Genomic DNA, 72,089 nt, shown 5'->3' with positions numbered 1-72,089 from the left:
ATACTAGATTAACATTTTACAAGTACTATCGATTTTTATTACAAAAATGTTGGGGTGCAAGGGTTTAATAAAATTTATGCTTTATGGGTTAAGAATGATTGTAAATGGGTTGCACTAATGTTGGGATATAGTGGTTTAATAAGCTATTTGCAACATACTTTAACAAGAAATGTTAATGGGTTGCAGTTATTATTCATTTTGTCTATTATTATAGTTATGTTTAATTTTTTCTAGACACTTTATGGGAAGATGGACATATTCCTAAGACACACTAGCAAAGTTGACCCAACTTCTTTGGTAATTTTTAGCAAGTAATTTCTAGATCTGTGGTTGCAATTACTATCATGCTCTTGCACACAATATAACTTGGTTTTTATTTTGGTTCGATGAGCACTTGCCTTATTCAAGCCCTACATTGAGGAATCAACTTTGAAATTGAAATATAAATTATGAAAGGAAGTGATACAAATGTAAATATGCACTTTTCTTGAAGAAACCCTTGTCAATCAATATTTTGTAATGCTTGTGTATTGTCAATGTTGACTTTGGATTGAAGAACATAGGAAATCTCCATAAATGCAATAGATCTAGACTAAAGCCACATCATGGATCTATGAATGTGAATATGTATTACTAAGAAAGATGAGGAATGTTCTAAGATAGTGCTCAAATAATTAGATTAGGAATGTTGATTGTACAAGTAGCGAATGTCTAGCTTAAAGTTACAATATTGGAATGAGAATCGACTTAAAGATATTCATGCAAGAGATTGATGCAATCTCTTATGTAAATGTCTTTAAGTTGATTCGCAATCCTATATCATGACTTTAAGCTAGATATATTCCACTTGTAAAATCAAAACTCCTCATCTAATCATTTGTAACATTATTTAAGAATATTTCTACATTTTTTAGTCAAACTTCAAAAAATAAGTTATGGTGGCAGAATACTATACCACTACCAACATGAATATTATTAATTCCAAAATCATTTTTCTAAAACAATTATACTATGCACAAGTCATCAAAATTTTGAAGAAAATGTTTGCTAATCTTTGATGTGTATTGTGATGACGATGGCATACACCTAATGGAATTGTTATCGTAACTTCAACTACATACTATCAAAATATTAACACATGCCAAAAAAATTTGCAATGAGGATGTCATACCCCCAATGACAATGTTGTTAGTTATTTGTCAGTTAAGTTAATCTCATGGCTTTGACTTCCCCATAGCCTACTTATGAAAGAATGCATCAGGCGTCTAATGAATATTGGTCCTGGTCAAAAAATTTGATGCCCATTCAACAATGAAAATTTCATATGTTTTCTAACAAAGTGATGAATCACTATCAAAAATTGGTGCAAAATTTAGTACTATAAGGAGTGGGGAATAATGAAAAATGAAAACACTTGACTAAACCAAATAGTAAGAAGGCTACTAAGAGTGAGTTGGATGGTGAATCCTACAAGGAATCTTTGAGTCCAATAAGGAACCATTTTCTAATTCACCTTAATAATCCAACCTCCCCTTGGTTTTTGGTGAATGCTTAAAACCCCATCCCCATACCCACTTTACTAAATTTGAGCAATGTGGTGGTCAATTGGCTCGATAAAGGAAACCTTGATGTCAGTACTATGGTGGATATAATCAAGTGTCAAATTGTGATTCTACAAGTGTATTCCAAGTAGCTTAAGGATGCTATGACAATAATGAACAACCTCCTTATATTAAGGATGTGAGCAAGTTTTCACTCAAGATTAGGCATGCCTACATCATGACACTATTTGCTACTGTAAGGTAAGGCATTTAGAGGTAACCGAGTTGTTGAGGATGATGATTAGGAACTCTTAAAGTTTCTAAGTGAATAATGGGCTCATGTTCTAGTATCTAATTTATTGGAGAAATTAAATTTATGGTCCATCTTATGTTCTACAATCGTGCTAATTCGACTAGCTTTAGGGGTGGTTGTTATACTATTGATTTTAATTTTTTCTCTAAAACTAATATGGTGGCCTCTAGTTATAGTCTTGCATGGAAATTAGCATGGTATACAATTTAAACTTAATTTCATTCTTAAGAAAGATTTTGATGGTTACTTAACCGGACTTTTATTTCATGACAAGTGGTGGTACTCTTTTTTCCTAAAGTTAGTTCTCAATAGAGGAAAGTTTTTGGTTCTATAATTCAATGTTCTTTGTGTTCTCAATGTTGTTATGTGTTATTAATGCATCTATAGAGTACTCATTTTGTACTATAGGCTAGCACCCCTGTGCTACTACTAAATTATAAAATATATTTATAGATATACCTATAACAACTATTTATTTTTTTGTTATATGTAGTCATCTCCAAAGTCCATTCTTAAAATTCTATAGAATATAAATATATAATTTTTCTTTTTTTTAATAAAATAACTAAAGTACTATAGTAAAATACGATGTCCAAAAGATTTTTTAAATATCTTGTGCATATACAATTTGATAAGTATAAGAAACAAGGTATATATAATTATTTCTTAAGATTGGACACAAAATAAACTATGAAAAATCATACATTACATTTAAATTCTTTACAACCATTCACAAGTTGTGATAACTTTATTTATAAATAGAAAAGTCTAGAAAAGATACATAGATCACTATTTATCTTTAGATACTTCTCCATATAATAATGGATACCTAATATAATGGATTTATTATTACTAATTTCATGGTTAAAAATAAAGTAATTTTGATCTATTAATTTTGAGTGGTGATAGTGATTAGATTAGGGATACTAATTTTAAATTTTATATTATTAGTTATACATTATATATATAATATAAATATATCAAAAATCAATTTTCAAATAGCAATATCACCCTCATATGGACTCCTTTTGTGAGCAATTTATTCAGTTTTGGGGTTGAAATTTTTGATATGTGTATGTATGCATGGATAGATGCATGCATACATACAATATATATACATGTATACATGTATGTATGTATGTATGCATCCATGCATACATACATGCATGCCTAGATAGATGCATGTATGTATGGATGGATGCATGCATGCATCAAAAATAAAAATTATAATTTCTTTTTTTTTGGGGATGAAATTTTTGATATGTGTATACATTATATATATAATATAAATATATCAAAAATCAATTTTCAAATAGCAATATCGCCCTCATATGGACTCCTTTTGTGAGCAATTTCTTTTGTTTTAGGGATGAAATTTTTGATATGTGTATGTATGCATGGATAGATGCATGCATACATACAAGATATATATAGGTATACATGTATGTATGTATTTATGCATCCATGCATACATACATGCATGCCTGGATAGATACATGTATGTATGGATAAAAGTTTTTCTTTTGATATGATCTAATTCTAGGTGATTCTCTTTTAATAATTTTTGGATACTAATTTTAAAATTTAAATTATTAGTTATAAAATAATATATCATTACTAATTTCGTGGTTAAAAATAAAGTAATTTTGATCTATTAATTTTGAGTGGTGATAGTGATTAGATTAGGGATACTAATTTTATATTTTATATTATTAGTTATATATTATATATATAATATAAATATATCAAAAATCAATTTTCAAATAGCAATATCACCCTCATATGGACTCTTTTTGTGAGCAATTTCTTTTGTTTTGGGGATGGAATTTTTGATATGTGTATGTATGCATGGATAGATGCATGCATACATACAAGAACTAATTTTAAATTATTAGTTATAAAATAATAATATATCCTTCAAGTATCTTTCACATCAAAAAATTCTTGTTGATTGATATTAATTATAAAATATATATATATATATTTTTAAATTTCTATTTTTAACACATAGTATGAAAAAAATGAGCTATATCCAATTTCTCTCTTTCTTTTGCCAATAGTATAGTAATTCATGAAACTGCAAAACACAAGAACAAAATGAAATCATTATATTTCCAAATGACACAAAATACTCAAATGCAAGTGTTATGAATGGTTATACCTATGATAAAAAAATATTTATTAAAATGATAGAATTTTTATCCTATACATTGATGCTTGTCTGACATGTAAAGAAATTTCTCAAGTTTAATATGATAAAACCTTTGCACTCTATTTGTTTAGAGATTATATGAAAAATCATGACACACACACATGTGCATATATATAAATACATTTTTTGGGTAGTATCCTTTAACTTTGTTTCTGAAAAAATAACATAATATGAAAAATATTATAAGCAACCACACATATATCACCAATTTATCTTATTTTGTAGCCAATGGAATCATTTACAAGAGGGTATGTGCAGGATCATGGTCAACCAAACTATGCTCTTAAGTGGCGATAAAAAATCATAAAATTTGGCTTTTGTTAACTTGACGTGCAATTTTCTACTTGTTATTAACTTTATATCAAAAAATTGAGAAAAAAGAATATCTAGAAAATTGAATCTAGTTTCTAAACTACTAGGAGTTATCTCAAAAAAAAAAAATTATTGGTCAAAAATTTGAATTTTAATTCAATATTACAAAATTTTCAGAACAAAAATAAGAAATAGAAGTATGTTTAACCACCTTAATAAAAACCAACTGATAATATTTTTTAGTAATATTCTATATATAAGTAGTAGACTCATGCCTGGATGTGAAAAATATTTTTGGGTATTTTTATTCTAAATAAATAATAATTAATTAATTTTTTACTTTAGTACTTTTGGAATAAAAAATTCTCATGTCTAACCACCTTAACTAATTCAAAACTCTACAAAATTTAAATTTTCATTTTTTTCTTATAGAAGGAGAAACATAGAATGTGATGCATTTTTTCAATTTAAAAAATGTTGTGTCATTTGAAAGTTATAGTTGTTTTTCAAGTAGTGTGTTAGTCAACAATTTATACGTAACTCCATTAGAAAATAAGTAATAATTACTTACTAAACTCATAATTTGACAAACTTTACATTTATGGAAAGATAAGAACATTCTTAAGAAACTCTTATCATTTCATCAAATTTTGGTCAACAAAAAGTCGTTAGCTACATGTTTGAAGTAAAAATCACATAAAAATAGGCCAAAAGAACATTTTTAGGATGTTTTTAAAGTTGACCATATAGGTTTGGTATCAAAAGATATAGTAGACCTTATAAAGATATTAATTGTTTTCATTTAGTATCAGGGTGGGTGAGAAAAATGTTGGAATAGATTTTGAAATGGTTTTTCAAAACTATAGATTTTTCATATCACTACTTTTGGCACACCATGATCCTGCACATACCCAAGATCTAGACATAATGTAAGTTTCTAATGGACAATATTCTTATCTAGGAATATACATCAAATGAGATGGACAACTAGACAAATTCTATATATATATGTTGAATTCCATAGCACACCTAAATAGATAGTCAATAAAACATACAAAAACTAATTATCATTCAAGTTTCGAGTCAAAATGGAACATATCAAAATAAGAAAAAAAATGGTTGTGGTTGGAAAATTATGAAAATTTCAGAGTTTTTAAGAGCATGTCTACAACTGGTATATTACAAAAAATGAAAAAGGTTTGAAGTTGAAAAATTATAGAAATTTAAAAAATGTTTAAAATGAACTCTACATTTGAAAAATAATAATTCATACATGTTATATAATGTGCATAAATTATATTTTTCATAATGTACGCATTTTTTTACTAAGCGATAATAGGTTTCAAATGGATTCTAAAATCCTTTTCAAGTCATTTTGAAAGGAAATCAAAACCCAACATTGGTGATACACTATAGAAAGATATACAAAGACATAACACTAATATACAAATCTAGTCTATAGCCAACAAAAAGATGGCAACCAAAAAATAGAAAATCAAAGAAACAACAACTAAAAGGATCCAAAAGGACAAGTTGAAGCCCAACAAGAATCACCAAATAAAGGGGAGATACCCCCCAACTTGGATATTAACTTGGCCCTCAAAGCTAGCAAGAGATTTAATATGGTACCCACAATCAAAGTGGAGGGCCCAAGAACTTCATGGGAAATATCATGCCTAAGAAAAAAGGAGAGAACCAACTAGAAGAAATGGGTTTGAGTAGAAAAACCTAACCCACCATAAGATTGCATCATATATGTAGAAAAGGGGGAAGAAACTAACCTCTCAAAATTGATCCCAACCCTCCATAGAAATGGAAAACCAAAAGGAATAATATTTTTAAAAACCATCCCTCCTTCCAATAACGAACAAAAAGAGAAAACATATCCTTCCCATTGTCAACTTTTCCCTTAAAGATATCACCACCTCCATAGATGAAATCTCCACCTCAATATGAGCTGAGTACAAAAGGTAAAGCATATAAATATGACCCTGCACCCAAAGAATGTCAAAAAACACCACACAAGGCACATGAAGGACCACTTCACCTCTAGATGGAAGTCTTCAAGGGAAGAAATTGAAGAGAGCTATGAATCTACTACAAAATCCAAAAAATGAAGCACTTGACACTAATGGGGTAGAGCCCCCCACCGCACCCCCCCACCCTCCCCACCCCCCCACCCACCCACCACCCGCCGCCGCCCCCCCCCCCCCCCCCCCCCCCGCCCCCCACCCCAACCCCCCCAAAAAAAAATAACAAGATCACCTAGCCAAAAGAGACAAGATTTATTAAGGGCCCTATAAACTAACAACATCTGCCTAACACCCAAAAGGAAAATTGAAGTGCAAAAGAAAGAAAATCCTTTTAACTCATTTCTAGAAGAGATAAATCTTCTATGACCACACATCACCAAAATTACAAAAACTATTTCTATTATAATGTACACATGTTTGAGTTTTTACCAATCTAGATAATGTTACCTTTCTAATCGATATTCAAACGACTGTAACATGTCTTAACTTACCAATATTAAAGGTTGTCAATTCTCAGATAGATTTTGATCCAATAGAGTACCTATATAGATACACACATTTTTGGCATAATTGATCTTGATGAAATTAGAACATGTGTTGTTTCATGCTCTATTAGTTATATTGATTGTCATTGATGTCAACTTAGGTGTTTATAGATGTTTATGTTCTAAATGTTCTTGGTCTTTGATTGAATTGGTGAAGTGAGAGTTATGATGTGAAATATGGTGCACATCATGCACATAGATTCTAGGGTAAAAACACAAACCTGTGTCACCCTTTTGTAAAGGAAAAGGCTAACAAAAGGATAACTATTCATCTTCAATGACATAGAAATTGTATTATTATTTGGAATTTGAAAATGAAGTGAACTAAAGAAATGTGTAGAAATGGTTGAAGTTTAAAATTATAATTTTAAATAATTATTTAGAATAATAAATGATAGTTTTCCTAATTTTTAGAGTCAATTTTTTAGTTGCTAGAAAATGCTGAAAATAGGGGTTTAGTTCCTATCACAAAACTATATGGAAATAAAATTATTTCCATTTGAACATAGACTATGTTATAGATAACACATAGCTAGAACAATCCAAAAATGAAAATTAACTTTTAGACTTATGCTTTCTCTTTTATAGTGATTCAAATTTCAACTCACCTAAAATCGATAGTTTTCATCTCCCACACATTTTTCAAAACAAATCTATTCCTATTCTAACTATAAAAAAAATTATACATTCTAAAAGAGGACTCTCTCCTCTAGAATGCCATATAATTTTAAATTTTTTTTTTAATATGATTTAATATTTTTTTGTTTCTCAAAATTAACATCTTTTCAAGTGTTAAAATATGTAGTTTTAGAATTTTTTTAATTACAATATACTATATCTAATTGAAACACTGTAAACTTTATATGAAAATATTCTTGACTTTAAGGTCTATAAAATGGTGTTTATATTTTACTAAAAAAAATCAGATAAAATAGTAAAAGTTATTGGAATGCCAATTTTGTGAAATAATTTTATTTCTTTCATAATTGGATACAAACTAGTATAAAACATGTATTTAATAAACATTTCCAATTGGAAAAGTGTGAGAACATAAATGACTTAGCTAGAACGAATTTATCTCGATCATATGTTTGATAAAAAAAATTGTTTTGGATAGAAATACTCAAATTTAGTTGTTTTGATAAGTTAGCCTAAAAGGTGATACAACTTTGTCCTTTTACCCTCTACATATGTTCTATATCCTATCTCTACAATCACACAAGTTCATAAGTATGGTTCAAGTTACAGACTAATTGGTGATGATAGAAAATTGGTACATAGTAGTGTAGGAATAAAGATAAAGATTTGATCACTGTGATCTAAAAAATCAGAATCCAATGTTGTGATTGGATATATTTGATCTTTATTATGTTAGATGTATTAAATTTCCACAATCCATGAAAATGAGCTTTTCTCTTTCTGGATTTTGATTGTGTAGAGTTTGGTGATCAATGGACATAGCTATAGGATTTTGATGTCTAACAGTGAAGGAAAATGAAGAATAATCATTTAGATTGTTGTCCAATAAAGGAAAATTGGTTTATATAATTGATTAATGATTGAAGGATTTGTAATGACATGCCCATGATGATGTGAAAACTTAGGTTCAACTTGTATTGTTCAATTTGATCAAAGACTCATAAAGAAGCTAGCACATGAACCTAGGGAAGTGTAATATGTTTTGACTTTCTTGTCAAATCATTGTGAAATCAAATAATGATAATAGTGCAAGATGAGAATAATTAATTTTTTATCATGGAATTATATGTAAGGAATTTAAATTTAAAAAATCTTTTTTGAGGTAGCAGAAATGACCTAATTGATGTAATGTATCAATGCTATATTGTGTTAGAAAAAATGGAAGAGAAAAGTGCAACATTCATGTGTACGATGATGCTAGATCATGAATCAAGTTGTGTGACTCACAAAGGAGGTGTATCTTCATGTGACTAAGTAGTATGAGATTAGTTGGGTCTATTCAAGAAAGTCAGTAATATTATTCAACAAATAATTTCACTTGTTGTTTCCTAATAGTTGCAACAATAAAAAACCCTCAATTAGGTAGATCCTAACATATCTTATTTGTAAATCCTTTTATAGGGTGACACTTTAGCTAGTTTTTTAAATCATCTCACAAGGCTACTCCTAACATGGTAAATATCTTAACATGGCTAGAGAAAAATTGCTTAACCAAGAGGCTCCAACTAAGGTCTATCCTTAACCAAACTTATTGTAAGCTCCTAAAAAGGCTAAGATACTAATATAGCATACTTTAGAAGAGTTTATTTACATTCATGGTAATTAATATCACCTTTGTTTCATCCAAATTTGGTTTCGATGAGAAAAAATCTTGGTATTATGTGTTAATTTTATTGGATGATTATTTATTGTTGCATATTTCTTTACAAGTTAAATTTTATTATTGCATGCTTGTGGTGAATGATTAAAGGAATTATTTTATCAGATATGAATTTTTATATATGGTAGATTAATTATTTACTCCTCTCTTAGTAATCTCAAGGCTTGATTATTTTGACAACTGGCATTGGAGTATAGGTCCTCTTGTTGATGAGCTCATCCACTTGAGTTAAAAGAGCCAACTATTAAGATGTTCAAAAGAGAAGCCCCCAAGTTCACAGAGGATGATTACATAGTATGGGATGATGTGACATATCATATATAAGAATAATGAGTGATGAATACTAGAAGCATGTTAATATTAAGTATACCATGCCATAAGGAACACTATTTACAAATTAGTTGGAGAAGCCAGAGAATACACAAGTAGAAGAAGATATTGTATGTCCCCTTTTTTATTAAGAATTTATAGATGTAAAAGTTCCTAGAACTACTTTTGAAGTTTAGAAGAAATTGCAAAAAATCTGTGGAGGTGATAAGAATTTGTAGAAAATAAGAGCCAAAAGAAATAGAGGTGAGTATGAAGACATGAAGATCGTAGAAGGAGAAAACATTACTCAATATTGTGCCAGAATCAAATATGAGGTTGCTAAGTTAAAAAGGTTTAGGTGGTGCCATGGAGGAAGAAGGTGTACTAAGAAACTTTTAAGAACTTTGGTGCATTTGTATGCCATTAGAGTGCCAACTATTAATGAACTAGGAATTTTTGAGAAAGTGTCTATTGATGTACTAATTGATAAACACACTTATTTTGACATTAGAAACTATGAAAACAATATTCCAAAGGTTAAAACTACCTTTGCAACCTCTATTGTAAGTGATTCCTCAAGGAAGGGTAAGGAGGTTGTGTCTTAATCTAATAATTTGTTAGGTCTTTCTAGGATATTGATGCTCTCTTGAAGGAACAAAGAAAATAAGGAGAACTTGAAGAATTTATAGAAAGAAGGCTACCTAGAGGAATTGATAAGTACAAATGAAAACTACCCTTAATACATGTTTCATGTAAAAAGATTGGTAACATTGCTACTAGGCACTTGAATGGAGAACCACATAAAGAAAAGGACATACACAAGAAGTAAATGGGAAGGACAAAATTCTATGTGGTTGTAGATGATGGGGTAAATGATGAATATTTTGATGATAATTATGAAGAATAAATTGTCCTTTTTGTAATAAAAGACAGTTGTCCTACATAAGACAAAGAAGAGGAGAAAGCATGTATGTAACACAATAGAGAGAATGATGACTTGATCATAGGCAATGGGTGCTCACATCACATGATCAATGAAAAAAGTAAGTACAATAGACTCAATGAATGTGATGGAGGAGTTATAAGCTTTGGTAATAGTTCACCATGTTTGGTAAGAGTTAAATACACTTTTGTTTAATGGTAAAGGAAGCACTGATGATGTTTATTATGTTGAAGGTGTACCACATAATTTATTGAGTGTGGGACAATTTAATGATAAATATTACAAAGTGAAGTCCAAAGGTGGATTATGTAGAATCATTGGAAAGTATGTGATGATATTTCTATTGGATGAAAAAATAAAGGCAACTTATTTGAGTTGAACAATACTATTTACAATTGTTTGGTTTCTAAAGTGGAAGATAACTAATTGGTAATGATATATAAGTTTTTTCCATGTAAACTTTGATAGCTTGGTGAAAGTAAGAAAGGTTAATTTAGTAAGAGGGATACCACAACTTGTGAAGCTAGACAATTGAACATGTACCATAAGGAATCCCAACTTTGGTAAGCTAACTAGTTCATCTTTCAAAAGAAAGACTTTTTCATAAAATAATATACTTGATTTAGTGCATACCAATATACGTGGTCCCATGAGAGAAAAAAATTTATAATGATGATAGATACTTCATCTTGCTTACTAATTACTATTAAAGAATGACATCATGGGTGATATTTCTTAAGGAGAAATCATAGGCATTTGGTCAATTCAAATCTTTTAGAAAATTAGTAGAGAAGGGATCAAGATGAAGCCTAGAGTATATATGATCAGATAGAGGAGGTGAATTCAAATCTCATTAGTTTATGAAATATTGTGAAGATAATGGAATAAAAGGTATATTCTTTCTCAAAAAACTCCTTAGAAGAATGATGTTGCAGCAAGGAAGAATAGAACAATAGTTGATACCATAAGAACCATGTTAATGGATGAAGATATACCAAAGATTTACATGGAAAAGATAAAGTCATGTTTTGCAATAGGGGACCGATAGTGTCTAATTTGAATTTTGAAACATAGGTCAAATCATTGAACAACGCATTAGCGTTAACTCTGAACTTGCACATATAGAAGATATCAGTGAAGTCCCACAACCAAGGAGATCTACAAGAGATCAAAAAAATCCTCACAAATTCGATGATTATGACTCTATATCAATGGTATTTAAAATTTGATAACTTCCTGACATAGCAAGGTTTTACTTGCTATGAATTAAACCCATGTTTTTACTACAAAAGGCTTCCTACTAGTGAGCTTGTGATTTTGCTACTATATGTTGATGATATGTTGACTGCTGGACATAGTATGAGAGTTTTTCAAGAGCTAAAGATGCATTTGGCTCTTAATTTTTCCATGAAAATTTTAGGGGCAGTGAAGAGGATTCTTGGGATGAATATACTCTATGATAGACATAAAAGAGAAATTTGATTATCTCAAGAAAATTATACTCTTAAAGTTTTAGAAAAGTTTAATATGCAAATGCTAAATTTGTTGTCACTCTATTGGTTGATGATTTTTGTTTTTCTTCAAAGATGTGTGCTTCCACTCTAGAAGAAAAACATGAGATGGATGGTATTCCTTATTCTTCAGTAGTTGAGAGTTTAATGAATGCAATAGTTAGCACATGACCAGATCTTGCAAATGCAGTGGTAGTATTAAATGCTTTTATGAGTAATCCAGGTAAAATTCACTAGAAAGAAATTCAAAGGATTTTTTGGTATTTGTGAGGCACTTCCTCGCATGTATTATGTTTGAACACTAAGATCCCTTATATTTGCAGATATGTTGATTCTAATATGGTTGGAGATTTTAATAAAAGGGAGTCTACAATGGGCTATGTTTTTACTTTTATCACGCAATAATTAGCTAGACTTCTCGTAAGTAACAAGTTGTTGCTCTTTCCTCTACTGAGGCCAAATATATTTCTCTTATTGAGGGGGTTAAAGAGTTGATATGGTTACATTGGTTGTTTGGAGAGCTAGGATTTCAACAATCCAACTTTACTTTATTTTCTAACAATAAGAGTGTCATTCATTTGGCTAAAACTTCAGCTTCCCACAGTCGCACGAAGCATATATAACCTATATTTAACTTCATTCCTCATGTTGTTGAAGAGGGAAGGCTAAACTTAGAGAAGATTGATACATAGATTAAGCTGACTGATGTGTTTACAAAAGTCGTACCTCTAGAGAAGTTCAAATTCTACAGAGCTTCTCTTGACATTGTCACAACATAGCCATAAGAATTCCAAGTAGGGGATATATCTGTGTAGCATTGATTAGACTTCAAGTGGGATATTGTAATGGTTCTAACAAGGGAATATGTAATGGCTCTGAATGTCCAGTCCAATCATTGTTGAGTCTTCCTCTTCTTAGCCATTTCGTCTTCCATTGAATGTTACTGATATAGAATATAAAAGATAGTTGATGATATTGTGAACATTATAACCTGTGATTTATTTGAATAAAAGAAATTCCCCTAGTTGAAGAGTGGATGTAGTCCACATTAGTTAGATGAAACACTATAAACTTTGTGTCCACTCTTGCAACTTTTGATTCACTTTAAGTTTTCAGTTTTAGTTTATTTTCTGTATCTTTTATTTAGCTAAACACATACAAATTGCCCCACAAATTAATATTCCAAATTATGCAACCATTATTTAATTTTGTAAATAAAAAAGTGAGAAACTGAGTACATGAACAAATTTATACCTTATACTCCATCAACATATCCATTAATAATTGGTAAATACCAAAGATTGATGGTACTCATTTCTAACAGTTAAGTCAATTTCTAAAATCTATAAAATCACTTCTTCAAAACTAATATTGAAATTGAAAGGTTTTCAATTAGTCTATCAAAAATCAAGTCTTAGTGAGTGCAAGGCTTGCTCTACAACCAATTACAACAAATTATTTTATTTTTATTTTTTAGATGTTCAATGTTGAAGGTATACATTTAGAGAGATCTAGTTTATTAAAACTAAAGTTATATATAATTAACTGCACATAGAAAGGCACTAAATAGAATGAAGAAATGGACAATAGTTCTATGTCTTTTGTGAGAGAGAGAGTCAACACTTTCCCTAAAAATATAAACATCAATATTAATTAGAATGGATAATGAAAAAGGTTAGACTTTAAATATTAAAAATATGATCTATATATTAATTTTTTAGTTCAAATAATTAAATAAAATGAATTAAACTTAATGATAAAAATATTAAGTACTTATAAATATTAAAATTTTATTTAACATATAAATTACTATCAATAGGTCTTTGGACTAAGGAAATGGCTCACAAAGAGGCCATGAAAAATCAAGTTTCCTGCAATGCAAGACCAGAACATCATAAAATAAAATGGTTTATTTAAATATATATATAAATTATTATTTAAATTTTAATCTTATTAGTAAAATCATCACTAATAATTACTAAACATCATTTGATAGCAATTCTAAAATAAGATTTACTGAAATGTTTTACAAGACATATTAGACGTGCTAAGCTAATACAACATCATTAGATGAAGTTGTAGAATAGCAAACAGATTATCAGATGCAAATTTACACTAGTCAACAAGCAAAAGGAGAAAACCTAAAACACATTATATCTCAGATGCAACTTTTTAGGGGTCATCGTTGAGAGTGAGCAACACTTAGCCTTCATTTCTCTCTCTTCCTCCAAAATTTGAGCAATTCAGAAAACTACAAAATATAAGAAATGAAGCATTAAAATCTACAAAGAGAGAGATCTTTGTAAGGTAATTATTAATTATTCAAATGGTAAGAATGAAAAAAAAATGAATATATTACTTGTGTCAGTTTGGAATTATCATCCTTGCCAGCATCTAGTTTCCATTCAAATGCTTTTATCTCTTCCATTTGCAGAGAATTAGAGCCCTCTATTTTTTGGGAGGAATGAAGAGGCTCCAATTCAACTTCCTCTTCTGAGATTTTTTGACTGTCATGGTGAGTACCATTCCAACCTTCAATTTCTCTTCCTTCAGTCTCATTTTACATGTCTGAGATATTATAAACTCCTTCATTGCAATTACCATCTTCCATCTCTGATATGTAGACCATCATGAATACTAAGAGGGGGAGAGGAAGGTATAAAAACCATCCAAGAATGCACACAGATAGTAATAAAACACTGCAAAATCCTGATATTCTCATGATCTTTTGCTTCTGCAATAATAAACCCTTTTCACTGTGATTGTTTTCACATATTTGGGTGCCATGATTTTAAAGTTATTTCTGAATTAGGTCGAACTTAGAGGTCATGTAGTGGGTGAAAGATTAGGCTCTATCGATATTGTTTTTTTGTAAAACACCAACATTCCCAAATTTCCACCCAATAGGAATCCACTATGATAAAAAATTGTTTTCATCATGTCCAAAAAAATATCTCAGAAAATCTAAGGAATTTAAATTTTAGATCAACTGTTATTATTATTGTGTTTGATAAATTTTTATTAATTTTGTTGGAATATTAATTGCATATAGTCGTTTGTCCCTAGAGCCAAATGCCCGCCTACCACCCCTGACCACTTGCACAATAGCCAAGAAATTTATTAATAGTAGGTGCATTTTCAAATTTGCAAATGAAGGGGAAAATATTTGACAGAAGACAAAAAAGGAATGTCACTCTCTCATTCGATAAGTTGGAGTGGAAGAGATCAGAACTTGTAGAGTGGAGCAAATAACGAAGAAGTAAAGGAAGTGATCAGTAGATCAAGTTACAAAGATAGAAGGAAGTGTTTTTCCTGCCTGTAGTTGCACATGCTCCTTTGTGTCATTCTGTAAGTTCATAGTTTGTTGTTTGATTCGACCTGTGAAGCAGTGATTGCTCCAGGCACCATTGTATGCAGCTATTAGAGCTGCAAGTTTAAAGTTTTTGAAGTTTGAAGTTTTACAAGTTTTAGGGTTATTTTAGGGTTTTCTAGATGAAGCAAAATGCTCCCAAATTTTGTAAAGGTTTAATCAAAGTTTATTTGAAAGCTTCAAGTTCTGGCTCTCTAGTTTTAATAGTGAAAGTTATTCACATTATAAGTCTTCACTCGGTTAAGTCTTGTTAAAGGTTTTATCTCTACAATGTCTATTGAGTTCACTTGGTATCTTAATCTACTAAGCACCACCTTACTATGGCTACTAAGTTCACTCAGCATCCACACTACCAAGCTCACTCAACATCCTTTGGCTACCGAATTTTTTGTTCTTCGTTTACTAAGCTCACTCGGTAAACTCTTCTACCACTCAATTTCTTAGTGTTTACTGAACAAAACTGTCACTCGGCAATTGTGAGTGCCGAGAAATTTTTTCAGTTTAGGGTTGTGAATGATTTTGATTTATATTTCTCACATGGTATCAGAGCTTTGACTCTCCACATCCACAGTGAGTTAGGGCATTTGTTTTCTTGGGATATTTATCATGGCAGGAGATGCATGAAAGATATGGCAATAGCCACCACCCTTCAATGGACAAAATTATGATATATGATCAAAGAAAATGAAAACCATTATGGTTGCAAATGATTTATTGAAGTTTTTAGTTAATGGATTTAATGATGTGATAGACCCAACTTAGTATGGCGCTCTCAAAAATGCATAGAAGACTCAGTTGAAAGAGTCAAGGAGAAAGGATGCAAAGGCATTAAGTCTTATTGAAGCAGCAATGATAGAGACAATTTTTCCCAAGATTTTAGTAGCAAATTATGCAAAGGAAGCATGGGATATCCTTAAGATGAACTTCAAGGGGACTCATAAAGTCTGTATAGTAAAGCTATAGAATATAAGGAGGGAGTTTGGGACCTTCAAATGAAGGAAAATGAATAAGTTGTAGATTTCAATTCAAGGACCTCCAATGTGATTAAAAAGCTGAAGTCAAATGGAGAAGAATATCAAGAGAAGAGGATAGTGGAAAAGGTATTGAGGATTTTACCTCATAAATATGACAATTTGGTCATGACCATAGAAGAGGCAAAAGACCTCACTGTTTTGACAATGGATGAGTTGATGGGTACTCTTCGAACCCATGAGCATAGGATCAACAGATCTACATCTTCTTCTTCCCAAAAGAAAGCATTCAAGGCTTAGTCAAATCCAAGAGGAAGGGAGAGAGCAAGAAATGGCTCAGGCAGAAACTCTAGAGGTAGACGCTGAGGTAATGGAGAAGAAAGAAATGTTGCAACAAAAAGCTTAGGAAGAGTAGATGGAGCAAGTAGCTCACAAAATACTTCAAGAGGAGGTAAGAAAAACTACAAATAGGAGTAATTTAGAATGCTACTACTATCATAAATTTGGGCATTATGCAAGTGAATGCTAGAAGAAGCAAAATGATTAGATAGGACAAAAAAATGTGGCTGATGTGAACATGGGAAGTTGAAATAATGCCACTACCTTCATCATGACTAATGTTGGTGAAGAAGGAAGCCCTAAGGTTTGGTACCTAGACACTAGATGTAGCAACCACATGAGTGGTAATGAAACCTTATTTTCATTCATTGACAAGAGTTTCAAATCTGAGATTAAAATGGGTAATAATGGAACCCTACCAGTAGTGGGCAAATGATCTATTATGGTCTACACCAAGAAAGGTGAGAAGAAGGAAATACAAAATTTACATTTTGCCCCTGGTATGAAGCACAACCTAATGAGCATTAGTTAGGTTATTCAAAATGGATACAAAGTGCTGATGGAGGATGACATGTGTATCATTCATGAAAAGGATGGGAGTAAGAACTTACTTATAGCAGTTCAAATGAAAAAGAACATAATGTTTCCCTTGAGGATAGAGACATGTTTCTCATCTCAAGTTGGTGGTGCACCTCACACATAATCAGCTCTAAGGAGTGTGATTGAAGACCCCTAACGGCTATGGCACCTTAGGTATGGTCATCTTGGCTATGCTGGTTTAAATTTGTTGTCAAATAAAAGAATGGTAGAAGGTTTGCCATTTATAGGAAATTCATGTGAAAGTGTGAGGCTTGTATTTTGGGTAAGCAACATAGGCTTCCCTTTAACTCTAGAAATTCTAGGAGGGCTAGATATCCATTAGAGGTAGTGCATACTAACCTAGTTAGTCCTATGCAAGTTACTTCCATTGGGGGGAGTACTTACTTCATGACATTTATTGATGATTTTAGTCATAGGAAATGGCTGTACTTTTTAAAGAATAAATCTGAAGCATTTGATAAATTTTTAGAATTTAAAGCCCAAAATGAAAGAGAATGTGGACATTATATCAAGTTCCTAAGATCAGATAGAGGAGGGGAGTATACCTCTAATTCTTTTGTAATTTTTTATAGGAAACATGGTATAAAGAAAGAGCTCATAGCCAGCTATAAACCACAGTAGAATGGAGTGGCTGAAAGAAAAAACAAGACCATTGTTGAAATGCCAAGGAGCATGATGAAAGAGAAAGGTCTCCCAACTAAATTTTGGGGAGAGGTTGTGGCAACAGTAGTTTACCTAATTAATAGGTGTCCTACAAAGGCAGTTCCTGATAGAATTCCAATGGAAGCATGGTCACAAGGAAGATGGACAGTTGAACACCTAAGGGTGTTTGGATGTGTTGCATATGCACATGTGCCAAAAGAGAAAAGGCATAAATTGGATGGCAAAGGTGTGAAGTGCATCTTCAGAGGGTATAGCTCAAAATCAAAGGCATATAGATTGTCTGACCCATTGAATAATAAGATGATTCTCTCAAGAGATGTGGAATTTCTTGAAAATCAGTCATAGTATGGATTGACTGATTAATCACCAACCACCTCCAATAAAGTTTCAATTATGAGTGAAGAAGATGTTGATGAACAGCAAGAAGAAGGAGTAGATAGAAGAAAAGGCAAGTAGCCTTAGTCATTACCAAGCTCCTCTAGGCATGACTGAGTGTTAGTTCTAAGCAGTAGTAGTGAAGATTCTAATCCCACACTCTCCTCCCTATTACCAAGAAAGACCAAGAGTCTTAGGGAGATATACAAAGATGAAATGTATGAAGATTAAGATGAAAGTGTTAATTTTGCATTTTTTTTCTCATAGTGATCCAATATATTTTGAAGAAGCTATTAAGGAGAAGAAATTTTGTAAGGCTATGGATGAGAAGATAGATGCTATAGAAAGGAATGAGACATGGAAGCTAACTGATTTGCCTCCCAAGAAGCAAGTGATTGCAGTGAAATGGGTCTAATAGATCAAATGCAATGCTGAAGGCAAGATTGATAGGCATAAGGCAAGGCTAGTAGTCAAGGACTACAAAAAGCAGTACGGTAGAGATTATAATGAGACATATGCTCCATTTGCAAGCATGGAAATTGTGCGTGCTATCGTAGCAATTGTAGCTTAGCACAAATGGAAGGTATAACAAATGGATGTGAAGTCTGCCTTCCTAAATGTCATATTGAAGGAAGTAGTATATGTGGAGCAGCTACTTGGTTATGAAGTTACAGGTGAAGAACACAAAGTATATAGACTAAAGAGAGCTCTTTCTGGGCTCAAGCAAGCTCCAAGGGCATGGTACAGTAGGATTGACTCATATTTGATGAGCAATGGCTTTAGCAAAAGAAATGGTGAGCCTAATCTCTACATCAAGGCATCGAATAGAAATTTGTTGATTTTTCTCTTGCGTGTAGATGATTTGATTTTTACTGGTAATGACAAGGATCTAATTGATGAGTTCAAAGAGACCATGAAAAATGAGTTTGAAATGAAAGACCTTGGTTTCTTGAAGTACTTTCTAGGAATAGAAGTAAAACAAATGCATGATGGCATTTTCATCTCTCAAGAAAAATATGCAGGGCAAATCTCGGAGAGATTCAAAATGCAAAATAGTAAGGTTGCCCCAACACCAATAGCAATAGGTTTGAAGTTGAGCAAAGCAGACTCTAGAAAGAGAGTGGATCCAACACTATACAAGACTATGGTTGGAAGTTTAATGTATTTGACTGCAACTCATCCAGACCTAATCCATGTAGTAAGTTTGAATTCCAAATTTATGAAAACACCAAAGGATTCCCATTGGCAAGTAGGAAAGAGAATCCTAAGGTATGTGAAACATACCAAGGGATTTAGAATTTTGTATACTATAGCAAATGAATTCAAGTTGGTAGGTTATACAGATAGTGATTGGGCTGGAAGTATAGATGATAGGAAAGAGCACTTCCAAATACATGTTTCATATGAGATTGGATGTAATTTCATGGGCATCTAAGAAGCAACCTATTGTTGCTCAATCTATAGTAGAGGCTGAGTATATAGCAGCAAATGCAGCAGAATGTCAAGCTATTTGCTTAAGAAGGATCTTGAAAGATTTGAATGAAAGGCAAGAGGATGGAACCACAATTTATTGTGACAACATCTCATCTATTGCATTGTCCAAAAATCCAGTCTTCCATGGTAGAAGTAAGCATATTGAAATCAGATATCACTTCATCAGAGAGTTGGTGGAGAATGGAGATATGAAAATGAATTTTTGTAACTCTGAGTAGTAGCTAGCAGACATTTTCACAAAGCCATTAGGCATAGGAACTTTTCTACACTTGAGAGAGTGTCTTGGTGTAGTTAATTTGGATCAACAATGATCCTTGTTTTTTGACTCAGGACAAAGGGGGAGTGTTGGAATATTAATTGCATATAGTCGTTTGTCCCTAGAGCCAAATGCCCACCTACCACTCCTGACGACTTGCACAATAGTCAAGAAATTTATTATAGGTAGGTGAGTTTTCAAATTTGCAACTGAGGGGCAAAATATTTGACAGAAGACAAAAATGGAATGTCACTCTCTCATTCAATCAATTGGAGTGGAAGAGATCAGAACTTGCATAGTAGAGCAAAGAAGGAAGAAGTAAAGGAAGTGATCAGCAGATCAAGTTGTAGAGATAGAAGGGAGTGTTTTTTATGCTTGCAGTTGCACATACCCCTTTGTGTCATTCTGGAAGTTCATAGTTTGTTGTTTGATTTGACCTCTGAAGCAGTGATTGCTCTAGGCACCATTGTATGCAACCATTAGAGCTGCAAGTTTAAAGCTTTTGAAGTTTGAAGTTTTAAAAGTTTTAGGGTTATTTTAGGGTTTTCTTGTTGAAGCCAAATGCTTCCAGATTTTGTAAAGGATTAATCAAAGTTTAGTTGAAAGCTTCATGTTCTAGCTCTCTGGTTGCTATAATCAAAGGTTTAGGTGGTGTCATGGAGGAAGAAGGTGTGCTAAGAAACTTTTAAGAAATTTGGTGCATTCTTATTTCATTAGAGTCCCAACTATTAATGAACTAAGAATATTTGAGAAAGTATCTATTGATGTACTAATGGATAAACACACTTCTTTTTAGATTAGCAACTGTGGACAAAATATTCCAAAGGTCAAGGTTACCTTTGCAACCTCTATTGTAAGTGATTCCTCAAGGAAAGACAACAAGTTGTGTGTCAATCTTATAGTTTTTCAAGTCTTTTTGGGATATTGATGCTCTCTTGAATGAATAGAGAAATAAGGAGAACTTGAAGCATTGATAGAAAGAAGGCTACCTAGAGGAATTGATAAGTACAAAGGAAAACTTCCCTTAGTATGTATCATGTAAAAATATTGGTAACATTTCTACTAGGCACCCAAATGGATAACCACATAAAGAAAAGGACATACACAAGAAGTACATAGGAAGGAAAAATGTCTATGTGGTTGTGGATGATAGGGTACACATTATAAATATTTTGATGATAATGATGAAGAATTTTTTTTTTTAAATAAAGGAGGGTTGTCCTACATAAGACAAAGAAGAGGAGAAAGCATGTATGTAACACATTAGACATAGTGACAACCTGATCATAGAGATGGGTGCGTACATCACATGGTCGGTGGCAAAAGTAAGTGCAGTAGACTTAATGAATTTGATGAAGGGGTTATTAGGTTTTGTAATAGTTCACCATGTTTGGTAAGAGGTAAATACACTTTTGGTTAGTGGTAAAGGAACCACCGATGATGTTTATTATGTTGAAGGTGCGCTACAAAATTTGTTGTGTGTGGGACAATTTAATGATAAAGATTACAAAGTTGAGTCCAAAGGTGGATTACACATAATCATTGGAAAGTATGGTGGTGATATTTCTATTGGATGAAAATTTAAAGGCAGCAAGTATTTTAGTTGAACAATACTATTTATAATTGTTTGGTTTTTAAAGTGGAAGATAAAAGTTTTTTCCATGTAAACTTTGAAAGCTTGGTAAAAGTAAGCAAGGTTAATGTAGTAAGAGGATTGCCACACCTTGTGAAGCTAGAGAACTCAACATGTATGGAATCCCAACTTTGGTAAGCTAACTAGTTCATCTTTCAAAAGTAAGACATTTTCATAAGATAATATACTTGATTTAGTGCATACCCATCTATGTGGTCCCATGAGACAAAATAGTTTATAATGGTGATAGATACTTCATCTTGTTTACTAATGATTATTCAAGAATGATGTCATGGGTGATATTTCTTAAAGAGAAATCATAGGCATTTGGTCAATTAAAATCTTTTAGAGCATTAGTAAAGAAGGAATCAAGATGACGCCTAAAGTATCTATGATTAGACAGAGGAGGTGAATTCAAATCTGATTAGTTTATGAAATATTGTGAGGATAATGGAATAAAAGGTAGATGTTTTCTCCAAAGACTCCTAGAAAAATGATGCTACAATAAGGAAGAATAGAATACTAGTTGATGCTACAAGAACCATGTTAATGCATGAAGATGTACCAAAGATCTACTCAAGAGATGAAATCAACACTATAGTATACACATTAAACTAGGTGGAAGTGAAGAAGGAAACATATAAAACACTCTTTGAACTTTGGTACATGGTCACTCTCTAACTGTCAAGTATTTCAATATTTTTGGTAGTAAATATTACATTAAAAGAGAACATTTTTTAGGAAAATTTGAACCCAAAAGTGATGAAGGTATATTCTTGGGTTACTCTTGTGCCAAGGTATGAAGACAAGAATGTGAAAGTTACCAAATGTGTCTAAGTGATCAGAAGCAAGGAAAGACTTGTATGAAAAGGAGATATAGATGAAGAGGGATTAGATTATGGTAAGAAATTTTCTCCTATTGAAATATTAGAAAGTGTTAGGATACTACTTCCATATGTTGCATTCAAGAAGTTCAAGGTACACCAAATGAATGTCAACTTTCTTGAGTGGAGTTCTAGAATAGGAGTTACATTGGACAACCAAATGGATTTGCACTAACCAAAGACAAAAACATGGTATGTAAACTTTACAACTTAGCATTGTAGGGACAGAAGCAAGATCTTTGATCAAGAATACATTCTTATCTAATTAAAATTGGTTTCAATAGGACTTCTACTAATAGTAATTGTTACTCAAAAGTTGACTTTGAAAAGGTGTTAATTGTTGAAGTCTTTGTTGATGACATAATCTTTGGAGGAGATGATGAGATTAGTATGTCATTTGCTAATGAAATGAAGAAATAACTTAATATGCCAGTGATAGGGAATATCAAGTTCTTTATAAGTTTACAAATATAAAGTTGGATATTGGAATACCCTTAGTCGATCAAAATATATCAAGAAAGCATTGAAGATATTTGGCATGGAACATGTTAAACTGATTGGTACCCCAATGCTAAATGTTGTAAACATTCTAAGGATGATAACTATGATTCTGTTAATTCTACTTTGTACATATCAATGATCAATAAGATACATTATGTTGTACATAGTAGACCAAAAATAAAACAAGCTATTGCTAGAGTACCAAGGTTTCAATCAGATTTGAAGAAGTCACATATGGTTGAATTAAAAATAAGTTTTACATATGTTAAGGTAACTATTGATTTTGTTTTGTGGTATTCGCATGAAGGAAATTTCTCTTTAAATATATTTACTCATGTTGATTGGGAAAACAATATTGATGATGTGAATAGCACAAGTGGAGGTGCATTCTTTCTTGGTCGTAGGCTTGCATCTTGGATAATCAAGAACCATAATTATTTATCTCAATCAACAATAGAAGTAGAGTATGTAGCAACAAATATCAAATGCACCTAGATAGCTTAAATGAACCAGATCTTAGAAGGGATAAAGGAAACCATAACTAAACTAGTAAAATTCTATCAAGGAAACATTAGTGCCATTATTATTTTCATGAATTTGGTAATGCACTCAAAGAATAAAAGATTGTTACTAAGTATAATTTCCTAAGAGAATAGGTGTAGGAGAAGGTGGCAAAGTCAGAGTACATTCCAACTAAAGGAAAATTGCATAAATATTGGTTCCAAACCACTTCCTACATATACTTTTTGAGAACCTTAGACTTTATTTGGGACCATGCTCCTACTCAAAAAGAAATAAAATATGCATGTATATCATCAATCTAGTTAGTTTTAATATCTTAACTTTCATTGGATTGATGTAAAGGGGACTACTCCTTAGGGAGAGCATTCAATTCATTACAAGTCTAAGAAGATTGGCATCGTTGACATTGTGGCCAAAGAGGGAGAAGTTGATAAAGAAATAGGTCTAGAAATAAACTATAAAATAAAGAGGATCCAAATATTATGAAGAGAAGATGAACAGGGTGGAGAGAAATTGAAACTGCAAGGAATTTAAGCTTGACTATTTTTATCTGATGGTATTTCAAGAACATATTTTGGTACTATTTAGAGTGTTTCCATCAATGAAAAAGGGGAAAATTGTTGACATAAATGATGTTGATGAGATGAGAAAATGTGTTTCTATCATGCTCTATTAGTTATGTTTATTTTCATTGATGTCAACTTAGGCATTCATAGATGTCTATATTTTTGACATACTTAGTCTTGATAGAATAAGTGAAGTGAGAATTATGATGTGAACTATGGTGTGTATTTGTACACATAGATTCTAGAGATAGTCATTATGATATCTATATGTTCAAATATGTTTAGGTTAAGTAGGGTGCAAGTTACATACTAAAAGGTGATGACATGAAACTGGTGTAGCATTACAAGAACAAAGATAAAGATTTGATCAATGTGGTCTACATAATTATAATATACTATTGTGGTAGGAAATATTTTATATTTACGATGTTATTGAATTGTTGTTGTAATCATGGCCATTTTGGTGATTAGTGGATATATTTAGAGGATTATGATGTTTGAAAGTGAAGGACAATGAACAACAGTGAAGAACAATTAGTTAGATTGTTAATCAATAAAGATAGATTAGTTTGTGTAATGGATTGATAATTGAAGGATATGTGATGACATATCAATGCTAAAGTGGAAATTTAGGCATGAGTTGTATTGGTTGATCTGGTCAAAGTCTCATAAAGAGGTGCATAGACTTAGGAAAGTGTAATATATTTTTACTTTCTTGTCAAATCATTGTGTGATTGGATCATGTTGACCATGTGAGCTACATAATAATTTGAAATTGTTGGGCAGACTTCTAATGAAGGAAGTTTAATTTCAATTGCTATGTTGAGGTAGTGGAAATACCCTAAATGATGTAATGTATTATTGTCATCTTGTGTTTGGAAAAAAAAAAAAGGTGCAAAGATCATGTGTTCAATAGTGCTAGATCAAAAATCATGTTGTGTGATTCACAAAGGAGGTATATTTGAATGTGCATAAGTAGTATGAGCTTTATTAAAATTTTTCAAGAAAGGAAATAATGCTTCATTATAATTTAACTTGTTGTTTCCTAATAATTAAAGCAAGAAAAACCCCTTAATTGGGTAGATCCTAACATATCTTATTTGTAAATCCTTTAATAGGGTGATACTTTAGCTAGTGTTTGAATTCCTCTCACATGGGCACTCCTAGCAAGGTAACCCCTTAATAGGGATATAAAGAAATCCCTCAACAGAGTGGCTCCTAATAGGGTCTATCCTTCACTAGACCTATTTTAAACTTGTAACAAGACATACTTTAGAAGAGTGCATTCACATTTGTGAGCTCATTAATCCTACCATGGTTTTCACCCAAATTGTAGGAAAAAATCTTGATGTTATGTTTTTAATTTTGTTGATGATTATTTGTTGTTGCATGTTTCTTCAAAGGTTCTTATTGCATGGATTTCGTAAATTCTTAAAGGAATTATTTTGTCAGATCTAAGTTTTAATTTGTGTTTCACCCCCTCCCCTCTTAGTAATCTCAAGGTCTCACTATTCCAACACATATTATGTTAGTTTATAGAAAATAAGAGACATAAAAAATGAATATCATTCAAGTTTGATATTTAGTATTTAGATGGATTTTCAAAGATGGACTATATTATACAATAAGTGTAAAAGGTTTGAGGTTTAAAAATTGTAAAACTTCTACAATTGTTCAAAACATATTCGCAATTTGATATTCTCCCCAATAAGTGCAAAAGTTTTGAAGTTGAAAAATAGTCATACTTTCACAACTGTTTAAAGATGTCAACATTTTGAAAAGTTTTAAGGTTGAAAATAACTTCATACTCACACAATTGTTTAAATCATGTCAACATTTTGAAAATAATATTTTATACATGTTATAATGCACATGCATTATGACTCATATAGAATTTTTCATAATGTGTGCACATGTTCTAGTTTTGATCAATTCAGTCTTAGCTTTCGAATTGCTAAGGGTTTGTTTGGTAGTGGGAATACAAGTGGTATTCTTAAAAATTTGGATTTTATGTTTGGATGCACCAATTCGGAATTTGAATAGGAATAAAATAGGAATAAGTATTCCAATTTTGGCCAAAAAATGAGCATTTTCTATTCCACCTAAATAGGTGGAATTGAAATATGTTCCTATTCCAATTTTATTTATTTTAGAAAACATAAATTTTTGGGTCGATGAATTCTGGATCAAATCATGGCTGAACCAATCAAGAATAGGATTACGTATCCCCATTTTATATTGGAGAATAAGTATTCCTATTCTCATATTTGTATTCCCACAACTAAATAGACCCTAAAAGTTTAAACTTACCAATCTAATGTAGGATCATTCATGGTGCAAGCAAATCCTACATGCCCTATTTTCTTTTCATAGGAAAATTGTGGAAATTTGAACATAAATATGTAAAATTACTCACAATTTATCTTCCAAGAAAAGAATAAATTAGAGAGAAAGTCAACTGTAGCCCCATTTTTAACTTCTCATTTTCATGCACTTAACCATCATGGAGGCTTATAGAAAGGTATGACTACCCAAAAATACATGTCATACAAGTTTCAAGTCAACATGATGCATAGCTAGATGCTATTACACTATGGGTATAGATTTAATGGGATGGTCAACATGACATGTTCCTATCATTAATGTGATATTTGACTTTATGTGCAAATTTGTCTTGGTTGTTTTAAATATGACCTAACTACTTATATCTATTGTCCTAGTTGTGAATAATAAATACAATTATTGTATTTCTATTATGCGCACAGAAGTAAACAAAGCTATTTAAAAGTGTCACCCAATAAAGATGTCCAAATATCCATAAAGCATGAACTTCCCAATACTCATAAAAATGTCCCATAATAGTGTACTATAAATATAAATAGCAACAAAGTAACACAGCTTGGCCAATTAAAATCTATAAATTTTAAATGTCAAATTTAATAAAAATGCTAACCTTGCACTTGCCAATACTCATATACAAAAGAAATGCCTTAGTCATTGTATTTTATAAATATGATGAGTTACAACCTTTTCAATTTAAGTCTATGTGAGATTCATTTAAATATCTTTAATTATTATTTTTATTTTCCTAAATGGTAGCTCCTGGAACCATTCCCTATTCTCTATTGCTTAAAACATGTTCCCATGCCATTGCTTAGCTTATTTTAGTTAGTAGTGGCTATTCAACATTTTTTTTAAAGAATTGAGGAGCTAATGGTCCCATGGATATATTTTGCTACTTATTTTATTTTTAAGTAGGAAACTTGAAATCAAAATAAATCAAAATAATAAAACTTTCAGAAAGAGAAATTATAAATAAAATCTTTTAGAAAAGGAGGGAAAAATAATTTGTGGAGCCACATGTGTTTTTGGCAATAAGTACCAGTTGGTTATTTTGAGCCCCTCTTTATTTTTACATAGCTTATTTCTGATTGATAAATAATAGACGCTCCACTAAAATAGCTAAAGATACTTAAAAATTTTCAATAGAACCACTTAACTGCTTAAATTTAAGCACAAAAAGTGGTTAAAATAGAATCGCTACAAATTTTTTGTTTTAAAAATATAAGCGAAGAACTTAGATGAAAAATTATAAATCATTGAACTCAAAATTTTGAGCAAGAAGTGATTAGAAGGCAGACTTATTACCTGTGTGGGTCGCCAATCAACATCCTCATGAGGCTCAAATTGTTTGTATTCGAAAGGGGAGTGTGTCTCAATGCTCTAAGCTCTCTGTTATAATTCTGCCTCAACCTCATCGACTCCTTCCAATTCACACCATCCTTCTTCATATTCGCATTGGTCTTCCATGGAAATATAGTGTGCCGAGAATTATAGTGATCAACTTGCTGAGATCCTGCTTCCTTCTTATCCACTTGGTCATAATTCCTCTTAAAACTAAATGGATTATTTGTACTACACAAAGAGGAGGAGGAAGAAGAATCCAATTCAATTTCCCCTTCTGAGTCCCTCTCATTATAATCCCAATATTCAATTTCTTCTTCTGAGCCTCTTTCAATGCCATTCCAATCTCGCAAAATCTGCCCATTATCTGCATTCACATATCTGCAATTCTGATCATTCAAAACCAGCTCAGGTATGACTTTCTTCTGCTCATCTGTGATATAATAGAAGCGTGGGGTCTTGGAGAATATACTGAGGAACGTGTAAATAAAAAAGCCCAAAAGAGGTCTGATGAATTTGGGTGCCAAATCTTGAACTCGTGCCATAAAAGCCAAGCTGAAAAAGAAGAGAGCGAGAGGAACAGCCAAAAAGGCTCCCAGTAGAAATAGAAGCAATGAGGAAAACCCAATGAACGGTAAACATGGAGTTAAGAATGCTAAACTCGTGGTTACTACCCATGTCACTTGATATGTATATTTCCGGCAATAATCTAAACAAAATCTCATGTCCTCTGTTAAAGAAACCCTCCATGAAATTTCCCATCTTTCATCCATTTGATACAAACCCGTTCTTCAACATTCTGAAAGCCGGAGAATATATAGAGGGATGAAATAAGCTCAAGATTTTGTCATATCGGTTGTTTGGATATGTGAATGGTATTTTGGACGGACTCTTTGACGCAACATAGTGCAGAGTCATTCCACACGTGCTAACACTAGGAACAAGTGTATTTCCACGCGTTGCCCAGATGTGTTCCTGTGCTGCCTTTCCCCGGATAGCCTAATTTATAGCTTCCTATTGCAGCTGATTTAATGGTAGGGCTGCCATTTGTCTCACCTAGGGCTTAATTTGTCATATACCTAGCATGGAGCAGGCCTGGAATTTGAGGGCAAATAACTATGTTTAAAACAATATATATTAAATATATTAAAGAGATTAAACTAATATCATGAAATTAAAATAGTAGTTTTTTAAAAATAAATTTATGAATTTAAAATAGTAGTTTAAAAAAAAAAAATTTATGAATTTAAATTATAAATTTAGAATGAATTTCTAAAATTATATGTTGTATTATAAAAAGAATCAAGTTCATTAAACAAGTTTCTAGGTCTATAGCATGTTTTATTGTATCTCAAATATCTGTAATGCATTTGGAACTTGCCTAGTTTAGCTTTATCAGTCCTCCTATATTTTTTTCTCAAAAATTCCCAAGATTGTTTAACATAGTTACTTGTTGCTAGTTTTGAAAACATTGCCTATATCAAGGCCAATTGTATCAAATGGAGGGATTTTGCATCTTTCCTTTTTTTAGTCTTTCAAATGGTGTTGTAGTTGTTTGTGACGGTCAAAATTTGGGTCAAGTTGGTTACAACCACAAAACCATTGAACACAGAGTCTCACAAATGATTTAGAATCATAACAGTTTTTATCTTGTTTCCCAATACATCAAGATTTCAGCAATCAAAGGATAATAGATCCTAGCATCTCTTTCTTTCCTTCACATCTTGTTAGGCCCCCTACATAACAAATTTCAATATCTAAGTCGAATTCACAAGCTTTCTTATAATTACTAAATAGAAGCTTTACTGAATATCACTACTCATTCTTTTCATAAACTCACAACTACTGGTGATCAATTATTATTTTTACAACTATACACAATTTTTTTAAAATCCAATGTCTTCCAGACAATCTAAGTATATAGAACATTCTTACTTATCATCTCTTGCTACTCATACTATAGTTTTGACAAGGGAATATTTAACGGCTCTGAATGTGCAGTCCAATTATTGCCAACTCTTCCTCTTCTTAGCCCTTTCATCTTCCATTGAATGTTAATGATATAGAATAGAAAAGATAGTTGATGTTGGTGTTCATTCTAACTTGTGATTTATCTAAATAAGAGAAATTCCCCTACTTGAAGGGTGGATGTAGTCTAGACTAGCTAGATAAACCACTAAAAATTCTGTGTCCATTCTTGCATCTTTTGATTTAGTTTTAGGTTTTAGTTTTACTTTATTTTCTATATCTTTTATTTAGCTCAACAGTTGGTATCAGAGCTAGTTAAGCTCGTTTGATTTTCTAAAAATTGGTAAAGATTTATAGGTGCCATGGATGAGACAGATAAGTGGAAAATCAAAAAGTTTTTTGGACAAAATTTCAAGCTATGGAAAGTGCAAATAAAGTCTTTACTCATCAAGCAAGATTTACAACCTAAATTGGTTGGAAAAATAAAGGGCAAAGGATCATTCACAGACGAAGAATGGGACAAACTAGATTTGAAAACAAGGGCAATGATTTTATTAGCTCTCTCAAGTAACATTTTCAGTTGAGAAGACAACAAGAGAGCTAGTTGAGAAATTATCTTCATTGTATTGGATACCTTCAACATCGAATAAAGTTTTTATAATGAAGAAGTTATATAACCTAAAAATTAAAGAACGGGAGTGATGTCGAATCATCTAAATGAGTTTAATACATTAGCTAGTTAACTCATTTTAGTTGGTATACCATTATATGAAGAAATAAAATCCATTTTATTAATATGTTCACTTTTGAATAGCTAATAAGGTGTGTTAATGGTTGTGAGCACTTTAATAGAAGCCAAGAACAAGCTAACATTTGATGAAGTTGCAACCACATTACCTAGTGAATACATGTGAAGGAAGTACCAAGAACCCTCTTCCAATGATGCTCTAATAGTTGTGAGCACAAGCAATAGATGAAGAAGTCATGAAAGAGGTAAACATAACAATAATAGTAATGGAAGAGACATATCGAACCATCATTTGAAATCTAGAGGAAGAAATGACACTTACTGATTTTGTGGTAAACTAAGCCACATAAAGAAACAATGTTGGAATTACAAGAAGGCTCAAAACAAAGTGATCCAGGGTGGCATAAATGTTGCAACTGATGGAGCTTTGGTACTTGCAGCTGGTGACATGGATTCAAGTTTGTGGGTTCTTGATTCCAATGCATATTTTCATGCTACTCCATGTCAGAGTGTGTCAACAAATTACTACGAAGGTATGTTTGGTAAAGTTTTTGTTGAAGATAACAAAGAATATGATATTGTCGACAAAGGGGCTATTTTATTGTTACTGAAAAATGGTATTCAATGGCTTTTAAAATATGTTAGGAATATTCCCTCACTCAAGTGCAATTTGATTTTAGTTAGTTAGCTGTATGCACAAGGCTATAATGTTAACTTTGATCTTGATTCATGGAAAGTGTCCAAGGGTCAGTTATTGTTGGCTAAATGAAACAAAGCTAGAAGTTTATATGTTTCAAAGTGTAATAGTGGAGTGGGAGTAGCCATGGTGGTTGTGGAAAGTAATGTTGAACTTTGGCATAAGAGGTTCGATCACTTGAGCAAAATGGGTCTTGAAGTCATGCTTCGAAGAGACCAACTTTCAGGTCTTAAATCTCTTGATTTGAAGTTGTGTGAACATTGTCTTTATGGCATGAAAAAATCCACCAGCTTCATAAGGATGGGTCATGAGAAGAAATCTTCTCGATTAGAGCTTGTTCATTTCGATGTTTTCGGTCCTACGGAGATAACTTCTTTCAGTGGGACTAACTATTTTGTCACATTTCTTGATGATTGCTCTCAAAAAATTTGGGTTGATATGTTGAAAAGAAATTTGAAGTATTTTCAAAGTTTAAACTTGTTAAGGCTATGATGGAAAATTAGATTGGGAAAAAGATTAAATGTATATTAATAGACAATGGTGGTTTCTCTTCAAAGTTTGATAGTTTTTGCATAGATCATGGTATTCAGAGGATTAAAAGAGTCTCTTATACACCTCAAGAAAATGGTGCAATTGAAAGGTTGAATTAGACTATCTTGGAAAGGGCTCGGTGTATGTTATCAAATGTTGGTTTAGGGAAAGAATTTTGGGCCGAGGCATGCAATACAATGATTTATTTAATTAATTGATCCCCTTCATCATGTTTGGATTTTGGTATTCTAGAAGAGAGATGGACTAGTAAAAGAATTTCATTTTCTCATTTGCAAGTTTTTGCATGCGATACATATGTTCACATTCCTAAGGAGAAAAAAATAAAATTGGATTTTAAATCCAAAAGATGTGTATTTCTAAGGTATGTGAAAATCAATTTAGTTTTTGATTGTGGGATCCAATTTCTCATAAATGCTTTGAAATCAAGGTTTTGTGCTTAATGAAAAGTCTTTTTCTGATTGCTCATAAATGCTTCAAAATCAGGGTGTTGTGCTCAACAAAAAGTCTTTTCCAAGTTTGCAAAAATTGCACACTACTTCACCTGATTCTATTAATTTTGATTGATTTGATAACTGTTGCATCCCAAAATTTTGACCTAATTTTAAACTTGCTCATAATTGTTGGATTTAATGGATTTTTCTTTCATGATCATGTGAAATAGGTAGTTATTTATATTGCTTGTATTAACTATTAATGAAGATGGTCATTAACCATTAGTTGTTATATGATGTTACTAGTTGTTTGATTTTGGAATTATGGTTAATAATTTATAATCTCTTAAAATGTTTATATGAAAATTATTATAAAATTGTTATTATTGTGGAAGTGTTTTCATGGGTGATTGCAAAAGAAGATGAAGGCACAAGGGAGCAGCATTGCTAAACTAGATCATTAGAATGGTATACTTGCTTAGTACAATAAACAAGATTGGCAAGTATGACCTTAAACTTCTTTGGTAAGTACTTAATGACCTGAACACATGATACATCTGTGGGACCCACATGAGCTATTAAAATAAATAATTTGAGAAAAATAAAATAATTGAGTTAAAATATAAAATGTACCTCAAAGGATTTAAAATGATCTTTCACTATATTATTATAATATATATGTATGCACATATAGATATAAAAATGAAGTGGCACCATTAAATTATTTTCTTATAATATAACAGGATGCCACCTCACTAATATATTTAGATATACATATATTAATATAAATTATAACAATATTCAAATTATAACCTTTCAACTTTTTTTCCATTTTTATTCTTTCCTTGTTTATAACTAATTTAACACTTGGAATAATGAATTGAAAAATATTATTATGTTAAAGAAGCCAAGAAGTCATTACTTATTCCTTTTAATTGAAGACGTGTGTAGAAGATAGACATTTTTTAAATACACCCAACCGCCTTGTTTGTGTTACGATATATAGTAAACATTTCTTCCTTTTCCATACACCTGACTATCATACTCAAGATCAGCTCCTCCTTTTAATCCTGACTCCTCCCTTATTCTACCATTTTTCTATGGTCATAGTTCCAAGTTCATACAACCTTCGAACCTCTACCAAACTAAAAATTTTCTGTAGAATATATGTGTTGCCATCCTTGTACATGTTGTCATACATTTTTCACCTTGTTGAAGTTGAAGTCACCTCTATAAATTATGGAATCATTTGAAGAAGAGTAGATATCTAGAGTCTAGCAAAGCTCAGGAATTTCTAGAAAATATACCAAGTCATGTGAATGATCATTCTTTCAATATTGCTATATTCCCTTCATAACTAGTAATGCTTTCAAATTCCATATCAATAGCTTGCAAGTTATACTAATTTCTTACTTGAATAGTCATAGGAAATTGTTACTATAATTCATAGTAAAATACCAAGTCATGAAATCATAAATTATTTAGCCAATGAAAGTTAAAATATAGAGAATTTATTTTTGTAAGTCTTTAATCAGATAATGTGAAATCCTAGAAGCAACCATTTGGCATAAATTAATAGAACAAAGCTGGATACTCTAAAATTTTAAACACCTAAGACTCACTGGCTATTTACCCAATAAAAAGTTGAAGAGGTGAGATGAAATCCTACAAGGATAAAGAGAGTGAAATTAGAGACTTGATATTTTAAATCAAAATAAATAAATCTTACTTAATAGCTCATGCTCATTCCTAATAATGTAACCTACTGTTATCAAGTTGAGCGGTGGTGATTAGGTCATTGAACCCATCAGAAATCCTTGTCCAAAGTAGTTTAAAGGTGTGCCTATCATCTATTGATCACTTGAGGTTTGCAGTGCTAGTTATGCAAACATGTTTGTTTTCATAACTATGTAGACATTCTAAACACTAGGATGCTTAGGTGGCTAGACTATGAACATCCCAAGCCCAATATTGAGGTAGGGAGGGCCTTTCTAATTCAATAAATTGTGTGGGGATAAGTATGATTTTAGGTTGGGAGGTTAAGCCAATGCTTCTCCTCTTACCAAAAGTCGAGGTTTGCATGATCAGCTAAAGACCCTTCAAAAGATACTTGTATGTTTTTTCTTTTTTTTTGATAAGCATTTACTTACTTGTATGTGGAAAGAATGGTTAATCAATAATCTAGTTATTTTTAGTTAATCATTAATCAAATTATTTCAGAAGATCATGAATATAGTTATTTCTAGTTAATCATTAATCAAGTTATTCTAGGAGGTCACAAATACAATTATTTCCAGTTAATCTTTAATCTAGTTATTTTAGATGATCATGAATACAGTTATTTCTAGTTAATTGTTAATCTAGTTATTTTAGATGATCATGAATAGAGTTATTTCCAATTAATCATTAATCTAGTTATTTTCTGATATGGTTATGGTTATTTTCAGTTAATTCTTTAAAAATTTAATGTCAAATGAAAAGAAATTTCAATTATCTATTCAATGAATGTTGGAAAATCTTTACATAGATTGGCTTTGTTTTTGTTATAAAAAACCATTTTTTACAATAACATAGGGTACATTCCAAAGACTCCTGAAGTTACATTCAATCCCATCACCATGATTATGTCTCCTACCTTCATTAGAATCCCTACAAAGCCGAAATCTACAATGTGTATTATGCCAAATATTACTCATGCTGAAAATGCCAAAGTGAACATTACAAGTGTTGCGATTTCCAAACAACAACCTAAACACAGTATTGGTCCTCATACCGAGCATGACCCTTTATATGGAATGCACTCACATATGGTGCCCTCCCCATCAGCAATCTAGTATGTACCCACCTTAGGTAGTGACAACCCTACTTTTTTCTAATGTTAGTTTCTTCCATCCTCCTTAGCCAAAGCTCGTCAAACCTCCTTCACACTTACCGCTTATCTAACATGACATCATACCTCTTTGCGCAACTCCAACTTCTTAACATCCACAATGGTTGGACATCATACACCTTAGCCCTCCATATCTACACAAAGTCATTTGTTAATTGGTGGTAAAGAGATTCACTCAGCAAAAGGGAGGGGATTTTAATGATAGTTTCTCTCCAGTGGTAAAAATGCAAGCCATTTGTTTGGTTTTGGGCATAGCAACAACTTGGGATCTTCAGCTTGAGAATTTTGATGTCAAAACAATATTTCTACATTAGGATATTGAGGAGGGTATATGGAGTAGCCATAAGGATTTGCTAAACAGGGGAAGGAACATTTATATTTTAGATTAAAGTGGAGTCTATATGGGCTAAAGTAGGCTCTGCATCAATGGTATTTAATATTTGATAACTTCATGACTCAACAAGGTTTAACATGCTATGAATTAGTCGTGTGTTTATTACAAAAGGCTTCCTACCAGTGAGTTTGCAATTTTTCCATTGTATGTTGATGATATGTTAACTGCAAGAAATACTATGAGAGTTATTTAGGAACTGAAGACGCATTTGGCTCTTTTTTTTACATAAAAGATTTAAGGGCAACAAAGAGGATTCTTGGGATGAATATGGTTTGTGATAGACATAAAAGAGAAATTCAATTATCTTAACAAAAGTATATTCTTACAATTTTAGAAAAGTTTAAAATTTCAAATTGAAATGAGCCTTGATTAAATAAACTATTAACAAATATTTGTAATTATAATATATCTTATAAAGATACACTATAATATATCTTATAAAGATCTTTGTAGAGGAGCTTTTTTGTAAAGATGAAATTATATAACATTCATTAAATAACTTTGTGTTATAGTCCCGCTAGGAAGAGAGTGATCTTAACATGGTCATAAGGCTAGAATATTCTATAGATGTTAACATATGCATATGTGTCAAGGGCCCTAAATAGAGAATATCTCTTCTACGAAGGACCATAAAGGGAGCGCTTCATAGAAGATGAAATAGTAACTAGGGATTTAAGGATCCTCAAAAGGGTTACTAATCTTGATGTGGAGATGTCTTTAAGGTTGAGTTAGGATAGAGGGTATATTAGGGAATTATATTTTAGTATTGTATAAATTTTGAGCTTGATTTTGTAGGTATTATTATCTTTACTAGTGGGGACATTACAAAAATGCTAAACTTGTTGCCACTCTGTTGGCTAATCATTTCTAGTTGTCTTCAAAGAGCTGTCCTTCCACTCCAAAAGAAAAATATGTGATGGATGGTATTCCTTATTCTTCAGCAATTGGGAGTTTAATGTATGCAATGGTTAGCATGCGACCAAATCTTGCTCATTCAATGGGAGTTGTAATTGGTTTTATGAGTAATCTGGTTAAAACTCATTGGTAAGCAATGTAATGGATTTTTCAATTTTTGAGAGATATTTCCTCTCATGTTTTATATTTTAGCACTAAGATCCCTTATATTTGTAGATATGATGATTCTAATATGGTTGGAGATTTAGATAAAAGGAGGTCTACAATGGGCTATTTGTTTAGTTTTGTTGGGGTAGTCATTATTTGGACTTCTTGTAAGCAACAAGTTGTTTCTATTTCCTCTACCAAGGCTGAATATATTGCTTCTACTAAGGGGGCTAAAGAGCTGATTTGGTTACAATGATTGGTTAGAGAGCTGGGATTTCAAAAGCCCAACTTTACTCTATTTTATGACAGTAGGAATGCCATTCAGTTGGATAAAAATTCATCTTTCCATAGTTGCACAAAGCATATAGAAACCAAATTTCACTTCATCCATCATGCTTTTGAAGAGGGAAGGCTATAGTTAGAGAAGATTGATACAAAGATTAATCTAGCTGATGTGTTTAGAAAAGCTGTACCTCGAAAGAAGTTTGAATTTTGTAGAGCTTCTCTCAACATTGTCACACCATAGTCACAAGAATTCCAAGTAGGGGATATCTCTGTGTAGCACTGATTGGACTTCAAGTGGGAGATTTTAATGGTTGTAACAAGGGAATATGTAATGATTCTTAATGTGCAGTTTAATCATTTCTGACTTTTCCACTTCTTATCCCTCTTGGCTTCCATTGAACATTACTAAAATAGAATAGAAAAGAAAATTGATGATGTTATTCATTGTAACTTGTGATTTATCTGAATAAGAGAGATTCCCCAACTTGAAGAGTGGATGTAGTCCAAATTAGCTACATGAACTACTATAAATTCTATGTCTACTCTTGCATCTTTTGTTTTAGTTTTAGTTTTCAGTTTTACTTTATTTTCTATATCCTTTATTTAGCTCAACACATACAAATTGCCCTACAAATTAAACTTCCAAATTGAACAATGATTATTTAATTCTGTATAAAAAAAGAGATCATTGGAAGACATCTAATATGAAGATGCAAGCTAAAAATTGAAGAATTCAAGGGGTTCAAAGTTGCATTTGGAAATGGTTCAATAGACCATTGTACCCCAATTGGAAATCAACCTAAGAGGACACATTGTGAAAAGGAACTTTTATGTAATGAATATCCAAAATGATATTATCTTCAAAATTCCATGGATAAACTCCTTAGAGTAGTTCATAATGCATAGTCCTAATCTAGAAATTTGCTTCAAACATGAAGGAAAGGAGATTACACTTAAAGGGTTACTAGAATCTTCTCCAAAGGTAGTCTCTTGTAAGAAAATTGCCAAAATACTTAGTCATAACCAAGATGAATGGATTGCACAATGTTTAGTAATGGACAAATCAAATCCACAAGGATAAAAGGTTCATATAGATATCAAACCGATACTAAAAAGGTACAAAAGGGTTTTTGATGAAATTCCTATCAAACTTCCCACAAAAAGAGGGTTTGAACACTCTATAGAACTAGAAGAATGGAAGAAGCCATTGATAACAACTCCATATCAACACCCTAGGAAGTTCAAAGAAGAAATAGAAAAGATAATTCAAGAATCACTAGAAATGGGTAATATTCACCCTGCCAAAAACTCCTATGTTTCTTCGATATTATTAGTAAAAAAGAAAGATGGTACCATGAGGATGTGCATAGACTACAGAGCCCTAAATAAGAAAACCATAAAGAATAGGTATACCATATCAAGGATTGACAAATTAGTGGGTGAATTGCATGATGCATGCTACTCAAAAATTGATCTAAGATTTGGATATCACCAGATAAGAATTAGGAAGGAAGACGTTCCAAAGACTACTTTTAGGTGCCACTATGGGCATTTTGAACTTCTAGTCCTTCCATTTGGTCTCACCAATGCACCAATAACCTTTCAATCTTGTATGAACCACATCTTTCAGAAACACTGAGAAAATTTCAACTCATATTTTTTGATGATATACTTATTTATAATAAAACATGGGAAGAACATTTGAGACATATTAAAGAGGTTTTAAACATCTTGGAGATAGAGTTGTTAAATGTCAAAATGTGAGTTCAGATCAGAAGAGAATATATACTTGGGATACAAAATTAGTGCAAAAGAAGTAAGTGTGGTTGAAGAAAAAATCAAAGCTGTCAAGGAGTGGCCAAGACCCAAAACCCTAACCCAACTAAGGGGGTTTGTTAGGTTATGTAGCTACTACATACATTTTGTAAAAGGGTGTTTTAAAATTGCATCATCCCTCACCAATTTAACAAAAAAGAACCATTCTCATGGAATGACATATTCCAACAAGCTTTTGAAAAACTCAAAGAAACTATGTCTGCTTGCCTTGTTCTAGTGATTCTAGATTTCAAGAAATTTCTTGAACTACAACATGATGCATCAAGAGTTGGAATCAAAGTAGTACTTATGCAAGGAAGACAACCAATAGCCTTTGAAACTCGTATGGCCATTGAAGCAGAAAAAAATTACTCAATATATGATAAAGAGATGTTAGCCATCATGCATGCTCTAGAAAAGTACCAGTAATATCTAGTTTGTGGAAGATTCATTGTAAAAATAGATCGTAATGGCATAAGATTCTTCTTAAATCAAAAGGATCTTAATGATCGACAGCAAAAGTGGGTTAGCAGAATCCAAGCTTATGATTTTGATATAGAACATGTTAAGGGCATTAATAATGGGGTTGCAGATGCCCTCTTGAGAAGATCCCATATCAATAATATCAGTAGCATAACCAAGGACTAGAAGGGAGACATTATAGAAAAATACAGGAAGGATTCTAGACACAAGAAATATGAAAAGGGAAATTACCTAATGAAGATTTCAAAGTTTGGGATAGTTTAATCCTCTACAAAGGAAGGGTATATTTAGCCCCACAATTAGAGATTAAATGGAAAATACTTAAAGAATATCATGACAACTCATTAGCAGGTCATCAAGGATACTACAAAACATACAAGCATATAGAGAGAAATATTCTTGGAAAGGGTTAAAGAAAGATGTACTAAAATATGTACAAGAATGTATGATGTGTCAATGGAATAAAGTGGAATTGCAACACCTTGCAGGGTTACTAAAACTATTACCTATTCCAAATAAAAAATAGGAAAGCATATCAATGGATTTCATATACAAGACTTCCAAAGATCTAAGGAAAATAAAACATACTTGTGCTCATAGATAGACTTACAAAATATGCACTTTTTTTTTCTATCTCAAGGAAATACAAAGCACAACACATAGCTGAATTATTCTTTAAAGATATTTTTAGATCCATGGATTCCCTAAAAATATTATAAGTGATAAAAACATCAAGTTTCTCAATAATTTCTACCAAGAAATCTTCTATTTAGAAGGTACAACCCTAACTTCTAGCACAAGTTATCATCCTCAGACTGATGGACATACATAAATTGTCAATAGATGATTAGAAGGATACCTCAGGAACTATGCTACTAGACATCAAAGTGCTTCGATATAGTGGTTGCATTTAGGAGAATATTACTATAATACTACTCACCATATGTCAATAGGAACAAGCCCCTTTAAAACACTCTATGGATATGAAGCTACATCTTCTGGGAACCTAATAGTAAAAGAAATTTTAGTACCAAGAGCACAAAATTTTCTTAAACAAAGTATGGACATCATCAAAACCTAAAGAAAACTTCCATAAAACACAAAATCTACAAAAACTTATGCAAATAAGAAATAAACCAAAGAACCTTTACAATTGGGGATGTAGTATTCTTACAATTGAAACCATAAATACAAACACCAATCAAGAAAAATGGTGCTAAGAAGTTGAAGCCACAATTCTATGGACCCTATAAAGTACATAAAATGATTGGTGAAGTAGCATATGAACTCAAACCTCCCCAAGATAGCAAGATACATAACACATTCCATGTTTCCCTTCTCAAAAAAGATTTAGAACAAAAAGTAAATCCATGTGAAGAGTTACCCCCCTTAGACGATGAAGGTCAACTCATTCTAATACTAGAAGTAATTCTAGACAGTTGTGAGAAAAGAATGAGGAATAAAACCATTACTAAATTCCTAATTAAGTGGAAGAATCTACTTGAGGAAGATGCTACATGGGAAAATAAATGAATGATTAAGTTGTGTAAGGACAAGCAAATTCAAGAAGTAAGGACTGAAATGAGCCTTGATTAAATAAACTATTACCAAATATTTGGAAGTATAATATATCTTATAAAGATACATTATAATATATCTTATAGAGATCTTTCTAGAGGAGATTTTTTCTAAAGATGAAATTATCTAAAATTTCTTATAATTTTGCATTATTTTATTATAAAAGATTAGGAAGTTAATGATGAATCATGACGTAGAATCTAATACTATAATATATGAATTCATTTAATTAAAAACCTAATTACTAAATCCAAATTAAAAAACCACAACAACCTATGAAGAATCACATCACTTATGATTCGAGCATATAAAATATGGTGGATGAGAGTATACTGAAACAAAATTAGAAGAGGAAGGTACGACCACATAAGCAATCAAGAAGGAGGTTGTGCACATTCCAAACATATATTAGGGAGAGTTCACACCAACCATTGACTAGGCCATATGCAACCTAGACACATATTAGAGATCACACTCAATCATTGAGCACGTCCCAATTTGCTAGCCAAGATAATCATGGTATGGAGCTATCAAACCAAGGAATCAAGGAATTTAAGGATATATAGTTACATAGAGTATAGTTCCTTCAATCAAATCCACCCATACATAAAAGATATGAATAATTTAAAGGTTAATATGGACCATCTCACCAAGGCAAAGATACTTTGTATTAATATATGATGAGTTATTAAGATAGCATAAATGTCAATCTATTTTTGAATCTTATTTATATCCAAAAAAATAATGGTTATTTATTAAGATCAAGAGAGTCTGGTGGGAAGATAGTGATCTTAACATGGTTATAAGGCTGAAATATTATGTAGATGTTAACATATGCATATGTGTCAAGGGTCCTGGATAGAGAATATCTCTTCTACGAAGGACCTTAAATGGAGTGCTTCATAGAAGAGGAAATAGTAACCAGGGATCTAAGGATCCTCAAAAGGGTCATTAATCCCAATATGGAGATATCTTTAAGGTTGAGTTAGGAGAGAGCATAGGATAGTGAATTCTATTTTATTGTTGTATAAATTCTGACATTGATTTTGCATGTATTATTGTCCTTTCTAGCGAGAACATTACACAAATGTTAAATTTTTATCTACTCTATTGACTGATCATTTTTTATTTTCTTCAAAGATTTGTCCTTCCACTCTAGAAAAAAAAAATGAGATGGATGGTATTCCTTATTCTTTAACAGTTGGGAGTTTAATGTATGCAATGGTTAGCATGCTACTGGATCTTGCTTATGAAGTGGGAGTTGTAAACTTGGTTTTAAATGAGTAATCCAATTAAAACTCATTGGCAAGAAATTCAATGAATTTTTTAGTATTTGAGAGGCACTTCCTCTCATGTTCTATATTTTAACACTAAGACTGCTTAAATTTGCAGATACAATGATTTTGATATGGCTGGAGATTTAGATAAAAGGAGGTCTACAACAAGCTATGTGTTTACTTTTTTTGGGGTAACAGTTAGCTAGACTTTTTGTAAGCAACAAATTTTTGCTCTTTCCCCTACCAAGGCAAAATATATTTCTCTTATTGAGGGGACTAAAGAGCTGATGTGGTTACAATGATTGGTTGGAGATCTAGGATTTCAGAAATCCAACTTTACTCTATTTTTGGATAGTAGGAGGGAAATTCATTTGGCTAAAAATTCATCTTTCCATAGTCACACAGAGGATATAGAACCCATATTTCACTTCATCCATCATATTCTTGAAGAGGACAGACTACAGTTAGAGAAGATTGATACAAAGATTAATCCAGTTGATGTGTTTAGAAAAGTTGTACCTCAAGACAAGTTTGAATTTTGTTGAGCTTCTCTTGGCATTGTCATGCCATAGCCATAAGAATTCCAAGTAGGGGATATATTTGTGTAGCACTAATTGGAATTCAAGTGGGAGGTTGTAATGGTTCTCACAAGGGAATATGTAATGGCTCTGAATGTGCAGTCTAATCATTGCCAACTCTTCCTCTTCTTAGCCTTTTCGGCTTCCATTGAATATTACTGATATAGAATAGAAAAGGTAGTTAACGATTTTGTTCATTGTAACTTGTGATTTATCTGAATAATAGAAATTTCCCTGCTTGGAGAGTGGATGTATTCCAAATTAGCTAGGTGAACCACTATATAATTTTTGTCCAATCTTCCATCCTTTGATTTAGTTTTACTTTATTTTCTATATCTTTTATTTAGCTCAACACATAAAAATTACCCCACAAATTAAATTATTAAACAACCATAATTTAATTGTATATAAAAAAGAGATCATTGGAGCTACAATGTCTAGAGTCGATGGGAAGATTCAATAACAATAGAAATCTATCTCCACCTCAATACGAAAAATTGATTAGAAATTAAAAAGTGAGAAACAACTACTTGAACAAATTTAGACCTTGCATGCCATTAACATATCCGTTAATTATGGGTAAATATCAAAGATTAAAGGTACCCATTTCTAACAATTAAGTTAATTCCTAAAATATATAAATTAACTTCTTCAAAGCTGATATTGAAATTCAAAGGTTTTCAATTAATCTATCAAAAATCAAGTCTTGATGAGTGCAAGGCTTGTCCTAGCAACCAATTGCAACAGCAATTTTTTTTTTCTTGGATGTTCAATGTTGGAGGTTTACATTGAGAAAGATTTGATTCATTAAAATTAAAGTTATATACAGTGAAGTGCACACAGAAAATTGAGTAAAATGAAGAAATGGACAATTACTTGGAAGACAATTGAATGAAGAAATGAACGATAGTTCTATCTCTTTTGTGAGAGAGAGAATCAACACTTTCCCTAAAAAGCATTATCATCAATAAATCAATTAGAATGAATAATGAAAAATGTTAGATTTTAAAAATTTAAGATATAATTTATAAATTAATTTTCAATTCAAATAATTAAATAAAATGAATTATACTTAATGAATATAAATTACTATCAATAGATCTTTGGAGTAGGAAAGTTCATGACTCATAAAGAGCCCATGAAAAATCAAGTTTCTTTAAATGCAATATTTAAACATAACAAAATAAAATATTTAATTCAAACATATATAGAAAGTATTATAAAAAATTTAATCTTATTAGTAAAATCATCACTGATAATTACTAAACATCATTTGATAACCATTCTAAAATAAGTTTTACCGAAATGTTTTACAAGACATGTTAGACGTCCTAAGCTAATACAACATCATTAGATGGAGTTGTAGAATAGCAAACACATTATCAGATGCAAATTTACATTAGTAAATGAGCAGCAGAAGAAAATGGAAAACACATTATTTCTCAGATGCAACTTTTTAGGAGTCACCATTGAGATTGACCAACACTTAGCCTTCATTTATGCTCTCTCTCTTTCTCCAAAATTCGAGCAATTCAAAAAAGTACAAAATATAAGAAATGAAATGTTAAAATCTACAAAGAGAGAGATCTTTGTAAGGTAATTATTCAAATGATACAAATGAAAAAAACATGAATATATTACTTGTGTGGATTTTGAGTCATCATCCTTGCCAGCATCTGGTTTGCATTCCAATGCTTTTATCTCTTCCATTTGCAGAGAATCAAAGCCCTCAATTTTCTTGGAGGAATAAAGAGGCTCCAATTCAACTTCCTCTTCTAAGATTTTCTGAATGTCATGATGAGTACCATTCCAGCCTTCAACTTCTCCTCCTTCAGTCTCATTTTGCATGTCGGAGATATTATAATCTCCTTCTTTGCAATTACAATCTTCCATCTCTGATATGTAGACCATCATGAATACTAAGAGGGGTAGAGGAAGGCAGAAAAACCATCCAAGAATGCACACAGACAATAATAAAACACTAAGACTTTGTAAGCATGCAGTTGAGTATATATCCTCCACCAGACTTGAGCTCACAAATTTCTCGAGGTGAATTCTCATGTACCCAATTGAAAATCTCGTGCAAGAAATTTCTAATATGCAATCCATTTATGCTATGAAAATGCTACACTTTCGATTTGCTAGACAATTTTCATTTTTACTCTTGTGAAGCGGAGAGGAGAGATTGTGTATCTTTATACATTTCAAAATTGCCAACATCAGGGCCGCTGATTTGGAACTACTACAGCTAATTTTGTGCCATTGCTGATTTCATGGATGAATATTTTGATTGTATTTGAACTTCAAATTTGAATTCTTTTCTTTTTTTAACTAGTTTTTAAATCATAGATTTTCACTGCAAAATCCTAATATTCTCATGATCTTTTTCTTTTGCCACAGTAAACCCTTTTCGCAATGACTTTTTTTGTCATATTTGGGTGCCATGATTTTAAAGCTATTTCTAAATTAGGGCGAACTTAGAGGCGTTGCAATGGGTGCAAGATTAGGCTCTATTGATATAGTTTTTCTATAAAACACCAACATTTACAAATTTCCACCCAATAGGCTTCCATTATAATAAAAAAATGTTTTCATAATGTCCAAAAAAATATCTCAGAAAATCTAAGGAATTTAAATTTTAGATCAATTACTATTATTATTATGTGTTTGATAAATTGTTATTAATATTCATTAATCTAGAATAGATTCAAAACCAAGCCTTTTAGACAGTTGGTTATGCTCTAGACAAAATGCACCAAAATTGAAAAGAAAAACTTCAAACCTTTCAAAACAAAATGATTTTTTCTTAGTTGTTTTTTTGTTGTTTTTTATTACAAAACATATAGATCATGAAGAACAAATGGTGAAAATTTCTCCAAAATCCATTGTGCTTTCAAATTTCTCAATTTTATTCAAATGTACATTTTGAATGAAGTAATAATAGTAGAAATATAGAAATAGAGAGGAGTGCATATATATGTATAATAGAATGATAAATAAAGATGGAAAAGGGATCAATATAGAAGTATGAATGGAGAGAAATATATATAAAGAAAAGAGAATCGACATATATAGAGAGACACAATTATCATAATATACATATAAAGGGCAGGTGGGGATAGAAAGTGAGACTAAATGAAGGAGAGAAATGCATAAATGAAGAAAGAGAGAGAGATAAAACCATGTGTGAATAAAATTAAAAACTGACAGATTTAGAAAGATAGGTAGGTGGATAGGGAGAGTGTGCAAAGAAGATGTAAAGAGACTGGAGATAGAGAGGAGTGAAGAGAAGTGGTGAGATTTATGTCAGGAGAAGAGGAGAGTAGATTTGGGGTATGGGGAGAAAAATAGCTATAGGAGGAGACAAGAAAGTGGATGGAGGGAGAGAAGTAGAAGACAAAGAAAAGTGTAAGACATATAGGTAGGGTGTTAGAGTATAATGAGGGATATATAAATTAATATATAAAAAGGGATAATTTTATATTAAGTGATAATATGGGTAATAAAGATGGATAAGGAATGTGATAGAGAGTAGGGAGAGAGGTGCATAGATAAGTACATTTTGAGGTAGAGAAAGATATGCATTTAAATAGATAAAGGTGTAAGTGAGAATGATAGAATTAGAGATAAATAAGGATATAAATAGAGAGAAGTAGAGATGGACAGAGATATAGAGGGGATGGGAGGTTTATAAAGATATAAATAGAGAGGGAGGTATATATACAAATAGGTAGACTAGAGGCATAAAGAGGGAAAGAAACAATGATTTTGATAGAGAATTATAGAGATTTAGAAAGAGAGAGGATAAAAAATAAAGGCAGAGAAATAAGAGAAATAATGATAGAAATGAGGAAGGAGAAATGAATAAGGCAAGGATAGTTATCATATTAGAGAAATAAATAAAATTAAAATGATAGATAGTTAAGAGAGAGATATAGATCAAAGTAGAAGAAAAATGTTTTAATGTAAAATATCAACACGTTAATTGTAATTGAAATGACATTTCTTGCCAATACAGACATAGATAGGTAGGGGTCAAGACATAGATAGAAGGGTACAAGTAGATAATAAAGAAAAATAAATAAGTTATATAACTAGAGGAGAGAATAAGTGGACACATATAAAGAAACATAAATAGGTATACAGAGATGAGAGAAGAATAAGAGAGGTAAACAATAGATAATGAGATTGAAACATAATTGTTTCCAATAGGAAATGAGATAGGTAGGGAATGGGAGGTAGATAGAGAGGTAGAATTAGATAGAGAAAAAGATAAATAAGTATAATGAGAGGAGAGAGAAAGAAAATAAAATATATCAAGTGATGCATAAAGAGAGAGATTATATATGTAAATATAGAGATTATAGGAAAATAGAGTAATCAGAGATATAAATATAGGAAATGATGGAAATGGGATACATTGGTAGAGAGATATAAGTGTAAGGAGGTACATGTATTGATGGTAGATTTAAAAAGAAAGTAAGAGATATATTGAGGAAAATAAAGAGAAGTAGATTAAATAGAGTGGTTGACAGAAATAGGGACGCGTGAGAGAGAGAGAGAGAGAGAGAGAGAGAGAGAGAGAGAGAGAGAGAGAGAGATTCTTGTATATGTGTATGAGATATAGAGAGAAATAAAGAAGATATGAAGGAGCCAAATATAGAAAGGTCAATAGGGAGAGAGGGGGGATGGATATATAGAGATATTGATAGATATTGATATAGAGGTCTTGATTTGGATTATTTTTTGTCCTCTTCTCCCAACCCATAATTATAAGATCTAACAAAGTTCTCCAAAGGTAGGAGAATTTATGTTTCTCTTAAATCTCTTCCACTCCCATCCTCATTCCCCTTTTCTAAAAGTATACATTGTGATACTATATAACATTAAAAAAAAATCATTTTGCACCCTAACCATAAATCAATGATACTATATAATAAAATAAAATAAAATAATATAATGAATTATAAATTAATTCTTAGGACTCACCCATCCGAATGGTGCTCTCTCTCTCTCTCTCTCTCTCTCTCTCTCTCTGTGTGTGTGTGTGTGTGTGTGTGTGTGTGTGTGTGTGTGTGTGTGTGTGTGTGTGTGTGTGTGTGTGTGTGTGTGTGTGTGTGTGTAATGTTATATTAAGATATCTAAAGAAAGTCTATGTAAGGAAACTCAAGTGTGAAAATAGCTTCCTACACTAATCTCATAAGGAAAGTATTATGCAAATCCTATTAAAATCTTCTACACTTGTAGATTCAATATCATGTAAACAACAATATTGTAGCCAACCATGCATACAAAAAATAGACAAAAAAAGAAACACATAACACAAAGATTTGCCAGTGGAGAAAAACCTTTCAGTAAAACAACCCAACCCCTTCAGAACCTACACAATGTATTATCTTCAACACAAGGTTACAATACACTTGTAGTGCAAGCTCAACATCGACAATAGAAGATTCCAATAGAAACTCGCAGTACCAACAATACACCTTTTTTGCATCATCTCTCTTTGCAACCCTAAAAATTCTTATAACATACGCTTCACTTTAGGGCTACTCCCAAAGGTAAACTGTATTAGGGTTTTACCATTCTTCAAACCCCACTATTAGGGTAGAGTGTACAGTACTCAAATATCTTAGTTGCCACATGTCTTCACCTATCATTGAATCTTCCTAACATAGCTCTTACGTGTCATAAGAATCCATCATAATCATTTTAGCCATGATCTACTTACACACAATTCAAGATGTTGACACATCAACATTATTTGCAAGAAATACATTTTACAAAACAAATAATAAGAATAGGAATTATACAAGGTTGAGACACCTTATCCCTAACATTCTTCCACTTGTCGAACACCTTGTAAGAGCAACAGGAACATAGCAGGAACTAACTACTATAGGCCAAAAGGCCCATAAACTCCGAACACCATCTGAACTTCTCAGTGCCCACTGGTTTCGTCAATGCATCTGCAACATTCTTCACAGTATCTACCTTTTCCAAATTTACCTTTCCATCTTCCACCATATCTCTTACAAAGTGAAACTGCGCATCAATGTGCTTCGTTCTGGCATGGAAAGTTGGATTCTTCGCAAGGAAAATAGCACTCTGACTATCACACCAAATAGTAATCTATTCTGCATCAACACCAACATTATAACACAATCTCTTAAGCCAAATGGCTTCCTTACAAGCATGAGTAGTAGCCATGTACTAAGCTTCTGTAGTGAACAAAGCAACCATAGGTTGTCGCTTACTCATCCAACTAATGGCACCACCAAATATAGTGAACACATAACCACTGTTGGATCTCCTGCGGTCAATATCACCTACCCAATCTGAATACACAAACCCATGAATACAAACTAAATGTGAAGATCTAGAAGAGTTAGCATGATAACATATGGAGTAATCTAATGTACCCCTCAAATATCTGAATACTCGCTTAACTACATCCCAATGTACCCATCCAGGGTTAGCCATAAATCGACTCAGGACTCTCAGCGCTTGGGCAATGTCTGGTCTAGTACAGACCATAGCATACATAAGACTGCCAACTGCACTAGCATAAGGTACTCTACTCATGTCCTCCACTTAACTAGGAGATTTTGGACAATCATCTATAGATAACTTTGTTCCCACAGAAATAGGAACACATAGTGGTGTACAATCTGCCATGCTGAACCTGTCCAACATAAACTTCACATACTTACTTTGACTCAACCAAAGTTTTCTATTAGACTCGTCTCTAGTGATTTCCATACCCAAGATGTACCTAGCTGACCCAAGATATTTGATCTCAAACTGTGCTGATAATTGAGATTTAAAATCAGAAATCATACCCTTACCCTTCCCAAACAGCAACATATCATCAACATATAATGCAACAATAAGAAGGCGATCATTTTCAACTTTGAAACAAACACAATGATCTGATTTCGATCTTATAAATCCAATTGACAACATAAAAGCATCAAACTTAAGGTACCACATCCTAGGAGATTTCTTCAAACCATATAGAGATTTATTTAATCTGCAAACAAAGGATTCTTTACCTTTAACAATGTAGTGCTCAGGCTGTGATATATATAAATCTCTTCCTCCAAATCACCATGAAGGAAAGTTATCTTCACATCTATCTGTTCTATCTCTAAATCATATGATGTAGCAAGAGATAACAGAAATCTAATGGATGCCAACTTTGCAACAGGAGAGAATATTTCACCATAATCTATTCCCTCTACCTATGAATACCCCTTTGCAACCAATCTAGCTTTGTACCTTTCAACACTACCATCTAGACAGAATTTCTTCTTGAACACCCATTTATAGCCAATAGATTTTCTCCCTGTAGGCAAAGGTACAAGGTCCCATGTTTTGTTTTTCTCTAATGAATCCATCTCATCATTCATAGCCTCAATCCAAGAACCTACATCTTCCATGCCCAAAGCCTCTTTCATAGATCTAGGCTCATCAGTGTTAGTAATCAAAGCAAAAGCACAACTGGAATCTAACATAGAATAACCAAACCTTTCCAGTTGCTTTCTTTCTCTTGTGGATCTCCTCAAGGGTTGAGGTTGAGGTTGTTCTTCCTCTTCTTCTAAACTGTCAGAGGTGCTAGAGCTCTCCTCATCATTAGACCCAACATGGTCTCTCTGTTTAGTCTTCACAAGGGTAGGAGGCAACTGAACAACATCTTTTTCCTTTTCCTTTTCATCTAGTTGTAGCACAATAGGAGAAGATGTTAGCTCTCTAAAAATAATATTTCTGCTTTACAACACCTTACTAGTCATAGGATCCCAAAACTTGTATCCTTTCACACTAGCACTGTATCCAATGAAAATACATTTAATAGCTTTGTTTTCCAACTTAGATCTTTTCTCCTTTGGAACATGTGCATAAGCTTCACAACCAAAAACAAAAAGATGTCTAATTGAAGGCTTCTTACCAGACCACACCTCCATGGGTGTCTTAGTAACAAGGGCTGATGTAGGAGGTCTATTAACCAGATAGCAAGCAGTGGCCACAGCTTCATCCCAGAACCTTTGTTCTAAACCAGCTCCACTAAGCATACTCCTAGCCTTCTCCATCAATGTCCTATTCATTCTCTCTACAACTCCATTTTTCTTCAGGGTATAAGGATTTGTCTTATGCCTCTTGATACCTTGTTCTTTATAGAACTATTCAAACTTTGTTGAGCAAAACTCACCACCATTGTCAATTCTCACACACTTAATCTTCTTACTAGTCTAATTCTCTATAAGGGCTTTAAATTCCTTGAATCAACAAAAGAATTGTGTCTTACTTTTAAGGAAATAAATCCATGTCCTTCTATTGTAATCATCTATGAAAGATACAAAAAAATATAGACTTGGAGATTGAACGAACTTTTACAGGACCAAATACATCAAAATGAATAAGATCCAAAACATTAGAAGATTTCTGAGAACTAGAGTAAAACTAAACACAACTTTTTTTTACTATAGACACAGTGTTCATAGAAGTCAAACTCGAGATTGCAATCATTTAACCCCTCAAGAAGAATTTTTTTTTTAGGCTTCTGAGACCCTTTTCACCAATGTGACCAAATCTCAAATGCCATAACATTGTCTTTTCTGTAGGAAGCTTACCTTCCAAAGCGTTTGCATTGCCATCAGAACCAATAACCATAGTATTCTTCACTACTTGTTCAGATGGTGAGGATGAAGAACTATTACATAGAGGGATACATGCATCTAGCTGAAATAAGGTACCTCTCCTAGTACCCCTTGCAAGCACTATCGATCCTCTCATCATCTTGCATCCTTCTTTCAAAAAAACAACTTGCACACCTACATCATTTAGCATACTTACAGATAATAGGTTTCATGCCAAACTTGGAATGTGCATAACTCCATTGATTCCTTTTACTCGTCCATCAGGAAATTTGATAGTGACCCTTCCATGTCCAACTATCTTTAGGTGAGATTCATCACCCAAGTACACCTTTCCACCATCAAACTCTTCATATCTTGAGAGCCAATTTTGATGAGAGGTCATGTGAAAAGATGCACCCGATTCAACCAACCACACATCATCAGATGCATGGTCTGCCAAAGCTATGATGAATGCATCGCCATCTTCTTGAGATTTTTTAGAACCAAAATCTGAGGCTTTCTTCTTCTTCTTAGACTCTTTATAGTCTTTATGGAAGTGCCCAATATTATTACAGTTCCAAAATTTTGCCTTGGACTTATTAGAAGTCTTTGACTTCCCACGTGATTTGGATCTACCCTTATTTTCAGACTTATTGTCATTTTCCTTCCCTCTTTCTGTGGATCTCCCACAAACAACAAGGGCTTCTTTTTTTGAAATAGAAGCCTTTCTCTGCATCTCTACTGATAGCAATGAAGACACCACATCATCCATTTTGAAGGTGACTAATGTGCTTCCGAGAGCCATCACAAGATGGTCACATGAATCCGGTAAAGAACATGAAAGTGTGTAGCAACGATCCTCCTCTTCTAACTTCACACCAGATGATGTCAACTTTGTAGCCAGTAGATTAAATGTATTTAAATGATCCATTAAGGATTCACCTTCTTCCATTCGCATAGAATACAACTTCTTCCTCAGGAACAACTTGTTCACCAAAGATTTGGCCTGATACATGGCCCCAAGTCCCTCCCACAAACTATATGTGGTTTTCTCATCTAGAATATTCAGAGGAACTGCATCGGTTAAACAAAGTCTTATGAGACCCTTAGCTTTATGATCTTTAATATCTCAATCTGCTTCAGCTACAGTTGCTGGTCTTGTAGCACTTGTAGTCGCTTCCCATAGGTCACGATCTTCGAACATGTCTTCCATCTTGAGTTTCCACAACTCGAAATTAGTGCCATTAAATTTATCCACCTCCATTCTTCCATATGACGAACTTACCATCTCAATCTACAAATAAGATTTAGGATTCTTTGCACAAGACTCCCACTTGACTTGAGATTAGCTCAAAAAACCCTACCCAACAACTAGGATCAAAATTTGATCAAGCTCTGATACCACTTGTAAGGAAACTCAGGTGCGGAAACAACTTCCTACACTAATCTCGTAAGGAAAGTATGATGCAAATCCTATTAAAATCTTCTACACTTGCAGATTCAATATCATGTAAACAACAATATTGCAGCCAACCATGCATACAGAAAATAGATAAAGAAAGAAACACATAACAAAAAGATTTTTCTGTGGGTAAAAACCTTTCGGTAAAACAACCCCACCCCTTCAAAACTTGCACAATGTATTATCTTCAACACAAGCTTACAATACCCTTGTAGTTCAAACTCAACATCGATAATAGAAGACTCTAGTAGCAACTCACAGTACCAACAATACACCTTTTTTGTATTATCTCTCTTTGCAACCCTAAAAATGCTTATAACATACGCTTCACTTTAGGGCTACTCCCAATTGTAAACCGTATTACGGTTTTACCATTCTCTGAGAAAATAACCTCGAACCCCACTATTGGGGTAGAGTGTACAGTACTCAAATATCTTAGTTGCCACATGTCTTCATCTGTCATTGAATCTTCCTAACATATATCTTATGTGTCATAGGAATTCGTCATAACCGTTTTAGGCATGATCTCCTTACACACAATTCAAGATGTTGACACATCAACATTATTTGCAAGAAATACATTTTACAAAACAAATAATAAGAATAGGAATTATACAAGGTTGAGACACCTTATTCCTAATAGTCTATACATATTAAGCCTTTAATTTATTATAGAAAAATGTTTCACATTTAAAAATTGAAGTTATTGTATCTCTCGTTTTTGTATATATATTATGTAACATATGCTATATGCTATATATATAGCTAGTTCTAATGTTTTGTTCACTCTAAACCCGTAAAATTGAAAGAAATTTTTTTACTAGGAGAAAACCTCCTTCAGAATCAAAGGAAATATTACTACAAAGAATTGTCTTCTATTTTAATTTAAATAGTTAAAATAGATCAAGAAAATATTAATTTGGGGAAGTAGTTGGAGAGTACAAAATTTGGAACCTTGTGCAACCTAGCCTTCTTCTAATATGCAATATTTATTTGAAAAAATATTTTAAAAAACCATTTCAATATAAAACTTCAAATTTTCATGACACATTTTCTTTATATAGATACTGTAGAATTTATTTTGGTCCGTATTTGTATTAGAATTTATTTATCAATTAATTTAGACTATTGCTTCGAAAATGTGAAAAGAACGAGATGTTACTTTACATGAATGCAAAAAAATTTAAAACCCTTTAAAACTAGAGAAAGTGCCATAAAATTTCCATATTTGAAAATTTAGGACAAAGTAATATTTCTCTTGATTATTTTCATAATTTCTCTTGCAATATAATTTTTTAATTATATTATTATTTTACTAGATATGTAAAAATTAATTCAACAGAACCACTTAACTGCTTAAATTTAAGCACAAAAGGTGGTTAAAATAGAATGGCTACATTTTCTTTGGTTTTAAAAATATAAGCGATGAACTTAGATGAAAAATTATAATTCATTGAACTCAAAATTAGAAGATAGACTTATTACCTATGCAGGTGGCCAATCAACATCCTCATCAGGCTCAAATTGTTTGTATTCTGAAAGGGGAGTGTGTGTCAATGCTCTAAGCACTCTGTTATAATTCTGCCTCAACCTCATCGACTCCTTCAAATTCAAACCATCCTTCTTCATATTCATATTGCCCTTCCATGGAAATATAGTATGCCAAGAATTATAGTCCTCAAATTCCTGAGATCCTGCTTTCTTCTTATCCACTTGGTCATAATTCCTCTTAAAACTAAATGGACTATTTGTACTACACAAAGAGGAGGAGGAAGAAGAATCCAAATCAATTTCCCCTTCTGAGTCCATCTAATTATAATCCCAACATTCAAGTTCTTCTTCTAAGCCTCTTTTAATGCCATTCAAATCTCGCAAAATCTGCCCATTATCTGCATTCACATATCCGCAATTCTGATCATTCAAAACCAACTCAAGTATGACTTTCTTCTCCTCATTTGTGATACAATAGAAGCCTGGGCTCTTGTAGAAAATACTAAGGAACATGTTAATAAAAAATCCCAAAAGAGGTCTGATGAATTTGGGTGCCAAATCTTTAACTTGTGCCATAAAAGCCAAGTCAAAAAAGAAGAGAGCGAGAGGAACAACCAAAAAGGCTCCCAGTAGAAATAGGAGCAATTGTGAGAAATATTAAAACAAAATTCAAAACTCACAACCAAACAAAATTCAAAACTCACAACCTAACCCTAAAAACTGCTCAGGAGAAACTATTACCGAGTGGCAAATTTTGCTCGATAACCAAAGACAATTGGTGGCAGGAGAGTTTACCGAGTGAGCTCGGTAAATGAAGGAGCTCGGTAGAAAAAGGATACCAAGTGAGCTTGGTAAATGAAGAGCTCACAACTTGGTAACCAAAGGAAGATGTGACTACCGAGTGAACTTGGTAGGAAAAGTGATTACTGAGTGAACTCGGTAGGCACAGGAAGGTGGAACTCGGTAGACACTGCAATTACTGAGTCAACTCGGTAGACATTGGAGAGTGGAGGAAGGTAGAAGAAGGCACTGAGTGAACTCAGTAGCCACTGCAGAGAATGACTTCTACCAAAGAAAAAATCAAGTACAAACTTTCAAATAAACTTTCCAAAATGCAATGAATAGAAGAAGGACAATAATGGATTCAAGTATACCTACTTGCTTTCTATTCAAATCTGATTCAAACTATTACAAAATTGGGAGCATTCGGCTTCAACCAAAAAACCCTAAAATAACCCTAAACTTTAAACTCCATAAACTTTAAACTTTAAATTTCAAACTTGCGGATTTAATGGTTCCATACATTAATACCTGGAGCAATCACTACTTCAACAGGTTGAAAGCAATAAACTACAAACTTAAAAAATGACACAAAGGAGAACGTGCAACTGCAGGCATGAATAACACTTCCTTCTATCTTTGCACCAATGGATCTGCTGATCATTTTTCTTTCTTTCTTCTCTACAACTTTTGAGCTCTTTCTCTATCTTAACTCTCTGACTGGTTGAATGAATGATAAAACATTCCTCTTTGTCTTCAAGAAAAATTATTTTCCCTCTCATTTTCGATTTCAAAATTTCACCTATCATGAAATAAATTTATTTCATCGTTCTGCAAACTGTCAGGAAGGTAGGTGGGTGTTTGGCTCTAGGGAGAAGTGACCAACTACATTTAATATTCCAACACTCCCCCTTTATCCCGAGCCAAACAAACAAGGATAACTACTTATCCAAATCAACTACACCAAGACTCTCTCTTAGGTGTACAAAAGTCCCAATGCCTAATGGCTTGGTAAAAATGTTTGCTAGCTGTTGCTCAGACTTGCAATATTCAATTTTTATATCCCCATTCTCCACCAACTCTCTAATGAAGTGATATTTGATCTCTATGTGTTTTCTTCTACCATGGAAGCCTGGATTCTTGGACAATGCAATTGATGAGATGTTGTCACAATAGATTGTGGTTCCATCCTCTTGCCTTTCATTCAAATCTGTCAAGATCCTCCTTAGCCAAATAGCTTGACAAGCTATTGCATTTGCATCTATGTACTCAGCCACTACTGTAGATTGAGCAACAATAGGTTGCTTCTTGGATGCCCATGAAATTGCACCTGATCCCATATGGAACATGTATCTGAAAGTTTTCTTCCTATGATCTATACTTCTAGCCCAATCACTATCTGTGTATCCCACCAACTTGAAATCATTATTTTTAGTATACAAAATCCCAAATCCCTTGGTACCTTTCACATACCTTAGGATCCTCTTTCCCTCTTGCCAATGGGAATCTCTTGGGGTTTCCATAAATCTAGAAATTAGACTAACTACATGCATTAGGTATGGCCGAGTTGCAGTCAAATACATTAGACTTCCAACCATACTCTTGTATAGTGTTGGATCCATTCTCTTGATAGAGTCTTCCTTGCTCAACTTCAGACCTACTGCTATTGGTGTGGGGGCTACCTTACTATACTACATTTTGAATCTCTCCAAGATCTGCCCTGCATACTTTTCTTGAGAGATGAAGATGACATCATGCATTTGTTTTACTTCTAGGCCTAGAAAGTATTTCAAGAGACCTAGGTCTGTCATTTCAAATTCACTTTTCATGACCTCTTTGAACTCACCAATTATAGCCTTATCATTTCTAGAAAAAGTGAAATCATCTACATATAAGACAACAATCAACACATTACCATTTGTTGTCTTGATGTAGAGATTAGGCTCACCAGTGCTTTTTCTAAAGCCATTGCTCATCAAATATGAGTCAATCCTACTGTACCATGCCCTTGGAGCTTGCTTGAGCCCATAGAGAGCTCTCTTCAATCTATATACTTTATTCTGTTTACCTGCAACTTCATAACCAAGTGGCTGCTCCACATATACTTCTTCCTTCAATACACCATTTAGGAAGGCAGACTTCACATCCATTTGAAGTACCTTCCACTTGTGCTGAGCTACAATTTCTATGACAACACGTACAGTTTCCATTCTTGCAACTAGGGCATAAGTCTCATCATAGTCTCTTCCATACTGCTATTTGTAGCCCTTCACTACTAGCCTTGCCTTATGACTATCAATCTTACCTTCAGCATTGCATTTGGTCTTGTAGACCCATTTCACTCCAATCACTTGCTTCTTGGGAGGAAAATTAGTTAGCTCCCATGTCTCATTCCTTTCTATAGCATCTATTTCCTCATCCATGGCCTTACACCATTTCTCCTCCTTAATAGCTTCTTCAAAATATATTGGATCACTATGAGAAAATAATGCAAAATTAACACTCTCATCATAATCTTCATACCTTTCATCTTGGTATATCTCCCTAAGACTCTTGGTCTTTCTTGGTAATAGGGAGGAGAGTGTGGGATTAGAATCTTCGCTGCTGCTACTTGGCCCTGACACTTGGTCGTGCCTAGAGAAGCTCGGTAATGACTAAGGTTGCTTTCCTTACTTTCTATCTGATCCTTCTTCTTGTTGTTCATCAACATCCTCTTCACTCATAATTGGCACTTTACTTGAAGTGCTTGGTGACTCATCAATTGAACCATACCAAGACTGATTTTAAAAAATTCCACATCTCTTGAAAGCATCATATTGTTTTTCAGTGGGTCATACAATCTGTATGCCTTTGATTTTGGGTTGTACCTTAAGAAAATGCATTTCAGTCCTTTGTCATCGAATTTTTGCCTTTGCTCTTTAGGCACATGTGCATATGCAACACATCCAAACACCCTTAGGTGTTCAACTTTCCATCTTATACGTGACCAAGCTTCCATTGGAATTCTATCACGGACTGCCTTTGTAGGACACCTATTGATTAGGTAAACTGTTGTTGTCACAGCCTCTCCCCAGAATTCAGTTGGGAGACCTTTCTCTTTCATCATGCCCCTTGCGATTTCAACAATGGTCCTATTCTTTCTTTCAGCCACTCCATTCTGTTGTGGTGTATAGTTGGCTGTAAGCTCTTTCTTTATGCCATGTTTCCTGCAAAAATTTACAAAAGAATTAGAGGTATACTCCCCTCCTCTATCTCATCTTAGGACTTTGATATAGTGTCCACATTCTCTTTCAACCTGGGCTTTAAATTCTACAAATTTATCAAATGCTTCAGATTTGTTCTTTAAGAAACACACCCATGTCCTACGACTGAAATCATCAATGAATGTCATAAAATAAGTACTCCCCCCAATGGAAGTAACTTGAATGGGACCGACTAGGTCGGTATGCACTAACTCTAATGGATATCTAGCCCTCCTAGAATTTCCAGAATTAAAGGGAAGCCTGTGTTTCTTACCCAAAATACAAGCCTCACACTTGTGACATGAATTTCCTATTCGTGGCAAACCTTCTACCATTCTTTTATTTGACAATAAATTTAAACCAACATAGCCAAGATGACCATACCTGAGGTGCCATAGCCATGAGAGGTCTTTAATCACACTCCTTAGAGTTGATTGTGTGGGAGGTGCAACACAAACTTTCGATGAGAAACATGTCTCAATCCTCAAAGGAAACATTCTTTTCTTGGTCATTTCAATTGCTGCAAGTAGGTTCTTGCTCCCATCTTTTTATTGAATGATACACATGTCATTCTCTATCAGCACTTTGTATCCATTTTGACTGAGCTGACCAATGCTCATCAAATTGTGCTTCATACAGAGGGCAAAATACACATTTTGTATTTCCCTTTTCTCACCTTTCTTGGTGCGAACTATAATAGATCCTTTGCCCACAACTGGTAGGGTTCCATTGTTACCCATCTTAATTTTTAATTTGAAACTCTTGTCAATGAATGAAAACAAGGTTTGATTACCACTCATGTGGTTGCTACATCCACTGTTGAGGTACCAAACCTCAGGACTTCCTTCTTCACCATCATTACACATGATGAAGGTAGTGTTTTCACTTCCCATATTCATATCAGCCACATTTTCTTGTCCTGACTGATCTTTCTACTTTTTCCAACATTCATTTGCATAATGCCCATATTTATGATAGTAGTAGCATTCTACATTACTCTTATTTGAGTTGTAGTTTTTCTTACCTCCTCTTGAAGTATTTTGTGAGCTACTTGCTCCATCTGCTCTTCCTGAGCTTTCTGCTACAGCATTCCTTTGTCCTCCATTACCTCGGCCTCTGCCTATAGAGTTCCTGCCTAAGCCATTTCTTCCTCTTCCCCTTCCTCTTGTATTTGATTGAGGCTTGAAAGCTTGCTCTTGGGTAGAAGAATATGTGGATCTATTGATCCTATATTCATGGGTTTGAAGAGAACCCATCAACTCATCCATTGTCAAAGTAATGAGGTCTTTTGCCTCTTCTATGGTCATGACCAAATGGTCATATTTATGAGGTAAACTCCTCAATATCTTTTCCACTATCCTCTGCTCTTTATACTCTTCACCATTTGACTTCAGCTGATTAATAACATTGGAGGTCCATGAACTGAAGTCTACAACTGATTCATTTTCTTTCATCTAAAGGTTCTCAAACTCCCTCCTTATATTCTGTAGCTTTATAGTGCAGACTTTATTAGTCTCCTTGAAGTTCATCTCAAGGATATCCCAAGCTTCCTTTGCATAATTTTCTGCTGCAATCTTGGGAAAAATAGTCTCTGTCATTGCTGCTTCAATCAAACTTAATGCCTTAGCATCCTTCCTCCTTGACTCTTTCAAATGAGTCTTCTGTGCATTTGTGAGGGCAGCATATTGAGTTGGATCAGTCACATCATTGAATCCATTGACCACAAACTCCCACAAATCATTTGCAACCATTATGGTCTTCATCTTCTTTGCAAATATATCATAAATCTATCCATTAATTGATGGTGGTTGCTGCCATATCTTTCCTGCATCTCTTGCCATGATAAATATCCCAGAAAACAAATGCCCTAACTCACTTTGGATGTGGGGCCTCAAAGCTCTAATACCATGTGAGAAATATTAAAACAAAATTCAAAACTCACAACCTAACCCTAAAAACTTCTCGGGAGCAACTATTACCGAGTGGCAAATTTTGCTCGATAACCAAGGAGAATTTGTGGCAGGAGAGTTTACTGAGTGAGGTCGATAAATGAAGGAGCTTGGTAGACAAAGGATACTGAGTGAGCTCGGTAAATGAAGGGATCACAACTTGGTAACCAAAGGAAGATTTGATTACCAAGTGAACTCGGTAGGCAAAGTGATTACCGAGTGAACTCGGTAGAAAAGTGATTACCGAGTGAACTCGATAGGCATAGGAAGGTGGAACTCGGTAGACACTGCAATTACTGAGTCAACTCAGTAGACACTGGAGAGTGGAGCAAGGTAGAAGAAGGCACCGAGTGAACTCGGTAGCCACTGCAGAGAATGACTTCTACCAAAGACAAAATCGAGTGCAAACATATCACGTGAATATTTCCACCATTAAAACTAGAGACTCAAAGCTTCAAAATTTCAAATAAACGTTCCAAAATGCAATGAATAGAAGAAGGAAAATAATGGATTCAAGTATGCCTGCTTGCTTTCTATTCAACTCTGATTCAAACTATTACAAAATTGGGAGCATTCGGCTTCAACCAAAAAACCCTAAAATAACCCTAAACTTTAAACTTCATAAACTTTAAACTCTAAATTTCAAACTTGCAGCTTCAATGGCTACATAGAATAATACCTGGAGAAATCACTACTTCAACAGGTTGAAAGCAATAAACTATAGACTTACAAAATGACACAAAGGAGCACGTGCAACTGCAGGCATGAATAACACTTCCTTTTGTCTTTGCACCAATGGATCTGCTGATCACTTTTCTTTCTTTCTTCTCTGCAACTTCTGAGCTCTTTCTCTGTCTCAACTCTCTGACTGGTCGAATGAATGATAAAACATTCATTTTTGTCTTCAGCTAAAATTATTTTCCCTCTCATTTTTTATTTCAAAATTTCACCTACCATGCAATAAATTTATTTGATCGTTCTGCAAACTATCAGCGAGGTTGGTGGGCGTTTGGCTCTAGGAAGAAGTGACCAACTACATTTAATATTCCAACAACAATGAGAAAAACCTAATGAACAGTTACTACCCATGCCAAGAATGCTAAACTCGTGGTTACTACCCATGCTACTTGATATGTATATTTTCGGCAATAATCTAAACAAAGATTCATGTACTCTGTTAAAGAAACCCTCATGAAATTTCCCATCTTTCATCCATTTAATACAAACTTTTTGGTTCTTCAACATTATAAAAGCCCAAGAATTTTGGATGGACTCTTTGATGTGACATATTCTTGCACAGTCATTCCACACTTGCTAACGCTAGGAAATTTTTTATCTCCACGCATCACCCAGATGTGTTCCTTTGCTGTCTTTCCCCGAATGGCCTAATTTATAGCTTCCTAATGCAACTGATTTAATGGTAGGGCTGCCATCTATCTCACCTAGGGCTTTATTTGTCATATACTTACCTGGAATTTGATGGCAAATAAATATGTTTAAAAATTCTAAATATTTAACAATATCTATTAAATATTTTAAAGAGATTAAACTAATACTAGTTTAAAATCGTAGTTTTTTTTTTAATATTTAGGAAAGTTATAAATTTACAATGAAGTTTTAAAAATTACATGTTTTGTTATAAAAAGTATCAAATTCATTAAACAAGTTTCTAGGTTTATAGCATGTTCTATTGTATCTTAAATATCTATGATTTATTTCGAGCTTGTCTAGTTTAGCTTTATCCATCCTTTTGTGTTTTTTTCTGAAAAATTCCCAAGATTGTTTAACATAGTTACTTGTTGCTAGTTTTGAAAACATTGCTTATATCAAGGCCAACTCTATCAAATCAAGGGATTTTGCATCTTTCCTTTTTTTGGTCTTTCAAATAGGTGTTGTAGTTGTTAGTGAGGGTGAAACTTTGGGTCAGATTGGTCACATCTAGAAGCCCACTAAACATAGGCTTTCACAAGTGATTCAAAATCATAATAGTCTTTATCTTATTTCCCCATATATCATGGTTTTAACAATCAGAGCATAGTAGATAGTAGAATCTCTTTCTTTCCTTCATATCTTGTCAGGTCCCCCCTACATAATTAATTTCAATATCTAAGTCAAATTCACAAGCTTTTGTATAATTACAAACTAGAAGCTTTACTGAATATCATTTCTCATTCTCTTCACAAACTCACAACTACTAGTGATCAATAATTTTTTTTTATAACTACACAATTTTTTTAAAATCCAATGTCTTCTAGATAATCTAAGTCTATATAAAATTCTTACTTACCATCTCTTTTTGCTTATACTATAATAGTTCTGAAAAGGGAATATATAATGGCTTTGAATGTGCAATCCTTGCTAACTCTTCCTCTACTTAGCCCTTTCATTTTTCATTGAATGTTGCTGATATAGAATAGAAAAGATAGTTGATGTTGCTATTCATTGTAACTTGTGTTTTATCTGAATAAAATAAGTTCACTTGCTTGAAAAGTGGATGTAGTGCAGATTACCTACATGAAACACTATAAAATCTGTGTCCACTCTTACATCTTTTGATTTAGTTTTAGTTTTAGTTTTACTTTATTTTCTATATATTTTATTTAGCTCAATACTTGGTATCAGAGTTGGTTGAGTTCATTTGATTTTCTGAAAAATTGATGAAGATTTATAGGCTATGGAAAGTGTAGCTAGAGTCTTTACTCATCAAGCAAGATTTACAACCTGCATTGCTTGGAAAATGGAAAGGGCAAAGGATCATTCACAAACAAAGAATGAGATAAACTGGATTTGAAAGAAAGGGCAATGATTTTCTTAGGTCTCTCAAGTAACATGTTGTTTAATGTTTTAGCTGACAGGACAACAAGAGAGCTAGTTGATAAATTATCTTCATTGTATGAGATACCTTCAACATTGAATAAAGTTTTTATATTGAAGAAGTTATATAATCTAAAAATTAAAGAAGGGGGAGTGATGTCGAATCATCTAAATGAGTTTAATACATCAGCCAATCAACTCATTTTAGTCGGTATACCACTAGATGATGAAATAAAATCCATTTTATTATTATATTCACTTCCAAATAGCTGGGAGTGTGTATTAATGGTTGTGATCACTTCAGTAGCAGCCAAGAGCAAGCTAATATTTGATGAATTTGTAGCCACATTACTTAGTGAAGGCATGGGAATGAAACACCAAGAACCCTCTTGTGGTGATGCTTTAACTGTTGTGAGCACAAGCAATATAGGAAGAAGTCATAAAAGAGGCAAACATAACAATAATAATAATGGAAGAGGCAAATCAAATCATCATTTGAAGTCTAGAGGAAGAAATGACACTTGTTGGTTCTATGGTAAACCAAGCCACACAAAGAAACAATGTTGGAATTACAAGAAGGCTTAAAACAAAGTAATCTAGGATGGCATAAATGTTGCAACTGTTGGAGCTTTCGTACTTATAGCTAATGACATGGATTCAAGTTCATATTTTTTTGATTCTGGTGCATCTTTTCATGCTACTCCATGTTAGAGTGAGTTCACAAATTACCATGAAGTTATGTTTGGTAAGGTTTTTCTCAGGGATAACAAAGAATGTGATATTGTTGGCAAAGGATATAATTTATTGTCACTGAAAAATGGTATTCAATGGATTTTAAAAGATGTTAACTTTGATCTTGATTCATGGAAAGTCTCCAAAGGTCAATTATTGTTGGCCAAAGGAAAGAAATATAGAAAATTATATGTTTTAGAGTGCAATAGTGAAGTGGGAGAAACCATGGTGGTTGCAAAAAGTAATGTTGAACTTTGACATAAGAGGCTTGGCCACATGAGAAAAATGGGTCTTAAAGTCACGCTTCAAAGAGACCAACTTTTGAGTCTTAAATCTCTTGATTTGGAGTTGTGTGAGAATTGCTTTTATGGAAAGCAAAATTGCACCAGCTTCGTAAGGATGGTCATGAGAAGAAATATTCTCCATTAGAGTTGTACATTCTAATAATTTAAATCCTACAGAGGTTGCTTCTCTTGGTGGTGCTAATTATTTTATCACATTTATTGATGATTGAACTCAAACATTTTGGGTTTATATGTTGAATAAGAAATTTGAAGTATTTTCAAAGTTAAAACTTTTTAAGCCTATGGTGTAAAATCAGATTGGGAAAAGGATTAAATGTCTATTAATGGACAATGGTGGTGAGTTTTTCTCTTTGCAATTTGATAATTTTTGCACAGATCATGAATTTTGGAGGATTAAAATAGTTCCTTATACACCTCAACAAAATGGTGTAGTTGAAAGGTTGAATTAGACTATCTTGTAAAGGGCTTGGTGTATGTTATCAAATGCTAGTCTGGGGAAAAAAATTTGGGCAGAGATGTGCAATACAATGGTATATTTAATCAATCAAGCCCCTTTATCACATTTGGATTTTGATATTCTAGAAGAGAGATGGATTGGTAAAAGAATTTCATTTTCCCATTTGTAAGTTTTTGGGTGTGATGCATATGTTCACACTCCTAAGGAGTAGAGAAGAAAATTGGATTTTAAATGCAAAAGATGTGTATTTTGGGGGTATGATGAAGATTAATTTGGTTTTCTATTGTGGGATCTGACTGCTCATAAAGTGCTTTGAATTTGGGATGTTGTGTTCAACGAAAACTCTTTTATAGATTTGCAAAAATTGCACACTACTTCTCCTAATTCTTTTAAGTTTGATTTATTTGATAACATAGGGTTTATTCCAAAGACTCCTCGAGTTACATTCAATCCCATCACTACAATTATATCTCCTGCCTCCATTAGACTCCCTATAATGCCCAAATCTAAAATGTCTATTATGCCAAATATTACTCATGCTGAAAATGCCAAAGAGTTCCCCTATTTCTACACATGGTACAAACTCCATCTACACCCACTATTATTTATTCAAGTGCTATGGTTTCTAAAAAATAGTCTACACTCGGTATTAGTCACCATATCAAGCATGACCCTTTTTATGAAATGCACTCACAAATAATGCCCTCCCCATTACAAATTTGCCACGTGCCCATCTTGGGCACTGATAAGCCTACTTTGTTTGAATGCTAGTTTCTGTGCTCCTCCTCATCCCTAACTTGCCACTCCATTCACACTTGGACCACTCATTCAATGCAATAGCATAGTTCTCTACTCGACTCTAACTTCTCAACATCCATGGTGGTTGGACATCATACACCTCAACACTCTATTTCCATGCAAAGTCATCTGTTAATTGGTCCCCCCCACTCCAAAGATAAATTCCTTAGTCCTTTATGTTTGGCATCAATCTCACAAAGGGAAAAACCCATATTTCTCACTCATAGCTAGTACAACTAGATTTTTTTTTGTCCAATTACAATACACCAGTCTTAAGTTCTGCAACAGGTGACCAATAGCGTCTAATTCAAATTTGGAAACATAGATCCAAGCATTGAACAAGGCATTGTCGTTAATTCTCCAGTTTCACATACAAAAGATGTAAGTGAGATCCCACAACCAAGGAGATCTACAAGAGATGTAAAAAATCCTTGCAAATTTTTTGATTATGAACTTTTATTTTCTTTTTGTTATGATCAGGCAGAACCAAAAACTTTTAAGCATGCCTATAAGATGTAAATCCAGTACATTGGATGAATGCTATGAAAGATGAAATGGAGTCTCTTCATACCAATCAGACTTGGGATTTGGTTCCTCTTCCTCCAAATCGTAGATCTCTAAAAAATAAATGGGTGTATCAAATAAAAGAGGAAAATGGAGGATGAAAGAGGTACAAGGCTAGATTGGTAGTAAAGGGATTCACTTAGTAAAAGGGAGTGCATTTTAATAAGATTTTCTCTTATGTGGTGTAGATGCAAACCATTCGTTTGGTATTGGACATAGCGGCAACTTGGGATCTTAAGCTTGAGCAACTCAATATAAAAAAAAAATTCTACATAGGGATATTGAGGAGGAACTATATACAAAGAAGCTAGAATGATTTGTTAAATAGGGACATGAAAATTTATATTGTAGATTAAAGAGGAGTCTATATAGACTAAAGAAGGTTCACATAAATGTTATTTAAAATTTGATAACTTAATGACTCAACAAGGTTTTACACGCTGTGAATTAGGCTTATGTGTTAACTACAAAAGACTGCCTACCTATGAGTTTGTGATTTTTCTACTATATGTTGATGATATGTTGACTACTATAAATAGTATGAGAGTTATTTAGGAGTTGAAGACACATTTGGCTCTTCATTTTTCCTTCAAATATTTAGGGTCAGTGAAGAAGATCCTTGGGATGGATATAATCCATGATAAATATAAAAGAGAAATTCAATTATCTCAAGCATAGTAAATTGCTAAATTTTTAGAAAATTTTAATATGTCAAATGCTAAATCTATTGCCACTCCATTGGCTAATCATCTTTAGTTTTCCTCAAAGATGTGTTCTTCCATTTTGGAAGAAAAACATGAAATGGATAGTATTCCTTATTCTTTAGCAGTTGGGAGTTTAATGTATGCAATGGTTAGCACGCGACTAGATCTTGCTAATGTAATGAGAGTTGTAAGTGGTTTTATGAGTAATCCAGGTAAAACTCACTGGAAACAATTCAATGGATTGTTTAGTGTTTGGGAGGCACTTCCTCTCATGTTCTATGTTTCAACACTAAGACCCCTTATATTTGTGGATATGCTAACTATGATATGGTTGGAGATTTAGATAAAAGGAGGTCTATAATAGGCTGCATTTATTTTTGCTAGGGCAGTGATTAGTTGGACTTTTTGTAAGAAACAAGTTGTTGCTCTTTCCTCTACCAAGGCCAAATATAGTTCTCTTACCGAGGGGGCTAAAGAGTTGATATGATTACATTGATTGTTTAGAGAGTTGGGATTTCAACAATCCAACTTTACTCTATTTTTTGATAGCAAGAGTGTCATTAATTTGGCTAAAAATTCAGCTTTTCATAGTCACACGAAGCATATAGAAACCAAATTTGACTTCATTCATCATGTTGTTGAAGAGTGAAGGCTATAGTTAGAGAAGATTTGATACAAAGATTAATCCAACTAGTGTATTTACAAAAGTTGTACCTTAAGAGAAGTTCAAATTATGTAGAGCTTCTCTCGATAGTGTCACGACATAGCCATAAGAATTCCAAGTATGGGGTATTGCTATGCAACACTAATTGGACTTGAAGTGGGAGATTGTAATGGTTTTAACAAGGAAATATATAATGTCTTTGAATGAGTAATCTAACCATTGCTAACTCTTCCTCTTCTTAGCCCTTTCATCTTCCATTGAATGTTACTAATATAGAATAAGAGAGATAGTTGATGATGCTATGAGAATTGTAACTTGTGATTTATTTGAATAAGAGAAATTTTTCTACTTGAAGAGTGAATGTAGTCCAACTTAGTTGAATGAACCACTATAAACTCTATGCCCACTCTTGCATCTTTTGATTCAGTTTTACTTTATTTTTAGTATCTATTATATAGCTCAACACATTAAAATTGCCCCACAAATTAAACTTCCAAATTGAGCAACCATTATTTAATTATGTATATAAAAAAGAGATCATTGGAGCTACAACATCAAGAGTCCATGAGAATAATCAATAACAATGGAAATCTATCTCCACCTAAAAACTGATAGTGATTATGAACAAATTGAGACCTTGCACTCCATTAACATATCTATTGATTATGTGAAAATATTAAAGATTGAAGGTACCCATTTTTAACAATTAAGTTTATTTCTAAAATCTATAAAATCACTCCTTCAAAACTAGTACTAAATTTGAAAAGTTTTCAATTAGCCTATTTAAAATCAAGTCTTGGTGAGTGCAAGGCTTGCCCCTACAAACAATTGCAATAGTGAATTTTATTTTTATTTCTTGGAAGTTCAATGTTGGAGGTTTACATTCAGAGAGATTTGATTCATTAAAACTAAAGTTATATACAATTAATGCACATACTATGAGGCCTCACCCCGACCCATCGTAGCATCGTGATACATTACTCTTTTTTTTTGTTATCCGCGACTCGAGATGTCGAGACATTATTTGATGCTTAGAACATATTTTATTATTTCATGTTGTGTGATGTTATTTCAAGATATATTTGATGATTTTCATTTAATGTTCATGTATATGTATGTTGATGAAATCAGTAGATGTAGGATTGAGATTTGATTGAGGATATTTCAAATGGTTAAGAATTATGAAGGGGAAAGAAACTTTATTAATGTATGTTTTAAATTATGAAAATTTCTTATACATATACATTTATATACATGTGATTTTACGGGACTACTGATGTGTGCAATGAGTGTGCAGATATTTAGCCGAGAAACCCTATGGAGGAACAAAACTGATCTCCATGTGCAAAAATTTAGAAACCCTATTATTCGTAATTATGTTCTTTCAGTGTCGCTTGACACTCATAAAATGTTTATGTGCTTGTTTTGCTAGTTAGAGTTGTTAGATGGACCTATTTTATTCCTAGATTTTATTTTGTCTCTAAACCTCTTTCCTAAGGCTTTTAACATGTTTTTATTCTAACCAAAGAGTATGGGTATGGGTTTGGGGTCTTTTCCAACCCCTAAGCCCCTAGCTTTGACTTTTGAGGGCACTCAAAAAGTCCCTTTTTGCCTTTGTGCGAAAATTGCAAGTGGTTGTCATGAGATGTCTTACCCCACCTCCTCTTAGGGTTTAACCATGGTGTAGGTTGAGTTAGGAGTTTCTAGTGTGGCTAGTGGGTGGAAATAGTTATTGCTCCTTTTTGGGTGGTTGAGTTGGAGGCTTATTTAGAGGCCTTCCTTGGTCTAGTGGTTTTGTTACCCAATCTCTACATTTAGAGAAGATTTCTTGAAGTTTGAAGGAAGGAGGCATACTTTACTCAAATTGGTTCATTGCCATTACCTCTTTGTGAAGGTAGGAAACTCCCATCTCCCTTATTCAGTTTTTATGTTTTGTTTCATGTTCTTGTTACCTTGTTGTTGTTTTACTATTGTATGGTTGTGGGTATGTTGGGAAGATTTGTAAACCTTGTTATTTTGGTTGTTTTCCTTTCTTGTTTATGTTTGCAATTTTGAGTTTCCTTGCATGGGTGTTTTGGTATTACTCACCCTAGGAGAGGGCAAAAGTGACCAATTTTGGGAGAGGTCTGTTTAGTTGGACTCCAACCTGTGTAGAGTCTCTTCTAAGGATGAGAAGAGGGATAAAGGGTAGGGTGTTATGGGCCCCTACCCGTCAGCACAGACCTGGTATGAGTATGGAAAGTTTAAATGGAAGAACATAAGTTCTTGGTTATTGGCCCCGATTGGGCATCTGAATTGGTGTTGTGCTTGACTTCTCCAGTTGGAAGAATCCACCTCTCGCTAGTCTTGATTCACTGTGAATCTTATTGTGTAAACCATGTATGATTATGCATGCTTGATGTTCTTTTGGTTCTGCTTGGTTGTCACCCGATCAGTTATTGGTTTCCTCCATGGTTCTTGAAATGAGATTCAGAAGACATTACAAACTCCTTGATTATGATCATGAAGAAAATTTGATAAAATTATTGAAAATTGGGATTGAGATCCTATTGTAAAATGAATTTTTTAAACCCTATTATATATGGCAACGAAGCCGGGTTTTCTTCCTGATTCTTTCCTAGCTGAGCCTTGAATCAGGTTGATAATAAAATAAGTGATTGAGTAAATTTACTTCTCTTAAATTTTTCGTATTCTATGTTTTCATATGAATGTGTATCACAGATAAGATGTAACAATGATGTTCAATTATACAAGATTCAATTCGTGATGTGTGGTGATAACTCTATTCATATGGACTGTAGAGAGGGATGTTGCTAATCCATGTAAATGTATGGTGTCTTTATCAAGTTTGAAATGATTTAGTTTATGTAAGGTGGTGTTGAAAGTGAATTTGCAAGAACATGAAGGAATGAATTACGTCAAGAGATCCAAGCTAAAATTGAAATATGATAGAGAAATAAATTTGTGTATTTTGATACTCACTTCAAAAAGGAATGGAGCATTATCATTTTGATCTCTTATTTTCTCAATTGCCTTAAGACTAGTTTAGTCATTTTGTTGTTCCAATGTTGATCCATCAGTTTTATTAGATAGTTAAATGAATATGTAGATGGTTATTTCATGAAATGTGGTTCCATTGAAATGCATGGCCATTTGAGGTTCATGGAAATAATAAATTTGAAATTCATAAGAGAACGTATACACCTATTGCTGTAATATAGTTGCAAAGAAATCTACAATGAGTTTCAAGAGAGAAAGAGAAGACAAATTATCAAATATCCACTTACAGGATGCTGGAAATTGTATGGGGAAATAATTTACTCTCTTTGATTGAACAGAGAATATTCCCCTTTGGATCCCTTGTTTCAAATTAAATTTTCAAAATTTATAATAAGAAAAAAAGGATTATGATTAACTAAATAAGAATTACACTAATAACTTAAATATCTATTTTTCTTTTTGCTACCTATAAAACTTTATCCAATGAATGCTTTGTGCAAGTCAAACTGTCATCACAGGTGATGATGTCATCCTTGTCCCATCCCCATCTTCCTCCTATTATGGGTGCTCAACTTGGAGGGAAGACTTTAAAGTTTGGTGGTTTAAATGAAGTGAAAAAGTATTCTAACCTTGCTTTTCTCCCACCTTCTATTCACATGGAACACAGGTTTTGGAAAATGCATAGCAAACGTTATTGTTTTTTTCTTTAAGAAATGGATTGCTGATGGGAGGGTGACATCACCTGTCCCCCCCCTGTCCCATCACCCCCTTTTCTCTCCTAACCTTTCCAAGCGCTCACTTCATTCCATGGGAGGCTTAAAGCATGGGTCTATTTTGTGCTTTTATTTAAGCCTGTGTTTCCTTTCCTTGGGGGACAAGACCTAACGTGGGCCAGCTGTTTAGGACAGCGCGCATGCCTAGGATAGGCTTGGGGAAAAGAGGGAGTAAGGGAAGAAGGATTTTGGGAGGGGGTAGTTAGCTTAGGTGCCTAGTAGAGTTAGTTTTAAGGTAGGTTAGTAGGTAGTTTAGTAAGTAGGTTAGTTCTATTCTATTAATATATTTTTTTATATAGTATAGTTTGTTTAAAATAGTATTAGTTGTTAGAATTAGTGTTCAGTTTAGTTATGTTATATATGTTAGTTTTATTTTGGTTATTAGTCTTTAGTTTATTGTTACTTTCTTATAGGGTTATTTTTTTTTATTTTGTTATGTAAATTAATTTGGTTGTAAAGTAAGTATAGTTAGATATTAATTTAATTTGTAAGATATTTTAGATTAATTAGTTTAGTTTCAAATTAATTTAGTTATTCAATAACTTTAGAAAGTTTCGATATTATATGTTTTTACTTAAATTCGTTGTTATCATGTTATTGTTTGTTAGTTTTAGTGTATATAAATTATTTAGTACAATTTAACATTAGACTTATATTATGATTAGTTAGGGCGTTTTGATAGTTAAATTTGATAGTCTAGTATTTATATTAAAGTTCTTAATTTTGGTTAAAATGAAAGCCTAAAAGACTAAATTGTTCTATAGTCAAATACTGATTGATAGTTAAGCATCTATTAAGTAAGTAAATATATAAGTTGTTTTTCTTCTTTCTATTATATTATTAGCATGTATTCAAATTTTAAAATCTTAGTAAAATTAATGTTAGTTGAGTAGATTTTGATATTTGATTGTTTTATTTCCTAGCCTTAATTAATATAAATTGTTTTCTTAACAATTTCAAAATATCGTTCTAACCTTAATGCAATAACGAAATCAAAGGTTAATACCTTTTATTAACGAATAAG

The sequence above is a fragment of the Cupressus sempervirens genome, chromosome 5, assembly GCF_028749045.1.
Source record: "Cupressus sempervirens isolate cs-2001-9-10 chromosome 5, ASM2874904v1, whole genome shotgun sequence".
NCBI lineage: Eukaryota > Viridiplantae > Streptophyta > Pinopsida > Cupressales > Cupressaceae > Cupressus > Cupressus sempervirens.
Note: the sequence above shows the minus strand (reverse complement) of the source record.